Source organism: Eulemur rufifrons, chromosome 24 (genome assembly GCF_041146395.1).
Source record: "Eulemur rufifrons isolate Redbay chromosome 24, OSU_ERuf_1, whole genome shotgun sequence".
In the NCBI taxonomy this organism is placed as follows: domain Eukaryota; kingdom Metazoa; phylum Chordata; class Mammalia; order Primates; family Lemuridae; genus Eulemur; species Eulemur rufifrons.
In genome coordinates, this window is record NC_091006.1 from 5,466,556 (window position 1) to 5,521,168 (window position 54,613).

A 54,613-nucleotide genomic window follows, 5' to 3' on the forward strand; every position below is an offset into this window, starting at 1 on the left:
CAACTTTTTGCAGGGAAAACACTTCCACAACCAGCAGGATGCAGAAAATGCTTTCCAAGAGTTCGTTGAATCCTAAAGCACAGATTTTTACACTATAGGAATAAAAAAACTTATTTCTCATTGGCAAAAATGTGTTTTTGTAATCGTTCCTATTTTGATTAATAAAGATGTGTTTGAGCCTAGTTATGATTTAAAATTCACAGTCTGAAACCACAATTACTTTTGCACCAACCTAATAACAGATGCCAGAAGAAAAAGTAAAGTATGGTTCTTGGTGTTTTGTTTATTTGTTTTGTTGGGTTTTTTTTTGCATTGATGTTTTTTGGACTATAATTTGTAGCACATTATCAAAATAATTTAGTGCAACACTCATTTCTTGGTTTGTTTTTTTCCCATCATTCCCAATTCCTGTTCTTCCCATAGGCATGCACACAGATATGTTTGGTATGCATTCTTAAATGTATTTGTATCTCTTATCAGATAGGTCATATATTGAGTGTTGGAAATTTACATGAATGATACAATGCTATAAATTCATTTTTTCTATATCATATTTTTAGATTTATCATGTTCCTCTGTGCACAGTTATATTGCTGTTCACCACTTCTGACATTTTCATAGTAACTCATAGTATATATTTATTACATTTTACTTAACCATTCCTGTAATGATGGATATAACTACTGCCACAAAGAATATCCTACTATATATCCCCTTGTAGACTTGAACTAGATAGGTTAGAATATTTACCCAGGAATTGGCTAGTGGGATAAAAAGTTTTTTGAACAGTTAATTTTACTAGGAACAGCCAGATTACTTTATAAAAAAGGCTGAAACTGTTTACATTCTCATCAGCAGGACCTCTTTCTATATCCTTGAAAACACTTACTATTATCATTCTTGGATGTTTTTGTTTGGATTACTATCGACGACAGGTAAGTTGGAGCATATCTCCATATACTTCTCAGTGATTTGTACTCTCTTTCTATGAAGTGTTTTTTCTTACCCTGTTTATCCCTTATCAAATAGTCATCAAATCTATTCATAAAAGTTTAGTTAAAATTGACTTGTAAATCCATGTGGATTTGAGGCTTTGTTTTTCCTATTGAGGGGATATCTCTATATACCATTTCATTGTATTCAAATGTATTTGTTTTGCTAGGTTACCAAATTTGTTTGCAAATAGTCATTCATAATATTCTTTCATTATTATTCTAACCTCAAAGTTTCTTGCTCATTTCTTCTTTTCATCTTTGCTCATTTTTTATATCAGCCTTGACAGTGGTTTATATAACTTATTGATCATTGATCTTTTGAAAACCTTATCTCTTGGGTTTATCTTTTTTTTCCCTAATTCTCTGATTTCTGCCTTTTATATTTATACTTTTAATTCTCTTTTGTTTCTTTTAGTGTGCTCTGTCCCTCTTATTCTACATTTTTGAATTGAGAATTTGGTTTTTATTTTTCCTGATGACGGTACTTAAAGCTATAAATTTCCCTCTAAGTACTACATAACTTATATCTTAGAATTTTGGCATTTAGTGTTTTCATTGTTATTCCTGTCCACATATTTTATATTAATAATTTAGGTGTTCTTTGTTAATTCAAAAGTTTTGGCTTTTTGTTATTTCTTTCTAATGCTATTGGATTATAATCAGATGTTTATATCGATTCTTTGGAACCAAATGAGGCTTCTTTTTTAGCCTCATATGTGATCAATTTTCATAACTGTTACATATATATATTTAAAAAGTATATGTATTCTGAGCTTTTGGGGTATAACTTTCTCATTTATTAGGTCAAGCCATCAAACTATTGAATCTTCATCAATTTGATAGGTGGAAAATTATTTCCCAGTATAGTTTTTTTTTTTTTTTTTTTTTGAGACAGAGTCTCGCTCTGTCGCCCAGGCTAGAGTGCCATGGCATCAGCCTAGCTCACATCAACCTCAAACTCCTGGGCTCAAGCAGTCCTTCTGCCTCAGCCTCCCAAGTAGCTGGGACTACAGGCATGTGCCACCATTCCTGGCTAATTTTTTCTATATATTTTTAGTTGTCTGGCTAATTTCTTTCTATATATTCAGTAGAGATAGGGTCTCACTCTTGCTCAGGCTGGTCTCAAACTTCTGACCTTGAGTGATCCTCCTGCCTCGGCCTCCCAGAGTGCTAGGATTACAGGCGTGAGCCACTGTGTCCGGCCTTCCCAGTACAGTTTTTTAATTTTTTTTTCATATTACGAATAAGTTGGAGCTTCTTTTCTGTGAACTGTCTTTATATCTCTTGTTCAATTTTCAATTGGAATATGGACTTTTTCTTATGGAGTGGGGAAATTGTCACTTGATGGGATTTGAAAATATTCCAGTTTGATATTTGTCTTTTTTTATTATTTCAAAATATTAAGGAGGTGCAAATGTTTTTGTTACATGAACAGCTTTTATAATGCTTAAGTAAAGGCGAGTAGTGTGCCCATCATCCGAACAGTGTTCATTGTACTTGTTAGGTATGTTTTTACCTCTTCCCTTCTCTTCCCACTTCTTGATTTCCAATGGCTTTTACTTCTCTCTGTGCACATGTGTGCTCATCGATTAGTTCTAAATTATTACAGAGTACATGTGGTATTTGTTTTTCCATTCCTGGGATACTTTACTTTGGATAATGGTCCCCAGTTTCATCCAAAGTGCTGCAAAAGACATGAATTGATTCCTTTTATAGCTCATTAGTATTCCATCGTATATATATATGCCACATTTTGTTAATCCACTCATGAATTGATGGGCACTTAGGTTGATTCCACATCTTTGTAATTGTGAATTGCACTGCAATAAACATTCGAGTGTAGGCGCCTTTTTGATAAAATGATTTCTTTTCGTTTGGTTAGATATCCATTAGTGGGATTGCTGAGTCGAATGGTAAGTTTGTTCTTATGTCTTTGAGGAATCTCCTTACTGCTTTTCATGGAGGTTATTCCAATTTGCAGTCCCATCAACAGTGTATAAGTGTTCTTTCTCTCTGCATCCATGCCACCATCTATTGTTTTTTGGCTTTTTGATAGCCATTCTGACAGGGGTATGGTGATATCTCATTGAGGTTTTAGTTTGCATTTCCCTGATGGTTAGTAATGTTGAGCATTTCTTCATATGTTCATCGGCCATTTGCCTATCTTCTTTTGAAAATCTTCTGTTTATGTCTTTTGCCCACTTCTTAATGGAGTTGTTTGGGTTTTTTCCTTGCTAATTTGTTTGAGCTCTTTGTAGATTCTGGATATTAGCCTTTTATCAGATGTATAGTTTGCAAGTGTTTTCTCCCATTCTGTAGGTTCTCTATTTACTCTGTTATTTCCTTAGCTGTGCAGAAGGTTTTTAATTTAATCAAGTCCCATTTATTTATTTTTGTTGTTGCTATAATTGCCTTTATGATCTTAGTCATAAATTCTTTGCCTAGGCCAATGTCTAGAAGAGTTTTTCCTACATGTTCTTCTAGAATTTTTATGGTTTCATACCTTACATTGAAGTATTTTATCCATCGTGAATTGATTTTTGTATATGGCGAGAGATTGCATCTTGTTTCATTCTTCCGCATATGGCTATCCACTTTTCCCAGCACCATTTATTGAACGGGGCTTCCTTTCCTCAGTGTATGTTGTTGTCTGCTTTGTCAAAGATCAGTTGGTTGTAGGTAGATGGTTCTATGTTTCGGTTCTCTGTTCTGTTTCATTGGTCTATGTCTCCGTTTTTGTACCAAAACCATGCTGTTTTGGTTACTATGGCCTTGTAATATAATTTGTAGTCTGGTAATGTGATGCCTCCAGATTTGTTCTTTTTGCCGAAGATTGCTTTGACTATTCAGGCTCTTTTTTGGTTCCAAACAAAATGTAGAATTATTTTTTCTAGATCTGTGAGATATGATGTTGCTATTTTGATGGAGATTGCAATGAATTTGTAAATCACTCTGGGCAGTATGGACATTTTAACAATGTCTATTCTACTGATCTATGAGCATGATATGTTTTTCCATTTGTATCATCCATGATTTCTTTTCTCAGTGTTTTGTAGTTCTCCTTGTAGAGATCTTTCACCTCCTTGATTAAATATATTCCTATGTATTTTATTTTCTTTGTAGCTATTGTAAATAGTATTGAGTCTTTGATTTGACTCTCGGCTTGACTGTTATTAGTATATAGAAAAGCTACTGATTTGTGTACATTGATTTTGTAACCTGAGACTTCGGTGAATTTATCAACTCTCAGAGTCTTTTGGTGGAGCCTTTGGGATTTTCTAGGTACAACATTATATTATCAGTGAAAAGGGATAGTTTGATCTGCTTGTCTTTTGAATTTGTTTATAGTCCTCTTTTGCCATGAAAAATTTGATTTTTATGTTATCTAATTTACCAATATTTTATTTTAAGGCTTCTGAGTTTTGATTCATGTTTAAAAGGCCCTGTTCACATTGAGTTAGTCTGTCTTGTGTTGCTGTACCAGAATACCTGAGACTAGCTAATTTAAAAGGAATAGAAATTTATTTTCTCACAGTTCTGGAGGCTGGGAAGTGCAAGATCAAGATGCTGGCATCTGGTGAGAGCCACCTTGGTGCATCCTCATATGGCAGAAGGCAGAAGGGACACGAAAGCAGAAGAGAGTTCCCTTCAACCTCAAGCTCTCTTATAAGTGTCCTAATCCCATCCTTCATAACTTAATTAATTCTGAAAGCCCCCCCCCATACTGTCACATTTGGGATTAGGTTTTAACCTATGAATTTTGGAGGATCTTTCAAGCCATAGCATTCTGCCCCCGGTGCCCCCAAATTCATGTTTTTCTTACATGCAAAATACATTCATTCTATCCCAATAGTCCCAAAAGTCTTAATTCATCCCAGCATCAACTCAAAAATCTAAATGCCAGAGTTTCATCCAAATCAGATATGGGTGAATTTCAAAGCACAATTCATCCTGAGGCTAACTTCCCATCAACTGTGAGCCTGTGAAATGAAACAATTATGTACTTCCAAAATACACTGGTAAGACAGGCATAGGATACACATTTCCATTCTGAAAGCGAGAAATATTTAATAAGAAAGAAGAAAGGGGTAACTGGTCTCAACTAAATCCAAAACCCAACTGGGAAAACAACATGAAATCTACACTTGAGAATAATTTTCTTTCACTCCATGTCCTGCCTTTCAGACACAAACACCAGGGTGGAGGTTGGGCCCCCTACCCTGGGCAGAACCCTCACCATGGATTTGCTGGGTGCCAGCCAGTCTTGAGCTCTCCCACATGGAAGTCACATGCCTACTGCTTTTTCAGGCTGGTGATGCAGTCTGGTATCTCTGGGGCCTCAAAAGTGGCCCAAATCTCACGGCTCGACTTAGTGTTGCCCCAGTGGAGACTCTCTTTAGTGGCCCTGAAACTGTCCAAGACATCCTTTGAAATCTAGGCAGAGAGGAAGCTACAGTTCCATAGCTCTTGCACTCTGCACATCTACAGAATTAGCACCAGAAGGCCACCACCAAGGATCAGCACTTGCACCCTCTGGAGCAGCAGCCTGAGCCACACCTGGGCCTGTTTGAGCCACAGCAGGGGCAGTCCAGGAGTGCTGTGCCAGAACGCAGGGAGCAGAGATGCAAGGCAGCCCGAGAGAATGGGTCCCTTCAGGCTTCTGTCCTCAACTGTGATGTAGTCTTCTTAGGTTGACAAAAGCAGCCCCTCCCGGTGGGGAGGTTACTCCTATGCCTGCAGGTCCCAGTCAGCCTCCCCAACTCACCCAGGCTTTCAGGCAGGAACCACCAGAAGAGATTTCCCTAGGCCACACAGCCCAAGTGGAAACAGGGAAACAGGCTCAGCAGTGGGAAAGCCAACTTGAAATGAGCCCCTCTCCCCCACTGCCACGTAGCGCCCAAGACATATTCCTCCCCCCACACGCCACCCACAAACAACAGACGAACACCCACACACCCCTCCAAAACACCCCCACAGAATCACTCACACACAAACACACGGGCACACACGTGCACACAGGCGGCTCCCGAGGCTGCGGTGTTCTGCCACCTGCCAAGAAGGCCCCTTGGGAACAGACCAGCCCAGGGGCACACAGGCCGTCCAGCCCTCCAGGGCAGGGGGAGCCAACGTTGAGGGGACTCACCTACACACCACCAAGGAGAGGCGGGCGGGAGGCAGCGATGGATCCTGCATTGATTCCCGGCCCCTCCCGACGATGTTTCTCTGGCCCGCTCGACCCTCCACCGCTCCTGGGCTCCCGGGCCCATGGCCCTGAACCGCTCAAAAGGGCCGGCCAGAGCGAGCACCGAGGCGTGGCCACAGAAGTCTCCAGCTCCCCAACGTCTCAGGGACAGGGTCGCTAGGCAACCGCAGCGGTCACTGTGACGGCAGGTGCCGGGCCGAGACACACGCATGCGCAGTTGCAAGGCCTGCGGGTAATACCTGGAAGTGAGGCTTTGGCTGCCATACCGCCTCGCGCCGCCCGAGAGCGGTGAGGACTATGCGGTGAGGGTGTGTGTGTGCTGCGGATGGAGCATGAGATGCGGGTAGAGGGTATCTGGGAGGCGCAAGATGGCTGCAGCCGGGACCGACGGCCAGACCCTAACCGTCCTGCTCTCAGGACACCTTGGAGCCGAGCTCTGGGTTGGTTCCCGGTGGAGGCCCAGCTTCAGGCTGAGGTGAGCACAGTGGCAGTCCCTTTTGCGTCGGATTTCGGATTGGATGGTGTGGGCAGGTATGGGCTCACATGGTGGTTGGGGTGAAATGTAGCGAGGGGGCCTGGGGTCGTTGGGGCACCTGCGGTTACCAGAGTCCCCAAGGGCAGGGGATAGCTGACAATTCGCTGATCCTTGTGTCCCCTGCCTCTTTGGGACCTGGGCCTACCAGGTACCACCCTGTTCTCCAAGGCCAGGGGCCCTTTCTTGTCCCCACCGCTGCTCAACAAAGGTGGAAACACTGACCTAGGCAAGTCCAAGGGGCCGTAAAGGTGACCGCAGCTAGGCCACTGGGGGAAACGGGATCCGGAAGGTCAGGTGAAGAGAAGCATGTGTTTCAGACGCAGGTCTGGGCTATTCCCAGACTGACAGTGACCACAGATCTGCTTCCAAGGGGCACCGAAGGCCTCAAGAGTGTCAAGGAGAAGCCAAGCATACCTGGGACTACACAGGCCCTGGGCTGGAGTCCCTGGCAAGATCGGGGAATCTTTCCTGAAAGGCAAAAGAGCTCTCCGAGAAGTGGAAACAGCCCTACCTTCAACCACTGGGACCACTACAGCTCCCCCACCTGCACCCACCCAATCCCTAGTCCCTTCTTCCCCGGGGAAGCGGAAGCGGCAGCGAGCGGCCAAAGGGTTCTGCGCTGCTACCGGGGCCGCACAACCTTGCCCCCAGGAACACAGTAAGTAAGTAGAGCACATACCCCCCTCAACCCCTATTAAGGAAGAGCAAAGTGCAGATGAAAGGAAACACCACATTTATTCCAAGGCCCAGGCTCGCCCCACCTTGGGCTACATCTCATCCAGTGAGAATCATGCAGCCATCTGAAGGCGCATTGGGACCGAGGGTTCCCTCGCAGGCACAAGGCATGGACAGCCAGATCTGCCTGAGAATCCGGCGTGCCTACCCAGGAAGCAAAAAGTGTAGAGAAGGGAACCCTTCTGAAAGGCCTAACTCCACATTTGTTCTTAGACACCAGTGCCACCTGGTTGCTGGGGCAGATCTGTTCTCCCCTTCAGAGCGCAGCATTGTGCCTGCTTCTCTGCTGACGGAAGAGCAGACACCCTCAGCTCACTAGTGGGGAACGCTCACATGAAGGAGAGCACATGTTCTGGTCTTCTTTGTCGCAAGCGGCACCCCAGGGTCCTGCACTCTCATCTCCCCTAGGGGCAGCCTGTCCTGAGTGTTAGAACTTTGGGAATCCTGAAGTTCTTGTGGGACCTGCTGGCCCCCTCTGGCAGCTGCAGTCTTCGTGGGTGCTGGGGAATGTTTGCTGGGGATCCAGTGATATGGAAACACAAGGGCTCAGATTCCCTGGCAGGGTGACGGGGAGGTTGGCACAGGTGCACTGGGGAAGGGTCATTCCATAGCATTAGGGTGGCCATACTCCCACTGATGGCATTCCTACCGTGCCCAGGCTAGCACAAATGGTGGGGCCCATGCCTGTTACTTCAAGGAGTGGCAGTGTTTCCACAGCTACCCTTCCCAGGGAATCTCAGCCCTTGTGTCTTTGAAGAATCAAAGAAAAACTTTTGATTCTTCTTTCTCAGAAGAACTAGCAACCAGTGTCTCTCTAGTCACCCATCTTGAGAAAAACCAGCTTAATTATTTTAAAAGGCTCTATGTTCAATATTTATACAGTGATGACAACATATTGCATATTGTTTACAATGTCACTTTTGACTTTGTTCAGCTATTCTTTTAAAGAAAAGTTAAGTTATTCCCAGTGATGATACTGAGAATCCAAACCATCTATCCTTGGACACTGAGAACTAAGACCATCTACACCTGGACAAAACTTACTGCCTATATTAACATTATATTATTATTCTATTATCTTTAGCATCACATCATTATTCCAGGCGACTTTTGCATAGGAAGATAAAACCTAAAAATAGTTTTATTGTGCATTACAATAAATTTTGAAAAGACCCATCAACTTTTCAATAGAATTATCATCTACAGTTTACATCCCAAATCTCATATATCAAAAGTCCTTGCTTGACGTTTTCACTCATCCTAAACTGTAAAACTAAGATCTTCAAATAATCCTAACCAAATTCACAGATTGAAAGACCTTCTTTAGATAGACTTCAAAATCTAGATAAATCCAGCCTTGTCCTTTACAGTGGCTTTCTTACAATTATATGGGGAATTACAATTTTTTTTTAAAGTTATGGCCTTTTAGATAAGAATTTATCAGAATCTCTTTGTTCCTAAATTCAGATTGTGACAAATATTTATTTTATTTTCTTTCAATGGATTACTAGTTTTAATTTGCTAAATTATAACAGCATATTTTCATAACTGATTCTGGACATATCTTTTTGGGTTCTCCTAGCAGGTTTTAACATCAGGATTATGACAAATTCATAAAAATAGATAATTTGCTATCTCAGCCTATGTCCTGAAAGAATTCATAAATTTCACCTACTTTGGTATCTTTTCTAGTGTAGCAATTTGACACAAAATATTTTTTGAAAAATTTTTTGCTGTAATTTTTTCAAGTTCCTTTTGGAGAAAAGTCTATTAAGATTATACACCTCCAGTTAATTCTGATGTCAATTCAATTTCTTTATAATCAGGCTTATCGAGACTTTCAGATATATTATTAAAATGTGTATAATACCAACTTTTAAGTTTTTAAATTGAGATAAAACTCACATACCATAATAGTCACCCCTTTAAAGTATTACACGGTTCAGTGGTTTTCAGTATAGTCACGAAGTTGTGAAATCTACAGCACTAATTCCACAATATTTTCATCACTCAGAAAAGATAGTTCTTTTAAGTTTAAATATATAGTCATTTCAATTTCTCATTTACAATGCTGTTCATTTGTCATTCCTATTTCACCTCAAGAATCACTTGTTTCCTTTTTTTCCTTCCATCATATAATCAAATTTTCTATTTTAGATCCAGTTTTTTTTCTTTCATTTTTTCTCCCTTTTTAATAATACCATACTCTTACCACAATTCATTTTGTCTTGTTTTAGCTCCTTGGGTTCAATATTGATTTTATTTATATTCTTTCTAGTATTTCAACATATGCATGCATATTGGAATATTGGGTTATAAACTTTCAATACAACTTTTACTGCCACTCACAGGTTTTTCAGTTGTGTTCTCATTTTCATTCACATTTAAATAATGTGTATATTAGAGATTTATTTCCTTAACCTGTGTTAATTAAGAGGGGACACTGAATTAATATTCAGATATTTGATTGCTATCCTATTGTTACTATTTCTTCTAGTCAAAGAATGTGACTTGTATGCTTTCTGCTTTTGGGGGCAACAAATTATTAGGAAAAATATTAACTCCTCCTTTTTTGACAGCTGTACTTTCAACCACAAATCATTATATCCACAGAGTTTTATTTTTTTTTATTTTTATTTTTTTTTTTTGAGACAGAGTCTCACTCTGTTGCCCAGGCTAGAGTGAGTGCCGTGGCGTCAGCCTAGCTCACAGCAACCTCAAACTCCTGGCCTCAAGCGATCTTCCTGTCTCAGCCTCCCGAGTAGCTGGGACTACAGGCATGCACCACCATGCCCAGCTAATTTTTTCTATATATATATATTTTTTTAGCTGTCCATATAATTTCTTTCTATTTTTAGTAGAGATGGGGTCTCGCTCTTGCTCAGGCTGGTCTCGAACTCCTGAGCTCAAACGATCCGCCCACCTCGGCCTCCCAGAGTGCTAGGATTACAGGCATGAGCCACCACGCCCGGCCTCCACAGAGTTTTAGACTGAAGTTCTTTGTGCACATACAAGATGAAGTCTGAACAAAGACTACCCAAACATTTTTTTTCCTTTTTAAATTCTATGCTGAATAATAATCAATGATGAGGAAAGGCTTTCCTATACTCATTACAAGTATTTCTATTTATCCATTATGAATCATGTATTTGACAAAGAAAAATAACATGGTTAAAATCCTTTCCACAAATGCTAATGAAGGTACCTATGATAATGAGTATATTAATGACAGTAGTGGAAAACTTTCACTAAACACATTATGTAAGAATATTTCTAAGTACTTTAGATTTATTAACTCATTAACTTCTCACAGCAAACCAATACATACAGCATAATTATACATAGGTATACATAAGAAGTGAAACACCAATAACCAATAAAATATTTTTTAAAATATCTGGATGGATAAGTAACACTTTCATAACAGTGATTACCCTTCAAGCATTGGGATTAGGATTAATGAAAAGGAACAAAACAGTTTACAAGGAGAAAATGTAGATAATTTCAGCAATTAAAAATAAATATTTTATGGCCGGGTGCAGTGGCTCACGCCTGTAATCCTAGCACTCTGGGAGGCCGAGGCGGGTGGATTGCTCAAGGTGAGGAGTTCAAGACCAGCCTGAGCAAGAGTGAGACCCCGTCTCTACTAAAAATAGAAAGAAATTATATGGCCAACTAAAATATATATAGAAAAAAATTAGCCGGGCATGGTGGCGCATGCCTGTAGTCCCAGCTACTCGGGAGGCTGAGGCAGTAGGATCACTTAAGCCCAGGAGTTTGAGGTTGCTGTGAGCTAGGCTGACGCAACGGCACTCACTCTAGCCTGGGCAACAAAGCAAGAGTCTGTCTCAAAAAAAAAAAAAAAAAAACCCAAATATTTTAGAACAAAAAACATGCATCCAAAGGTAAATTTGGGGTCATATTAACGAGGACAGCTTTTATCACTGCAAAAATTAGGAAGCAACTATAACATGAATAGTAATTTTAAAAAGTCATTAAATATGTCATTAAAAATAATAAAAATCTATGTTTACTGAAATGGCAATCATGATTTTTTTTGGCATGATAAAAGCACTTATTTATGGATTTGCTGTACCAAACTGAAAGGAGTCATCTATAAGTGTGATTACAATGAATTTTGACTTTTAAAAGTCACACAAGTCAGTGTGACACTGGCATAAGCCCAAATACATAGATGAGAAAAGATAGCTCTGAAAACACAAGCAATTATACATAAGAATATAAGGTATCACCAAGAAAGTAGAATCAAACAATGGAGAAGGACAGAATTACCTAACAACTGGCATTGGCACAAGATTGAGGGGAGAGGGAATATCAGTTTAGATTCTGAATTTATAATTCAAAGTAAAGTACATTTGGATTCAAAACTTAAATATAAAATAAAAAGTAGTGACTTTTTTCACTATTAAACATGAAATTTTATTTAAAAGATTAGGAAGGTGACAAGAGCTTTAATTTTTATTATTCATTATTATGAATTCCCTGATGACGAATAAGATCTGAGCCACTACTAAATGCCTTCCCACATTCCTTACAGTTATAGGGCTTCTCCCCAGTATGAATTCTCAGATGTCGAGTGAGGTTTGAACATTTATTAAAGGCCTTTCCACATTCACTACATTCATACGGTTTTTCATCTGTATGAATTCTCTGATGTTGAAAAAGTTGTGAGTTCTGAGTAAAGGCCTTCCCACATTCAAGACATTCAAAGGGTTTCTCACCAGCATGAATTCTCTGATGTTGACGAAGTTGTGAGCTCTGAGTAAAAGCTTTCCCACATTCCTTACAATCATAGGGCTTTTCACCAGTGTGAATTCTCTGATGATTAGTAAGTGCTGAGCCACTACTAAAGGCTTTGCCACATTCTTTGCACTCATAAGGTTTCTCACCAGTATGAATTCTCTGATGCTGAACAAGCTTTGAACTTTGAGTAAAGGCTTTGCCACATTCCTTACATTCATATGGTTTTTCACCTGTGTGAATTCGCACGTGTTGAAAAAGTTGAGAACTCTTTGTAAAGGCCTTCCCACATACTTTACATTCATAGGGTTTTTCACCAGTGTGAATTCGTTGATGGTCAATAAGATTTGAGCAATAACTAAAGGCCTTCCCACATTCTTTACATTCATAGGGTTTCTTACCAGTATGGATTCTTTGATGTTGAGAAAGATATGAGCTACAACTGAAGGCTTTTCCACATTCTTTACATTCAAAGGGTTTTTCACCAGTATGAATTTTCAGATGTCGAGTAACATGTGAACCACAACTAAAGAATTTCCCACATTCCTTACATTCATAAGATTTTTCACCAATATGAATTCTCTGATGTTGAATAAAGTGTGAATTCTGACTAAAGGCCTTTCCACATTTCTTACATTCATAGGGTTTCTGTTCATTATTAATTATTTGATGCAGAGTAAGGAATGTATGTTGAATGAATGTGGGCATGTATTCATGAGTGAATATTTCTTGACCGAAATGCTCATTTTGATATCCCAGTTGTCTTGCAAAGTGGCTTCTATAATCGAAAACATCTCTGAAACTGGAGTACTCCAAGCCATGCTTTGTAAGTCCCATTATCTCCCTCTGGCATGATTCTATTTCATAAACTTCCTTCTTTAGAGATAATAACTTGGTTTCACACATTGATTCCAGATCTGAAAGAAAATGGTAAATGTTTTTTCTCTATTTGTGAAAAGTTAAACTTTTATAATAGAAATAGAAAATTGAAGTGAAAATTATATCTTCTAGGTAAATGACATCCAGTTCACAAGGATATTTGTTTGATCTCAAAAAAAAAATGGATAAGAAATGCACAGAAACTAATGAAATATTGTCCAACTAAGAACTTCTAAAGAGAAAAAATTAAAAAAAAAGGAAGAGAAACTAATGAAATATAATGCAGGAAGCAGACAAAGAAGACTACAGAAATAAGTTACTACAATTATTCTCAAATATTGATGTGGATCAGAATCATCTGGAAAAGTTGGTAAGTATATAATGCTTGGGCTATTTTCCATATTAAAACATGAATAATCATACACACACACACACACACACACAGATGTGCGTCTGTATAAGAGAAAGTGTGTCACACTCTATGTAGAACAAAAAGTGGATAATTTTCTGGCCTCCATGAAAGTCTCCTGAGACAAATAAATGCATACGGGTAAGATTCTTCAGCTTGGTGGAATAATAAAGAATAGATTTAGTTTTTGTCCCTGGTTCCTGGCACAGGCTTCAAAAACCCTTGGAATGTTCTGAGTGATAGCACTATCTTTGTTATGCTAGTAAGATAACTCATGGTGGGCTCTTAAAAAACTTCAGGATAGGGGCTGGTCCCCAGAAAGACCAAGTATGTGATTACAGGGATGGGACTTTCAGCTGCCTGACCTCTGGGAAGGGAGAGAGGCTGGAGACTGAGTGGCCAATGACTTAATCAATCATGTCTATCTAATGGAACCTCAATAAAAATTCTGGAAACTAAGGCTAAGTGGAACTTTCTGGCTGGTGAACACATTGATGTGCTGGGAAGGTGACACACTCTGACTCCACAGGGACAGGGCATGCAACCTCTGCCTAGAAATCTTCCAGATCTTGCCCTAATATGTATCCTTTATAATAAAACTGCAATCTTAAATATAGAGCTTTCCTGAGTTCTATGAGTTGTTTTAGCAAATTATTGAAACTAAGGGGGCCTTGGAAACCCCTAAATTTATAGCCAGTTCATTGACTTGTAGGTGGCCTGGGGACTTCCAAGACTTGCAGCTGGCATCTAAAGTGAGAGCAGTAAGTACTGTGGGGAACTGTGGGGTTTGCACTAATTCTGAATAGTGTCAGAATTAAACTGCAGTACATCCAACAGAGTAAGCTCCACAATAAAGGATATGGTGGATGAAATTTGAAAGCATTAACTGAGGGTCATCCACATGAGGGGCAAGCCAGAGGTTAAGTCTAAGGTATTAAACTAATGTGATGTTAAGTGGCAGACAGGGAAACTCAGAATATTTTACATACTGGGGATTCAGTGAAAATACTATTTGCCTTGGAATTTTGAGATGCTGATCTTGGGAGAAGAGAGACTTGTTCATGTACCACCCCAGTAATTGAAAGGAGAGGCAGCTATAGTTTGAGGAAGACAGAAAGAAATTAAGACATAGTACAACATACTGCCATGAAAAGATGACAGGAACCAGAAGCAGATTGATGAGAGCTGAGTTCCAATTCTGATAGTTAATTGCTGTATGCTCCCAAGCAATTACGTAACCTCTCTAAGCTACCATTTTTTCATTTGCAAAAGGGGAATAAAGCTAACTCATGATTACTGGGAGGATAAGGGGAAACGAATGTAAATGTCTTGGAGTGAAAGTATTCTGTATTTGATAGCTATTACTATGGAAGAATTTCTTACTAAAAATGGGGATAGTAGGTGAATTAAATGGTTTGAAGACATCAAAATAGAGCATATTGGAACATTTTAAACCAGAAACAGGGAATTCATTCCAACACAACCTTTTCTCTCCTACCCTATATGATCTTTCAGTAACTTTCATCTGGTTAAGCTCCTAAGTAACCTTTTTAAAACTGTCCTCTTCTATCTCCACTGCCAATGCCATCTTCCAAACCAGATCATCTCTTAGCCAGAACATTGAAGTAGCCTTTTCAGTCTCCTCACCAAGCTCTCATACCCTTTATTCTATTCAGGGACCAAAATGACATTTGGCCTAGCTTTCTTCCACTGCTCAAAATCCAAATTCCTCATAATCTCCAGCAAAGGCTGAATGCTGTGGTTCCTGCCTGTCTGTCCAAACCTTGACTCACGCTCCACTCCCACTTGCTCATGGGGCCTAGCAAGACTGGCTTTCTTTCAGTTCTTCAAACACACCAAGCTTTTCCCTCGTATCGGGGCCTTCACAGGGGTTCTTCCCTCTACCTGGAGTTTTCTTCTTTATTAAAACACTAAATAACAAAACCTAGCAGTCAGCCTAGTACTATAGAAATTCTGAAGTAGTGATGAGCACAAATTTTTCAATAAGTCTACAATAACAGTAAAATGATATTAAAATATCTGTGATTGCCATTCATGAAAAAGTCACAGAAACTACTAATACTACTATGGTTTGTTGCATACACCACAATAGGAAGAAATGCTAAATCTCAATTACAGGTTACTAACAATGTATTTTTTTTCTTCTCATTCAAGTTCATGGATTCCTTAAATCCTATCCAAAGGAATCCAAAATTAGGAACCTCTAAGCAAGAGTGATCCTTTAAAAATGTGATCATGTCACTCTGCTAAGTCATGCAGTGAATTTACATCTCATTCAGAACAGAACTCAAGGTCCACAGGACCCAAAATCATCTGCAGGCACACTCCTCACCTCCCATCCCTACGTGCCCCAGCATGCAAACACACACACACACACACACACTGTTACTTTCCTGATCTCCTCTTAGAGAATTCCCTCTTTGTTCATTCTACTCCAGCCACAATGGTGGGAGTCAAAAAGCTCCAAACTCAGGTACTTTGTTTTTCCTATTCCCTTTGCCTAAATCTCTTCTGGGAGATATTTACATTACTTGTTTACTTACCAGGACTTTACTAAAATACCATCTCATTAGAGATGATTTCTCTAACCTCCCTTCATAGCATTTATCACCACCATTTATCACGGTTTATATACATATGATGATACATAAATATAATGTGTTAATATATGTTATATATATTAATATATAATTATATAAATATAAATATGTAATTATATAAAATTTACTTATATGTTATATATTGATATTATATATTTTGATATGTTTATTTTCTGTTATGGCTTTAATGTGTCCCCTCCAATATTCAGGTGTTACCAATGTGACAGTATTAAGAGATGGGACCTTTAAAGAGGTGATTAGGCCATAAGTTCCTCCCTTATGATTGGGATTAGGTACCCTTATAAAGGGGCTTCACAGAAGGAGTTGGCTCTCCCTTGCCCTTTTGCCTTTTGCCATGTGAGGGTGCAACAAGAAGACCTTCACCTTGATCTTGGACTTCTCAGTTTCCGAACTGTGAGAAAATAAATTTCTGTTCTTTATAAATTACCCAGTGTGAGGTATTCTGTTATAGTAGCATAGAATGGACTAAGATATTTTCTTACCCTCTGGAATGTAGGTTCCAGAAGTGCAGAGCTTTGGAATACTTTGATCAGTAGTACTATAATCCCAGAACTTGGACCAATGCTTGGTATATAGTAGTGCTCAATAAACTCTTCTGGTTCTCCTACTTTATCCCAAATCTCTCCTTCTCTGCTACCTCTTCCTTTTCAATATAGGCACAGATCCCCTATTTCCCTCCAATAATGTCTCTATACATGGCGATTGCTATCACTTCCAAAGCTCGTTACTATATCAGTATTAATTAATTACACTTCTACATATTTAGCCTTTGAATTTCGGCTAAGCTCCCTATCTGACTTCTCTTTTACTGTATTCTACTTTGTGGAAATTATTTATGGATATATTTTAGCATCACTTTTAGACTTCAAGTTCTTAAAGCTGACAAAATTAGTAAACGTAGCACCTGGCAGACTCTCTTACACAAATTAGGAAATCAAAATGTTGGAAAAAATCCAAGACAGATTGTTGAAACAAATCACTGACAAGCAGCAATAGTGAAGACCAGTAGTTGGGCAGAGGATGGAGGGAAGTGTGGACAGACACAATTATATTATTCTTGGGAGTGGTAATAGAAGACACCCATACAAGTTCAAATGTAAAAGGAAGAAAAGCTAACAAGGAGCTGGATCTACAATATGGGTAAAAGAGTTTTCTTTGGAGAAGTGAAAGGTACCTTCTGCTTGAAATTAAGAAAAGTGTTGGAGAACAGTAGTAGAAAGAGTGGTAAGTGAGGGAAAGGATGAAACAGATTATTTGTAAATGTGTGCCTAAAGGAGTTAGTTTTCTCCACAGGCCTAGGTTCTTAATGGGAGCTTCCACGACAATATCTCAAGGGTCTGTTTACTCACTGACTAGTTGAGTTATGAGTTATTGCCTATAATGCCCTACTTCTTTTTTTTTTTTTTTTTTTTTGAGACAGAGTCTCGCTCTGTTGCCTAGGGTAGAGTGCCATAGCGTCAGCCTAGCTCACAGCAACCTCAAACTCCTGAACTTAAGCAATCCTGCCTTAGCCTCCCAAGTAGCTGGAACTAGAGGCATGTGCCACCATGCCCGGCTAATTTTTTTTGTATATATTTTTAGTTGTCCAGATAATTTCTATTTTCAGTAGAGACGGGGTCTCGCTCTTGTTCAGGCTGGTCTCGAACTCCTGACCTCGAGCGATCCTTCTGCCTTGGCCTCCCAGAGTGCTAGGATTATAGGGGTGAGCCACCACACCCGGCCTGTGATGCCCTACTTCTGTCCAGTCATTTTTCACTTACCTGAACACAGGCCTCTTGTAAGCTCTCTGCCAACCATCCAGGGCTCTTTCCCTTGTTCCAATAAAGAGATCACTTGAGGCTTCGGAATATAAAGTCCTGCTCATGAGAAAAGATATGGAACGTGGTTATGCTATGAGTAAATCAGATCCAGTCCCTTGATGATCAAGGAAGAGATGCCACTACAGGAACAGCCAAAGAAAGATGAAGATTCAATAGCCCACTGGAGTTGCCAATTTCCCACTCTTCCTTTTCATTTTAGCTCAAACTATTTATTTGGTAATATGGAGCAGAAATTCAGTTAGTAACATGGAAAGCAGCTGAGAAATCACTGTGGAAGAACTGCTGTAGATACCCTTACCCACTGAAACCAGATTGCTGTAGTTCTCCAACATCACTTCTCTGTACAAGTCCCTCTGAACAGGGTCCAGGCATTCCCACTCCTCCTGAGAGAAGTCTACAGACACATCACTGAACATCACTGAGCCCTGAAACAATAAACATGTGTATTACTTATGTAATAGAAGAAATATTTCAGAGACTACTGTGCTTATATTGTGGGGTAATGCAAATGAGGAATTATATTGGTGTCCCTAAGAAGCAATGTCTTTGGATCTCAGAAGTAGATTGAAGAGTAATGAGTTTGTTTTATATTAAACAAACAATTCCTGACTCTGTCCATTGAAAAGGCCTAGAAAGAATGAGTTGCCTAGTAGCAAAGAACACCCCAGTGCCTAGATTGTAGTTTCTAGGTACCATTTTCAAATAAACGGAACCAAGGTCCTTTGGAGAAAGAGCTGATTTCAGGATTAAGTCAGAAATGCACACGATCAGTCTGAACATCTTGTTATACAAAAAAGCAAGAAAGCTACCAAAAACATTAGGAACATGTTGAAAAGACTCAGGAACCAACTTGAAGAAGCTCCCACTGGCCAAAAATGGTATAACTTGTATATCAAATAATAAGGATAATAAGTGCAATAGACTGATCATGTTAAAAATGTTTAATCCAGGAGCTCATAACAATACTGAGTAAAGACTTATTGGTTACCTTTGGAGGATTCTAAGAAGCCAACTCATCTTTAAGTGAGTTGATTACATGGAAAGAATCATTCTTTCCTATATGAACTGCCCTTAAGGGTAACTAAACAGTTGATGAGGAAATGTTTTACTTTATAGATAGAAATATTCTACCTAATCTATGAGAAACACTTAAATGATACCACAGAGACATAATCAGCGAAATATAGACAGCAGACAAATGAACTAGTTTATTTTTTCCTTTCCAAAAAATCTGCACAGATAGCTGGGTGTGGGTGTGCACACCACAGGTCCCAGCTACTTGGGAGGCTGAGGCAGGAGGATTGCTTGAGCCCAGGAGTTCCAGGCTGCAGTGAGCTATGATTGCACCACTGCACTCCAGCCTGGGAGACACAGTGAGAGCCTGTCTCTTAAAAAAAAAAGAAGAAGAAAAGAAAAAAGAAGAAGAAGAAAGAAAAACAAAAGAAAACAAATAAACCAAAACAAAAACAAACAACTGCACAGATAGAAGGGGTGCCTGTAAAGTCAGACTTGAGAGACATATCGACCAATTGCAATATATAGTCCATATCTAAATTCTAATTCAAATGCATGCTTTAAAAAAATGAAAGTTATCAAAATTTGAACACAATCAGATATTGATGATATTAAATTATTTTTAACGTTTTTAGACACAGTAATGGCATAGTAGTTACATTTTTTAAAATAATCCTTATCCTTATAGATGCATACCAATTTCTACTTACTTCAAAATAATCCAGTGTGTGGGAGTGAAGGCAGTGGAGTGTGCATGAAGCAGCACAGATGAAATAAGATTAACTCTGAGTTGATAATTATTAAAGCTGGTGGTGAGTATGTGTAGTTCATAAGACTAATCTACTTTTTTATGTCTGAAATTTTCCCTAATAAAGATTTTTTTTTTAAAAGAAGGAGGTGGCAGAGATTACATGCAATAGATAATCTCCAAGCTCCTATTCACTTGTATAGCCTTGATTTAGACAAAATTGTAACAATTCTGTGGTGAGAAAAGAAGTAGAGAGTGCAATATAGCAAATCTAAATCCATACAAACCTTGCAAGGAAATAGCTAGAAAATGCCTAAACTTTATCAAGACATAGAATTATAGTCCCTGGGAGAGAGCTATGAAAAGAGATGCTTATGAAAATATTAATGCTAGTTGAAAAAATAAGGAGCACTTAGGGATGGTATAGGATTATCTAGCTAGAATAAAAGGAAATGGGGACTGGGAAGAGGGACTCTGTTAGCCAGAAATGTCAGGATAAGGAAAGCACATGCTCACTATTTGTAGTTTTTGTTTGTTTATCTGTTTTTTTAAAAGCTTGAATGTCAGGAAGACAAGAAAAAGCATCAACTCACCTTGGCCATGGCTTTCAATATTGCAGGAGATGATCAGTCCTCCTCAAGGTTGTTCTCCTGAAAAAGGATAGTGTTCTGAGAATACAGGGCTGGGGAAGTAAAGAAATCCTCCAGGAGCCACGCTAGTCTTACAGCTCTCATAATGGCCATATAAAACTACCTCCACTTCCCTTGGTCTTAGGATATAGCTCTGGTTAGTGGAAGTGTGGAACAAATTCTACTACTTCCTCAACCCTAGCAACCCCAGGCTTTAGCTGCAGCAAGATGAATCCTGGGTAGCTTGATCCAAGGGGAGACAAGAACCCAGATTCACTCTCTCACACCCAAACAACCTAGGTCCTGCCTCTGTGGTGGGATTCAGGCCAGAACTTGCCCCACCTCAGTGATGTTGCTCTGAACTGAAGACTCTGCTACTAAGGCATGCCCTGAGCAGATCCCTCCTCGGCAGCCCTCAGGTGCCCAAGCCAGACTCACTCAAATGGTGCCCCTTTGGCCAGGAATACAGTACACTCAGATCAGAAGGGCCAGAGACTTCCCTAATCAAGTCTTCTCACTTCCCAACCCCAAGAAATTCAGTCAACTTCCACCACCATGTGAGAGTGCGCGCACACACACGCACAGATGCACTCATTCTTAACTTTTAGCTCTGTGTTTTACTTTGCCTGTGTGTTTTTGCCACTCAGAGGGCCGGGTGTGGTGGCTCATGCCTGTAATCTCAGAACTTTGGGAGGCCAATGGGGGAGGACTGCTTGAGGCCAGGAGTCTGAGACCATCCTGAGCAAGAGCGAGACCCTGTCTCTATAAAAAATAGAAAAATTAGCCAGCTGTGGTGCCGTGTGCTTGTAGTCCCAGCTATTCTGGAGGCTGAGGTGGGAAGATTGCTTGAGCCCAGGAGGTTGAGGTTGCAGTGAGCTATGTTAGTATCACTGCACTCCAGCATAGGCTACAGAGCTAGACCCTGCCTAAGAAACAAATAAAAAGTCAAACTGCTAGCTTTTCTTTTATAGCTTTTAGGTAAGATCTTTCTCACTCTACCCATATTTATATAAATTTCTCTTTCTTCTACAATTTGAATGCTTTCATTTGTCACACTTAAATCTTTTAATCAATTATTTTGGCATAAAATTATTTGGTAAAAAAACTATATTATCAATTATAATTTTATTTTAGTACAATATATGAATTAGGAGTCCTACTTAATTTTTCCCCTAGTAGGGGCTACCTCAGGTATACCAAAGGCATATATGAATATTAATTGTTTCATGGGACTTAGTATTTTATATACTACTAAGAAAGAAAAAAACTATGTAAGAAATAACCTGACTTCAGATATGTTAAAATGAGGAAAAAAGTTAGCTTTACAATAGATGACTATGGAATATATTTTCCCTACTGATGTAAATGCTACCATTATCCTAGATGACACGTTTGGATCAATTTATGGTTCTATTTTGGCTCAGTCATCTGTTTATCCTTTTATCAGTTTCATACTCTGAATTTATTATACTTTTAAAATGTTTAAGTATTTTAATAAAAAAACCTCTCATTACTCATCTCTTTCGAAAGTTTCCTGGTACTCTTTTCCACATGAACTTAGATCAGTTAAAAAAAATCATACTGGTATTTTTCTTGGGACTGCATAAAAAGAACAGATGATTAACTTAAGGAATTCTGACATCTTTATGATGTTGAGTCTTGCTCTCCTAGAACACAAAATACCTTTCTATTTATTAAAGTCGCTTGTGTCCTTATGGAACATTTTAAAGTTTTCTTCGTGTGGATCATGCACATTTCTTATTCAGCTTACTCCTAGATATTGCATACTATTTTTTGTGGCCATTATTAAATGGGGGTCTTTTCACAGTGTATCTTCTATTTTTTTAAATATGCCTGTCATTCTCAGTTTAGAAGTCCCAGAGAAGGAAAGCAAGACATTAATAATAGGGACCACGACACTCTGAATTCCACAGTGAGAACCTTGGCCATCTTCCATAGGACTTGCAAAGGAGCAAGCTGGAAAGTGATTTTGTGCCTTTGATTCAATTCAAAAACTATTCCAAAGGTATTTCAGAGACTGGTGTCTATGAGGGAAGGTCGTCTTTGAGAGATGGTATATTTCCGAACAGCACTGATGTGTTCTGTATTCCCACCTCATAAGTAAAAGAGGGGACTGCAGTGCCACCACAGTTCCAACTGGAATATGGTGAGAGTTCTTAGGAAAGCTTTCCTTGTGTCCCCAGAATTTAGAAGGCACAAAGACTGGGGCCTAATTCCCTCTTGGGACTAGTTATGGACCCCACAGTAGGCACTGACCGGGGCCCAAGTTTGTTCCAAGCCTACCAAGAGAATTTCCAGTAGGGTACCTATGACCTCTAGAGAAAGGGTGGAGGATTGATGCTCCAAGGCTGAATGAAGGAACTGTAGGCAGCCAGCCGGAATAGAGCCATTAGCTCCTCCTCACAAAGAGTTGGTGGGAAGCTCCTAGTTCAAGGAGACAGAAGTTAAACTTTAAAGTTTATGGTATTGACTAGTACAGTGATATGGACACTATAATGACTAAAATAAAACTGATTTTGTAACTGAAAGAAACCAGAAGACTTTTTATTATCCAACAATGACTGAAAAATGCATCCAGGGGCAGGAAATCAACTGGCCCTCAAAGAAGCTTGACAGAAGTTATGGGAAAGAATAAAGCTAGTTTCCCATGGAGTACTATCTTTCTAATAGATTTAGGAAAAAAAAATGTTAATAGTGCTGATAGTGCCTTCTTCCCAATTTTACTGGGAATGGTTCTAGTATTTCATAATTAGACATGAGGTTGTTTTTGTTTTTTTTAAAACTTTTTATTATAGAAATTTCCAAACATACACAAAAGTAGACTTAAAATAGTATAAAGAACCCCTATGTACCCATTAACCAGCTTCAACAATTATCAGGTCATAGCCAATATTATTTTATCTAGACTTCCACCAATTGTAGGTTACCTTTACTTTTTAAAAACAGGTTTATTGAGACAAACTTAACATACCATACAAGTCCCCCACTTAAAGTATACAGTTCAATGTTTGTTAGTATATGCACCAGAATCTAATTTTAGAACATTTCACGTCCCATAAAGAATTCATGAGCAGTCAATCCCCATTTTCTCTCCCTCCTCTACCCTTAAGCAACCACTAATCTACTTTCTACCTCTAAGGACTTGCCTATTCTAGACATTTCATACAGATAGAATCATAGAATATGTGGACTTTTAGGACTAGATTTTTTTATTCCATAACATGTTTATTGTGCAAAGTCTGATTTAATTTTCTCCTCAGTAATTACTAATCCCATGCCCCCAATATCTATCAAAAGTATGAAAAATTTTTAAAGGCTGAGAGAATCACTTACCATAAGAAAACTATAGAAAAGTCAATGTGAACACAAACCTTAAAAAGAAAGCTTTCGTGGGTGGGGTGGGGTTGGTAAAAATTAATTAATTAATTAAAAAAAAAAAAGCTTTCAGGTAGCCAGAAAGGTGACTGCCCCTTGTCCATCAAGCAATGCATGTTTGTGGGGAACCTGGTGCTAAATCATTCATAGACAACCTGCTTCTGTGTCGGGTTTCATACATAGCAGAGCAGCTCCCTAACTGCAATCTACTGAAAGTCAGCCCTTGACACATGAGTTTAAAAAAAAAAAAAAAAAAAAGCTTTCATGCTGGGCGTGGTGGCTTATACCTATAATCTCAGCACTTTAGGAGGCCAAGGCAGGGAAGATCACTTGAGCCCAAGAGTTTAAGACTAGCCTGGGTAACACAGCGAGACCCTATCTCTACAAAAAATTTAAAAATTAGCTGGTTGTGGTGACACATGCCTGTAGTCCCACCAGCTACTTGGGAGGCTGAGGCAGGAGGACTAGTTGAGCCCAGGAACTGGAGGCTGCAGTGAGCTGTGATCATGCTACTGCACTCCAGCCTGGGTGACACAGTAAGACCCTGTCTCTTAAAAGAAAACGAAAAAGAAAAAAAAAAAGGAAAAAAGAAAGCTTTCAACTCTGGACTACCTAACGTAGTCCAACAATAGCACCACTTTTGCCCAACATAAACTCTCAAGTTTGTACAAGTCACCCATTTTTATATTTTTTATTCAATTCCACAAAGGAAAGAAGTAAAGATAAGAGAAGAGAAAAGATAAAGAAAAGAAGGATCCTGGATAATAGCCAACTCCATGTCTTAGTACAAAAAAATAATAATTTGGTTAGAAATGGAACCTCCTGCTATTGCCAAAAGGTGAGGCTGTTTTGAAAAATATCACATGATGTGCTGAAAGGACTACTGTCCAGAATATCCTACAAGGAGCTCTCATTAGGCAAGTAATTGAAAATTTATGCAACAATATACTATGAATACTTCTGTTGTTTCTCCTTGTACTATAACGGAATCTATGACAACTATCACTCAATGGAAACACAGTCTGTGAAATGTTGTTAGTCTATAATAACATGTAAGAGAAAAATTGTTTATAAAGTACACAAAAGAGACCAGTGAATAAAATAGGAGTGTTTTCACTCGCAATAATTAGGGAGTGATTATATATGTGTTCTTTTCTCATCCTATTATTAATATTTCTAGTTCTGGAATTAGCTACTCATTTCCATCTGCACAAGATAAAAGAATAAACTCTAAGAACTTTGAAAATGCCAGTTAGGCCCAGAAAAAGAAAAAACTGTACCAAAACCATGAAGGACTCATTACACCTGTGGCCTCACACAATAACCCAAGATAGAAAGGGGACTCATTGCAGTTAGTCAGCATCAGTGGACACACAAAATACCAAGTAGAAATGGAATACAATAAAATAATAAATTAGATGAATGTCTTAAATTAGACCTTATTGCATACTCAATCCATTATCACCTAGGAAGTGAACATTCTATTAACAATATTAAACCCATAATAATTACAGTGATATTAAAAAGGGAGATTTAAGTTTGTCAATAATGTTCAAATACTGTATAGCTTTACTGGGTTTATATTGCTGCTTCTATCAGCTATTAAGAAAATTGCTGGCCGGGCACAGCGGGTCACGCCTGTAATCCTAGCACTTTGGGAGGCCGAGGCGGGAGGATCGCTCGAGGTCAGGAGTTCGAGACCAGCCTGAGCAAGAGCGAGACCCTGTCTCTACTAAAAAAAGTAGAAAGAAATGATCTGGACAACTAAAAATATATATAGAAAAAAATTAGCCGGGCATGGTGGCGCATGCCTGTAGTCCCAGCTACTCGGGAGGCTGAGGCAGTAGGATCCCTTAAGCCCAGGAGTTTGAGGTTGCTGTGAGCTAGGCTGATGCCACGGCACTCACTCTAGCCTGGGCAACAGAGCAAGACTCTGTCTCAAAAAAAAAGAAGAAAAAAAGAAAATTGCTAAAAATCTCGGCACTAAGATTGTGACTTATCTACTGCTTCTTTTACTTCTGTCAAATATATTTTCGAACTGGAAAACTGTCAGTATCTATTAAAGTTAAATATATACAACCTATGATTCAGCAATTTCACTCCTAGGAATATACTCAAGAGAAATGCATTCATATATGCACCAAAAGACACATACAAGAATGTTCATGGCAGCATTGTTCATAATAGCCCCAATCTGAAAATAATTGAAATGCTAATCAATAATGGAGCAGATAAATAAAATGTGCTATAGTCATACAATGGAATTTTTTTTTTTTTTTTTTTTGAGACAGAGTCTCGCTTTGTTGCCCAGGCTAGAGTGAGTGCCGTGGCATCAGCCTAGCTCACAGCAACCTCAAACTCCTGGGCTTAAGGGATCCTACTGCCTCAGCCTCCCAGGTAGCTGGGACTACAGGCATGCGCCACCATGCCTGGCTAATTTTTTCTATATATATTTTAGTTGGCCAGATAATTTCTTTCTATTTTTAGTAGAGACGGGGGTCTCGCTCTTGCTCAGGCTGGTCTCGAACTCCTGACCTTGAGCAATCCACCCGCCTCAGCCTCCCAGAGTGCTAGGATTACAGGTGTGAGCCACTGCGCCCGGCCCATACAATGGAATTTTAAACAGCAATAATAATGAACAACGTATAATCCACGTGTAGCAACCTGGGGATGAACTTCATATATTTATACTATATAATATTATTACATAATACACTCATATTATATATGAAATGTAATGTTGAACAAAAGAAGCCAACCATAAAAGAGTAGATATTGTGTGATTCTATTTATATAAAATTCAAGTATAGGTAAATTAATCTATGGCTAGATAAGACACAATAATTGTTATCTTTGGGAAGAAGTAGATATTGTGTAGACAAGAATTGGGCTTCTGGAATGCTGGTAATGTTCTATTTCCTTATCAGATTTGAGCTCTAGTTAAATGAATATGCTCATTTTTAAAAATTCATCAGGTCATACACTTTGATTTCTGTACTTTTCAGAATGTGTGTTATACTTTTAATACCACACGACCTACCATTGTATCAGTTGATTTATCAGAGATTAGAATACTAAATGACCAAGTGTTAGAATATGAAATGACTACCATGTTTATAAACTGCTGATAGGAATTTAGCTTGTAAAACCATAAATCAGTAAATCAGTTCAACATTATCTAGAAAATTTGAAGATACACAGATATCCTATGACCCAACAATTCCTTCATATACTTATATCCTAGGAAAGCATGCATATACCAGGGTCCTTGTGAAAACATTTTCAGAACAGCTCTTTCATACTGGAAACAACCAGTGTCTGGACTACAGCTATCTAAAACAACAAGGGTAAGCCTAACAAATATAACATTGTGTAAGAAATACAAGACTCAAAACAACATTATACTATACAATTTCATTTATATAAATTTAAAAAGGCAAAACTATATTGTTTAGGGATAAGTACGTATGTGGTAAAAAAAAAATACTTTAAAAAAAAAAGTCAACAAGAAAATAATGATCACCAAAGTTAGGATTAGGGTTACTTAAGGACGTGAGGACAGCAAGTTTATTCTGGGGAAAGGATTAGTGGGGGCTTCTGGAGTGCTGAAGCAAGTTTTTGATATGTAGAGAGATTCCCTTTATAATTACTTCTTAAACTATACATCTGTATTTTAAATATTTTTCTCTATGTATGTAATATTCAGGAATTCAAGAAAACTGAACAATATAGGAGCCATACATAATTTTTAGAGAAAATATAAGATACAAAATGCTAAATGCTATAAGATTCCAATCTTGAAAATAATACAGACTATATGTACAGAGGAAATTTACTAAAAGGAATTAGATCAAAATATTGACCATAGTTATTTTTGGTGGTAGGATTTATTCTTGCTCTTTGTAACTTCCTATTTTCCAAATTCTTTAAAATAATAGTGTTTTTTGTATGTGTGTTTAAAAAGCAATTACTTAGTACACTGGGGAAATTCATCTGTTTTCTAAATTAATATGTCAACATTATGTAGAAGGAAGTCAGGGAGCCTTCTGGAACCTGTGTGTCCATCCCAGGGCTTTCTGTCATTTTCTTGAATAGAAATTTGTAAGGACCAGATTACTTGTTGACTCTATGTTAAGCAAGATCATCTGGAGAAGAAAAGCAAAAAGGAAACCCCAGTGCACCTTGTATTTGGCTTGGTCAACAGCCATTCCTCCTGCTTCTTCTGGGGACTTCTCGAAGAAGAGCAGAGCTGAAGAAGAAGAAAGGAATCCTAAGACTCCAGGCCATACTTGTTCCAGACAGACCAGATCAGAGTTCACTCCGAATCTACATCTTCCAGCCATGGAGAGAAGGAAGGACAGAGGGAGGTCAAAGGAGTCCAGGATACCCTGAGCATTCCTGGTGTTAGAGAGGTGAAGTCTCTGCTGTCCATACCAGAATCTGTCCTGACTTTACAGGAGTCTCTTGGGACAGAGAGCTGGAGTCACAAGGACAGTCACAGGCACCCCACACCCACACACCCACTGCAGTCACTCACCCGTCATGGGGACCCACATACCCCTCACCCAAACAATAGCACTACATATCACACAGTCACAGCCCCACAGCCACCCTGGGAATACAGAGTCACACCCACACGTTTACAGATCCCTCAAACACAGCAGCAAACAAAATCATACAGTGCTACGGATAGTCACAATACCACACTCACTACAGAGACACAAACTTACAGTCCCCCCTGGCCCTCCTATTGAACACTACAACCAATCATACACTCAACACAACCACCACTAGGACACACATACGTCACTCTGGCACAATTACACGCACTTTCCAACTGCACACAGTGCCGGTACCACAAAGTTAGTCACTCACTACATCTTTAAATAGTCACAGGCATCCAGTACACTTAGTACTACTCACATTCATACAAACACAATTACACACGCAAAACTCAGACTAACACACAGTCAAAGCCGCATAATCAGATTCTGGATACTCGCCCCCCCCCCCCCCACTCCCACGCACACAAAATGTCACACAAAGTTATACAGTCATACACAATCACAGTTTCACCACGGGGACATAGTCACTTCTACACACACTGCCTCACGTTACTACAATCACACAACTACAAGGAGAATATACAACCATACCTGCACACACAGCGCCGCAGTCACATAAGGTCACAATCACACGCGAAAGCCCACACTTCGGCCTCCCCCCCAGCCCAGCCAAGTCACACTTGCCCGACACTCCGGACCTGCCTGGAAGGTCCCTTCTGATCCCCCCAGGGACGCACCTTAAGAGCCTAATCGAGCCCCCAAGACCTAGGCCGCTCAACGCGCACTTCCCCTTCCCTGGAGGCCAAGGGTCCCGCAGGCAAATGAAGGGGGCTGCCCTATTCTCGCGGGGGGCTCTGGGAAATGTAGTCCGGAGTAGGCCCGCGCAGAGAAGATGGCGCCCAGGTCCAGGCACTGCTTGGGCCAGGCCGACGACCCCGAGCCCCACTCCGAACCGCTGCCCTGAGTCTCCCAGAGCCATGCGCAGGCTCGGAGTGAAACTCCCACGCGACGCCGGCTCCACACCCTGTAGACAAACTACCTCCATGGTACCGGCCAACCGCGGGCTGCTGTATGTTCCCTTAGAAAGAGGAAGACGTCACCAGCTTCTCGCCATTAGTTGTCTAGAGTCTCAAGAATTTCTGGGAAATGTAGTCTAGAGCCAGAAAGTGTGAGGCACCTGAACGAGTGGAAGAAAGTTAAGTTAAATTACCGCGCTGAGTTTACCCACAGTGAAGAGCGCACTCAGGCCCTGAATTCTTCTGGGGGTTGTAACCCGCGCTGAGAATCCTCAGGGCAGACTGACTAAATCGCCATTTGTGCCTTGTCTGTAGATGAGTCACATACTGTATGGTTCCTTTTTGTTGTTGTTGTTGGAGACAGAGTCTTGCTTTGTTGCCTGGTACAGTGCAGTGGCTACAGCCTATCTCACAGCAACCTCAAACTCCTAGGCTCAAGCGATCCTCCTGCCTCAGCCTCCCGAGTAGCTGGGACTACAGGCATGTGCCACTATACCCAGCTAATTTTTTTTATATTTTTAGTTGCCGGGCCAAGTTCCTTTCTATTTTTCAGTAGAAACTGGGTCTTGCTCCTTCTCAGGCTGGTCTCCAACTCCTGAGCTCAAGCAACCCTCCCACCTCGGCCTCCTCTGACTACGCGTGAACCACCACGCCCGACCTTGCTTCCTTTCTTATGAAATATTTAGAATAGGCAAATCTACAGACACGGAGTAAATTAGAGTTGCTTAGGACTGGCAGGATTGGGAGAATCGTGAGTGGTTGCAAATAGGTATAGGGTTCCTTTTTGGGGTGATGAAAATGCTCTTGAATTAGGTGATGGTGATGTTTGCATACTTGTGAATATACTAAAAAACGACTGAATTATACACCTTGGAAGAGCTAATTTTATGGTTTGTGAATATTTGCGTGTTTAAAAAAAATCTTATTAAGGTATAATTTTGATAAAATGCACTCTTTGTTTTTTTTTTTTCTTTCAGAATATTACAGGGGGTACAAATGTTTTTGGTTACATGGATGGCTTTTGTAATGCCTGAGTCAGGGTTTTAAGTGTGCCCATTGCTCAGATAGTGTTCACTGTACCCATTATTTAGGTTTTCACACATCCCCTGTTACTCCTTCTCTCCTGCTTGATTTCCACTGAATTTTACTTCCCTCTGTGCATATGTGCGCTCATCAGTTAGTTCCAATTTAATAGTGAGTATATGTGTTGTTTGTTTTTTCATTCTTTAGATATTTCACTTAGGATAATGGTCTCTAGTTCTATCCAGATTGTTGCAAAGGCCTTAATTCATCCTTATTCATGGCTGAGTAGTATTCCTCCATAGTATACCTATACCAAATTTTGTTGATCCACTCATGAATTGATGGGCACGTGGGTTGATTCCACATCTTTGCAATTGTCAATTGTGCTGCAATAAACATTCGAGTGTAGGTACCTTTTTGATAAAATGACTTTTTTTTCTTTGGGTAGATACCCAGTAGTGTATTGCTGGATGGAATAGTAAGTCTACATTTATTTCTTTGAGTAATCTCCATAGTGTTTTCTGCAGAAGTTGTACTAATTTGCAATCCCACCAACAGTGTATAAGCATTCCTTTCTCTCTGCATCCATGCTAGCATCAGTTGTTTTTTTTGACTTTTTAATGATGGCCATTCTGACTGGGGTAAGATGGTATCTTGTTTTTTTAATTTGCATTTCTCTGATGATTAGTGATGTTGAGCATTTTTTCATATGTCTGTTGGCCATTTGTCTATATTCTTTTGAAAAACTTCTGTTTATGTCTTTTGCCCACATCTTAATGGGTTTGCTAGGTTTTTTTTCTTGCTGATTTTTTGAGTTCTTTGTAGATTATAGATATTAGTCCTTTATCGTATGTATAGTTTGTAAATATTTTCTCCCATTCTGTAGGTTGTCTATAGCTGTGCAAAAGCTTTTTTATTTAATTAAGTTGCATTTATTTATTTTTGTTGTTGCTGTATTTGCCTTTGGGGTCTTAGTCATAAATTCTTTGCCGAGGCTGATGTCTATAAGAGTTTTTCCTATGTTTTATTATAGAATTTTTGAGGTTAAATAATGAATCATTTATGTATAAATTCTTTTAGTGCCTGGAAAAAAATAGAACGCTAACCATCTTATATAATAGGTCAAAAAATCCTAACACTTAAATTAGACAAAGTTACAAAAATTAAATGCCAAAATAAAGAGAGACATAAAAATACTAAATAGTATATTAAGAAATCAAAGCTAGAACAGTATTTGAATATTTCTACTATGTAAGATAATTTACCCAGAGTTTTGAGGACCTAACCTGCTTCCAATTAATGATACTTCAAAGATCTCTATGTCCCAAATTCAAGGAAACAAAATAATTTCCAAATGTTATGATCCAGCCCAAACTTCTGTATACATCTAATGAATATTTAACTCTACATGATCTAAAGAGTTGCAATGTATACTGTTTATTTATACTAATTAAATGCAAAATTGGAAGTATTCTTTTTAGGCAGAACATACAGTATTTTTACATCTGGTAAAGCAAGTCCTCTACCACATTTTTTTTCTTTTTTTTTTTTTTTTTTTGCCTAATCTCATTCTTTTTCTAAATGAATGTTTTATTTTGAATTATGCCTAATGTTTATATGAATTGACATTTCATTCTTTTAAATCCTCCCATCCAGGAACATGATCTTTTACTCTGATTTTCAGATCCTATTGTATTCCTTTTAGTAAAGTTTTTTGGTTTTTTCTTGTGAATCTTGTTGTCTTCTTGTTCAGATTTATTTCTGTCTTTTATAACTTTGGGACTGAGATATATTTAAAAATTCACTTCTAACGGATTATAGCTAGCACAGAAAATGGTGTTGATTTTGAATCTGTATCTTATATTTAGTCACTATAGTAAGTAACATTTTGCTAGAGTATCTTGGTTTAATTTGCCTGAAGGTACGTAGTATGTCCATATCAGAGTGCAGAGTCAATTCCCTCAAAACAAATTCCCCACCTGCTGAGACTAAACGCTTTCAGCAGAACACAGAACCTCCGACTACTGGCCGGTAGAACTTCCTAGCAGAAGCTGGGCTGTGAATGTTTAGAAGATGGAAGGAATTGTATCTTTACATTTCCTCACCCACACTCCTTAAAAAGAGAGGTAAAGGAGTGTTAACTCTGTCAGAATTTTCATATAGGAGAAGCTAGGGGAAGAGTCAGAGATTGGACTTAAGCCTTCATTGACATGATAAGTGTAAGGCTGGTGGCAGGTATCCCTTCCTTCCCTAATGAAAAAAGAGGAAGTCCCTCATATCCCTCAATACTCGCCCCAAAGCTGAAACAAAGAAATTCCTCACTCCTCACGCTGACATCTCCTGGCAGAAGAAGCTCCCATCCCCCAGTCCTAAGAACCTATATAAACCCACTCAGACTTCTGGGTGGGGCAGCTTCTCTAGTCCCACTCATGGGACTGTGAGGCTCGCCCGGGTCCTGGGTCCCTCTCTCGGGGACTCGTTACCCCCACCTGGGAGCGCTCCAATAAAGCCTCTTTACTTACCCCTTTCAAGTCTGCTTGTCTGTCTTTGTCTGGCGCTGGCTACTTCAAAGAAACCTTACATTTGGTGCCGAAACCCGGGAGTGTGCTTTAACTTTCAGCTGCGCTGCCCCTCCCCTGGACTCCGATCTTAAAACCTTACAATAAGGACATTGTTGTTGTAAGGTTTTTTGGAGTGGCCAGCGCCAGAGAAAGAAAGACGAGCAGAGTTGAAAGGGATAAGTAAAGAGGCTTTATTAGGGCACCCCCAGGTGGGGGTAACGAGTCCCCGAGAGAGGGACCCCGGGGAGCCTCACAGTCTCAGGAGTGGAACCAGAGAAGCCGCGCCGCCCGGAAGTCTGGGGGTGCTTATATACTTTTTTAGGGCTGGGGGATGGGAGTTTCTCTGGAGGGAAGGTTTCCGCAAGAAGAGTGAGGAATTTCTTTGTTTCAGCTTTAGGGTGGGTATGGAGGAGTAGGAGGGGCTGCTTCTTTTTCCATTAAGGAGGGGAGGGCTGCCCGCCACCAGCCTTACAGTTGTTAATTACAGTTTAAACGTAAATGAGAACAGCAAAGTTTTTTTTTAAGGTGTTTTAAATCGCACATGGGCTGTATTAAAAACAATTATTGTTTTTGTTGTTGCTGCCTACTATATTTGTACTTGAGGTAGTTAGGGTGGAGGCTAATGGAGATTAAAGGGGATTCAAGTCTCCATTTCCCTCACCCCCAACTCTTCAGAAGGGGAGTCGATAATGGGATGATTGTCCTAGTCTTCTCCCCTCTCCTCCATTGGTACCTCCCAGGAGAGGACTGTATTACCCCAACTTGCACCCTATTTCCCAAAGTGGTTTCTACCATTAAATGTTGTACCACCGTTACTGCAGGATACTAACCAGTAAGAAGTCTATGTCTTGCCGAGTGGTTTCACCCAGGAGCGAAATCTGATAGTTACCTCTTCAGCCACTCCCTGAGTGGTTACTCTAAGAAGTAGATTGTACCATCCTGGTCACCCCTCATCTCCCGGTGGTTTCTCCCAGGATTTTTCCTCCCTGGCTTCCCTATTCCCTTGTGGTTTCTCCTAGCAGATAATTGTTCTGTGCAGGGTGCCGTATTCAGGTGAGTAACTTTGCTATTCCAAATACAGAGCTCCAGACCCTATCTCCAGTACCCTTTTGTAAGCGAGTAGAAGCGAACTCAGACAAGGGTCACAATTCTGCATTCTATGTGAGAATCCCTGTCTTGCTGTAAGAAATCTGGCGAGAGGAAGATTCCTTCTCTGTACGGAATGGATACGCTTAGAAGATGGCTGCCCACACTAAGAAGCACCATGTGGGCGCGGCCATGTTCTCTGTATGCCAGCGCGACTTACGGAAACTCGTCTCTCACGATGTATCTACGACCTTATGACGACTGGCCGAACGTGGCTTCCAATCAATTCAGAGCATGCGCAATACAAACAGTCCTTCAAGGGAGGTTCTAGCAGTCGGACCGGAAGTGGAAGTGATCTTTACAGCTTTTTTCGCTGCTGATGTCAGTATTTTCATGTTTTTAATGCCAAGAGTTCTCTGTATTGATTTTGGCTGGTTGTGATTAGAGATTAAGTGGAGTCGATAATGGGAGGATTGTCCGTGGATTTAGCGATGGTGATTTCAAGGTTCAGTAATGGGGGGCGGGGTTTGTTGCGTTGGTTGATAGTCGTCTGTGGTAGCGGTGTCTTGTGTTAATAATGGGTCTATTTGAGATGAGTGAGTGGGCTTTGGGGCACAGTGATGGCCCTTTGTAGTCAGTGACTGAGGGCTGGTAGGATCAGCTATGGTGATAGGTGGGGTCAATGATCACGTTGCTTTTATAACCTGAGTTGAAAGTTCAGCTCTTTAAATTTCCGCCTTCTTTAATATAAATATTCACAAGCTTTGCTGTGTAACATTTTCTTTATTGTTCAAACCTGTTTTAAAATAAATTTATCTTTTTTTCTTTGACCCATGAGTTATTTAGAAGTGCGCATTATGTTTCAAATCATGTCTGGGTAATGCTCAAGTTGAAAAATTGCTTTATGGTCTAGTTCACAGTTTTCATAAATGTCACATCTGTTATATAAAAACAATATGTGTATGTTCTCTAATTTCTACTGTTATAGATACTAATTAAGCATATTTTAAAAATATATATATTCCTTCAGATTATTTTGTTGAGGAAGATAAAGTACTGACACTGGAAAGGTTATTCCACTTGCCGTTCATTCTGTCAGTTTCTGTTTGTATAGTTGAAACTTTTTATTAGGAATAGTTATTTGTATTTTTTTTTTTTTTTTTTTTTTGAGACAAAGTCTCACTCTGTTGCCCAGACTAGAGTGAGTGCCGTGGCGTCAGCCTAGCTCACAGCAACCTCAAACTCCTGGGCTCAAGCGATCCTCCTGTCTCAGCCTCCCGAGTAGCTGGGACTACAGGCATGCGCCACCATGCCCGGCTAATTTTTTTTTTCTATATATATTTTTAGCTGTCCATATAATTTCTTTCTATTTTTAGTAGAGATGGGGTCTCGCTCTTGCTCAGGCTGGTCTCGAACTCCTGAGCTCAAACGATCCGCCCACCTCGGCCTCCCAGAGTGCTAGGATTACAGGCGTGAGCCACCGCGCCCGGCCAGTTATTTGTATTTTTTAATGATAGATATGACTAAATAGCTCAAAAGTTGTTATAGCAATTCAAGCTGCCCCTAACAATTTATGAAAGAACTCATTTTCCTAAATGCTTTGCCAGCACTGGACTTTGTTCCTTTTTTACAGTTTTCATAATTCTGAGGGAAAATTATATCTAATTGCTGTGGTGCATTTTAAAGTTGGCACCTTTTTCGTTAATGGCTATTTGTTTCCTTTTATGTGAATTTTCATATCCCTTTTAAAGTTTTTTTTTTTTTGCTTAGTGATTATTAGACTTGTTAGAAGTACCCTATCATCACATATCAGAAAACTTTTATATATATTTTCATGCTATTTTATGCTGTATTTTAATGTATAACTAGGAAATATGTAATCAGAAATATGTGTTTTTTTCTGTTAGAGCTTCTGGGTTTCCTGTCATGTGTAATAAGATCCTTTGTACCTTACTACACTGTTAACGTAAACTCCTAAAAATTATTTTCATAGTTTTTGGGGTTTAAAAATACATACATTTAAATATTCAGTCCTGCTTGAATTTGTCTCCTCTGAATAGTCTGTGATGGAGATCTAGTTTGCTTTGTTTCAGGTGGATGGCCATTTATATCAGCACCATTTATGCAATGAATGTCTTGTGGACACTCAATTGAATACCACTTTTGTCACATGTATAGATCAGTATTTTCTGGTATGTTTATTGTTTTACTTGTTTTGATTACATTATTTTCTATATTATGGCTTAATATCTGATAGAGCATGGTAATTGCTGATATGTATCGCATGATTCTCATGTGCCAGGGAGGTGTTGAGCATTTTACAAGAATCATCTCATTTAATTTTCTTTTTTTTTTTTTTGAGACAGAGTCTCACTCTGTTGCCCGGGCTAGAGTGAGTGCCGTGGCTTCAGCCTAGCTCACAGCAACCTCAAACTCCTGGGCTCAAGCGATCCTCCTGCCTCAGCCTCCCGAGTAGCTGGGACTACAGGCATGCACCACCATGCCCGGCTAATTTTTTGTATATATATTTTTTAGTTGTCCATATAATTTCTTTCTATTTTTAGTAGAGACGGGGTCTCACTCTTGCTCAGGCTGGTCTCGAACTCCTGACCTCGAGCGATCCACCCGCCTCGGCCTCCCAGAGTGCTAGGATTACAGGCGTGAGCCACCGCGCCCGGCCTCATTTAATTTTCATAACTGTGACCTAGGCATGATGATCCTCATTTCTGTAACTAAAACTGAAGTAACTTCGTATTCTCGTAGCTGAAAGGTGGCAGAGCTGCAATTCAAACCAGCAGTATTATCACTCCAAATCTCATGGTCTTTCCCATATTTCACCATGACTAATACCTATTACATAGTCTATTAAGCTTTGTATGGTCTTCAGCACTGGTTCTCAAAGCATGGTCCCTGCACCAAGAACGTCAGCATTACCTGGGTACAGGTTAGAAGTGAAAAGTCTTGGACCCTACCTTAGACCTACTGAATCAGAAACTGTGGTGATGAGGCTGAGAAGTTTTAACTGTGCTTTATCAAGCCCTCCAGGTGATTTGAATACATACCCAACTATGGGTATCTATTGAGAACGAATGCTGTGGTTTGTAGCTCAGGGACCAGCACCTTGGTGTATCCAGGAAGTGTTCATGTGGTAAATGTTTTATGACTGATTATGTAGACATTATCTTCCCAGGTTTCTTAGTGTCTCTGGGGAGCGCCTGGCCCAGATCTTCCTCCAGAATCCAGCCCACTTCTTCCCAGCAGCTTTGCTTGAGTTCACAGATGACCACTAAGCTTCAGGCTTCCTAGAGAACTAGGATTGTGACCCAGTTGGCCATGCCAGCTAATTGGACCCCACCCCAAATACCCCCAGCTCTGGCTCCAGAGGATTATGGCAGCTCATACGAGGTAAGGATAAAGAGTCCCAGGGGGGAAGAATTCATGCCAGTAGTAGATATCTCTGATCCGTTATCAGAAGCTCTGGGCAGAGGCAGATGGGCCACAGGAAGCAGCCAGACTATATATAGACCTACTGCTCCTGAAACAAATCTTGATCTTCCTGTGAAGAATGAGAAACAGTTGGATAATGTCTCCATCTCTAGAGGCCAGTTGTATAACAGTGGAGAGAGGTGGACTGTCAAGGAAAACTGTTGTTTATATTGTTATCACACTACATTGGTAAGGTAGTGCAGATAGAATTCCTGGTTAGAAGTCACTTTTGGTAAGATTTTGAAAATATTTCTCCTTGTCTTCCTAAAGTGTTTCCCCAAACACAGATATTTTCTTTATTTTGTTTTTGAAGTTTCTGTTTTTTAGATACTGGTTTTCCATTTTTATCCTCCCCTATTTGTATTTCTTTCCTGCTTTCCTTTCTGGGATATTTTGTTACCTTGTTCTACAGCTCCTCTACTGAGATTGTCATTACCACTGTCGATATTTTAATTCTATTTTTAAAAACTCTCGTTTGTTTTCTAAATATTTTTTATTAGCATACTGTTCTTATTTCGTGGGTGTAATATTTCTTATCCCTCTAAAGATATTAAACTATTAGCAATAGTTTAATTTTTTGAATGGGCAGTATATATACTTAGTTCAAAAATTAGAAATATATAAAAACAACACATTGAAAAGTATTATGGTGAAATAAATTCAGGGAAAAGATGGGACTGTGGTTCTCTCACTTCTGCCTCCTACTTGCCCATGTCTCCCTATATAGATGACCAGTTTTATTAGTCTTGTTAGTTCTCTATGCAAGTGAAAACAACTATTAATACAAATTTTTTCTTTTGATTTCACAAAGAATAGCATAGTAAACAAACTTTTAACCACATTGCCTTTTTTTCTTTGAGACAGGTTCTTGCTCTGTTGCCTGGGCTAGAGTGCAGTGGTGTAATCATAGCTCACTGCAATCTCAAACTCCTGGGCTAAAGCGATCCTCCCTCCTTGGCCTCCCAAAATGCTAGGATTACAGGTGTGAGCCACTGTGCCCAGCTTTCACATTGCTTTTTAAATGTTTGGCAAAATACAAAAGATGTTATGAACAATATACAGTGGACATTCTTGTATTCTATTAGACACACAAGAAGTAGTGGAATTTCATTTTACAGTTTAGTCACATGCAGTGAGGGTGCCAGATGAATCCCAGTGAACCTCTATTTCTTTTGCTGCTGGGCAGTTTTATGATTGGGCATATTAATAATTTTAATCTAGAAGATAGGAAAAATGGATTTAGGCATAAGATATCATTGGCAAAGAAGCAGCAGTCACTTGTATTAGGCAGACTAAAGAGAGTTGGTGTTGTGTGGGATTGTTTTGTGTAGTACCATGGGGAATACCATGTCTTAGCTGATCCTGCCAGGCTATCTTCTAGGAACACTGAGGTTTAACTGATAGTACCAGGCCACCTCTCACCTGTGAGGGCCTAATTTTGTCCTCATTTAAACATAAAAGAATGGAAAAAGATTGACTTAGAAACAAGAACCAAACGAAAGCTATGGCAGCAATTTTAGGAACAGATCAAAAGGAATTTAAGATGAAAAATACCTAAAGGGATGAAGATTGGTGGTTCATATTTATAAAAGGAATAACATCCAAAGAATTATAAAATTGTTGACATTTATTAGCTAATAATGTATCTTTGAGCTGTATTAGCTAAAAATGAACAGAATCATTAAATATTCCATTGGCCATTTTATCACAGTACTCTCAAAAACATTGATCAAAGCAGGAAAAAAAGGTATAAACCTTTGCTATAACATTGAATCTGTTTTCTTACCAAGAGCATTATATTACAAATAAAAAAATAACAGGTTCTTGGAAAACAATGTGAATAAACTTAATGCCACTGAACTGGACATTTTGGCATTTTAATTTTATATTTTTTTCACAATTTAAAAAAATTCAGTGAAGTCCTACATTTAAAATTTGTGTCATAGAGCTACACTGTAGATGGAAAAAATACAGATTTAAATGCCTTTTTAAGGAATCCTGGAAGTTTGGGGAAAAAAAAATAAAGACAAAATGTGAGTTATGGTTTTAACTGAAGAAGTTAGGAAAAGAACAAGTCAATAAAGATAAAAGAACAGTAAGGACTGAAAAAACATAAGGAAAGAAATCAATCACAGAGAAGAAAAATAGTTGATAGAGATGTTTAACAGAAACACAAGTTGCTTCTACATGGTAATGATCAAGGAAAGGGAGTACAGATAAATATTTAATATAACCAAAGTATGTAACAAAACAGGAGAAATAGTTATTTAATACTTCTATACCTAAGATTTTTCCCTTTTGTTTAGCATAACCAGTAAGCTCTAAAACAAAATAACTATAGTCCCTTCATATTATGTAATATCCATTGTTTGAATTTCTCTAAATGTGTCATAAATGTTTTTTTAATGTTGGTTCTTTTTTTTATTATATTATTTCAACATATTGCAGGGTTTACGTTGTATATATTGCCCTTGCCCTACCTGAGTCAGAGCTTCAAGCGTGTCCATCCCCCAAATGATGTGCATCGCACCCATTACATGTGTTTATACCCATCCCCTCCTTCCCCCTCCCATCTGCCTGACACCTGATGAATGTTATTACTATATATGCACTTAAGTGTTGAAAAGTTAATACCAATTTGATGGTGAGTACATGTGGTGCTTGTTTTTCCATTCTTGGGCTACTCCACTTAGTAGAATGGGTTCCAGCTGTTAATTTTAATTAAGAGCCAAAAAAGGCCCACAAGTTGTATTTGTTTAGTATGACAATTAAGTCTATTGTAATAAAAGATTCCCCTCCATGTTGTTTCTCTTCTAATTTATGTTTTCAGGAAATGAGTCATTTGCTGTCTTCTGGATTTAGCTGATGTTTTGGTCTTGATATTGTTCAATATATTCCTATTTCCTTTGAATTAGATCTAGAGGCTTGATGAACCCAGGTTGGCTTTTTTTTGCAAGAATACTTTATAGGTGGTGTAGTGAAATTAATTACTATTAATATATCATGTCAGGAGGCACATAATATCTGGTAATTTCTCTTTTTATGATGTTAAAATTGATGGGTGGATGCAGATGTTTTTAGCTGATCCATCCATTATACGCTTCTCTTCAGCCTTTCAAATGAAGAAGTTCAGCAACCATTAATGATTATTGTCTAAATCCATTATTTCATTAGTAGTTGTAAATAATGATATTTTTATTTTATCCTAACTTCTTAGCTAGAATCATTCTATAAAGAACTTTTCCTTATAAGTTGTTTGGTTATTTTATAATATGGAGCCTATAGAAAAAATAAAATAATAAATCTAATTACCTTAATTACCTTTACTTAAAGTAAAAAATCCATTCTTATCTGTTGTCAAACTATTTTTCTTATAATCACCTTTGTAACACATCATGCAGACGTCTGTCCATTTATACTGAGCTATTTGCAGTTCCCCCAACTCATTGTGTATTTTCTCTCTCCACCATTGTTCATGTCTTTTCTGGGGAATGGCCCCCTCACCCCATATTCTATATTACTCTTATGTTCCAGCTTAAATTCTTCAACTCTGTGGAGTGTAAACTTACTTCCTCACGCAGAATGCACTTTTTCTTCTTTTGGGGCTTCAGTGTGTCCTACATAGAGATCTTTTCAAGACCTTAATGAACTTATGTCTTCCTTTTTTCAAAGTTCAGTCCTGTTTATTTTCCAAGTTTTTTAAGTTGATAGAAGATTAGAAGCATAAATCATTCATTTCTAAGTTCCCAGGACTAGCATAATGGCTAATCCTAAATTAGCCATTTAGGATTCTCAGAAAGTGTATCACAGTTCATTCGTTCCTCCAGTCACTATAATACTAAAAGATAGCCTATTTCAGTTGCCAGTTTGGAAAAACAAGTAATTGACTGACTATAGTACAGAACAAATAGCAGGAATTCTTTATTGGATATCTGTCTTCCACAAAATACATAAAAGTAGATATTTAATATGTACCCTATATATAATGTCATTTCTTAAAAGTTCATGTATTACACAGGTGTGTATATATTTGTCAAAGATGTAAATGATACACTAAAGATTGTTGCATTTAACTCTATGTAAATTTTCCCAAAAAATATTATACTGTAGTTACTAATTTGCATTCTGAAGTTATTTAGGAGGAAGTGTAGTGCTATCTGCAATTTACTTTGAAATGCAAAAAAAAGTAAGATGGATCAATGGACAAATGAAAAGATGGGTAGATGTGTGATAAAGTAAGTAAAGTAAAATGATAATAATGGTACCAAGGGGTACCATCTAATATCTAATAAAATATTAGAGAAATGGGACGTAACTTTTTAGAAAGAAGAGGTAAATTAAAAACAACCACAAAACCCATGTTCCATATTTCTAAATATAGTCTCTCCATCCCCTAAAGCTAACTATTCACATTGAACAAGAACATGCCCTTGCAGGGATCAGTGTCCTTCAGGGATGTGGCTATAGATTTCAGCAGAGAGGAATGGCAGCACCTCGACCCCTCTCAGAGAAACCTCTACCAGGATGTGATGCTGGAGACCTACAGCCACCTGCTCTCAGTGGGTAAGCATAGTCACCTTGGTATCTGAAAGGAGGCCTCACTGAGAGTGTTCCCATTCTCTGTTAAATGAATGCTGTGAAGCATCTTAAATAGGTATTGGTTTGTCCTTGGTTTTTGTCCAGGATTGTTTATCCCTTTAGAGCACTCAGAATATTACTTTATGCTTAGAGATATATGGTTACTTTTCTGAATAAATCCTCATTGAACAATAAGACTTTATAGATTGTACTTTGAAACATGATTAGCTTGACCCAGTCCTTTATCATTTCCCACGTACAGGGTACCAAGTTCCCAGAGCAGAGGTTGTCATGTTGGAGCAAGGAAAGGAGCCGTGGGCATTGCAGGGTGAGAGTCCACATCAGAGTTGTCCAGGTGAGTCAGTGTGACCCAGGTAGGTGGGAGATGGGAATAAATCTCAGCTGTCTTGACAAAGACTGGTACCTTTGAAATGCTATTAAGGTGGCTCTTCTGGAAGGTTCTGAATTTTTTGTATTGCTTGAGAATCCTTGACATTGGCCTCTTAGATAACTAAATGCCTTCTACCTAGATGACCTTTGTCATTTCTGTCTTCTTTGGCTTTTTGGATTCTCAATCATGTGCAAGTGTGCCTCATTAAAGATCTTTCTTTCTTGATTATACACTTTTTCTCTAACATTCTTTTTTTTTTTTACCTTCCCCATAGTCTTAGAGTCCTTCTTTATACATTTAGGCATTCATGGATCTGCTTCCTTTCACAATTAATATTATGTGTTACACACTCCTACTCCTATAAGTCCCTTTTTATTTCTTTCTCACTGTAAGATGCCTTATAACTTCATATCCAATCAGGCTCTCTTCCTCTTTTTTCCATAGGCACTGCGTTGAGATTTCTCACTTCTTCCCAATTGTCCATGCTGTCCATCTAACGGATGAATTGGGGGTCACTGTCATTTAATCTTGGGGAGTATCTTTCTGATGTGTTTGATGTTATTAATCACCCTTCCAGCATTTCTTCTAATGCTGACTGAGGGATTCCACATGGACTGGGTCTCTCTAGTTGGTTGGGTTTTTTTTGTTATTGCTTTGTTTTTGTACTTTGTCCAATGAGATTTGAATTTAATCATAGTCCTGTGTTTAGGGCACACTATCACCATGATTCTGGGTGAGGATTCTCTCTTAATTTTATTTGGATTTAATCTCTTTTTTATCCTTTCTCCACACCAATCTCAATTCCCACCATAAGCCCCTGTTTTAGATGATGGAAACATCTGTGAATTCATGCATATTGTAAAATTTAAAGTGAATTAGAGTTCTGTATCATCGCTTTATATAAATGTTGCAGTGCTCTATATCTTTTTCTTTGCCTTACTTTTTCCACTTCAATCCATGCTGCAGTGTGTTCATCTAGTTTATTTCTTCTTGCCTATCAAAACACTATCCCCTCCCTCTTCATAAGATTACCCACCCTCACCCTTTTCTCTGTGTTGAATCTGGATGAGCCATTTGTACCGCCCACTCCCTGCTGCTAGCTGTTCTTTGAGTTAAAATCACCTGTTTCTCCTTTGAGAAGGGAAGTTTTCGTTTCATATATATAGCACAGAATCTCTGAAAAAAACCTTCTTTTGTATTAAAAGGGAAGGTGATGATAGCAATGATATTAGGTTGTATTTGAATGTAGAAGAATTGTGCCAGATTGGTGACCAGATAGAGACCTATCAGCAAATAGAAAATAAATATTTAAGTGGCGTTGCTGTCATCAAGTCATACTACAAAGAAGTATTATGAATATAAGTGCATTAGAAAAATAATTCCTGTGAGCCCATATATCTCATTCCTCTAAAGAACCAACCCATTAATGTGACCCATTTGGAAATGTTTGAAGCATAATTTAGATTTATAGCATCATAATCAAAATAATGTTAAAATTTAAAGATTATCAAAATGGTTAAATTTCTTCCTGTACTGACCATAAGTGTATTCCAACAGGAGAAAAATTACTGGACCATAATCAATGTGGAAAAATCCCAAGTTATAAACAAACATCCCCTCAACATCAGAAAATACATTCTGGAGACAACTTCAACAAATGTGCCAAATTTCAAACGATCTTCACCCAAAAGTTACAGTTCAAGGTACATCTGAAAGGTCATACAGGAGAAAAACTGTATGTATGTATTGAATGTGGCAAGGCTTTTGTGCAGAAGTCAGAATTCATTACACATCAAAAAACCCATACTAAAGACAAGCCGTACAAAGGCAATGAATGTGGAAAATCCCTTTTCCAAGCATCTTCTGTCTTTAGGCATCAGAGAATTCATACCAGAGAAAGTCTCTGTGAATGCAGTGAATGTGGGAGAGGCTTCCCTTATGACTCAGATCTCAGTGTACATGAGAAAATTCATACTGGACAGAGAGACCCTGAATGTAGAGATTGTGGCAAAGCCTTCACACAAAAGTCTACCCTCCAGATACATGAGGAAATTCATACAAGTGAGGGATCTTACATATGTATTGAATGTGGACAGGCCTTCATCCAGAAGACACAATTGATTGCACATCAAAGAATTCATATTGGAGAAAAACCATATGAATGCAGTCGCTGTGGGCAATCCTTCGTTTCCAAGTCCCAACTTCAGGTACATCAACAAATTCACACAAAAGTGAAGCCCTATGTAAGTGCCAAATATGAGAAGGTCTTCAATAATAGTTCCAACCTCATTACACATGAGAAAGTTAAAATTAGAGAGAAATCCTTCATATGCACTGAATGTGGGAAGGCATTTACCTACAGGTCAGAGTTGATTATACATCAGAGAATTCACACTGGAGAGAAGCCTTATGAATGCAGTGACTGTGGAAAAGCCTTCACTCAGAAGTCAACACTCACAGTGCATCAGAGAATTCATACGGGAGAAAAATCATATGTATGCATGAAATGTGGTCTAGCCTTTATCCGGAAGGCACACTTGGTTGCACATCAAATAATTCATACTGGAGAGAAACCTTATGAATGTTGTCAGTGTGGGAAATTCTTTACTTCCAAGTCACAACTCCATGTGCATAAACGGATTCACACAGGAGAAAAACCCTATATGTGCAATAAATGTGGAAAGGCTTTCACCAGCAGGTCAAATCTAATTACACATCAGAAAACTCACACAGGAGAGAAAGCCTATATTTGTTCTAAATGTGGAAAGGCCTTCACTCAGAGGTCAGACTTGATTACACATCAGAGAATCCATACTGGAGAGAAACCGTATGCATGTAGTACCTGTGGAAAAGCCTTCACACAGAAGTCAAACCTCACTATACACCAGAAAATTCATACTGGAGAGAGACAATATGAATGCCATGAATGTGGGAAAGCTTTCAACCAGAAATCAATACTCATTGTGCATCAGAAGATTCACACAGGAGAAAAACCTTACGTTTGCACTGAGTGTGGAAGAGCGTTCATCCGGAAGTCAAACTTTATTACTCACCAGAGAATTCACACTGGAGAGAAACCTTATGAATGCAGTGATTGTGGAAAATCCTTCACCTCCAAGTCTCAGCTCCTGGTGCATCAGCCAATTCACACAGGAGAGAAACCCTATGTGTGTGCTGAGTGTGGGAAAGCCTTTAGTGGCAGGTCTAATCTCAGTAAACACCAGAAAACTCACACAGGAGAAAAGCCCTACATGTGCTCTGAATGTGGGAAGACCTTCAGACAGAAGTCAGAGTTGATTACACATCATAGAATTCATACTGGGGAGAAACCTTATGAATGCAGTGACTGTGGGAAATCTTTCACTAAGAAATCACAGCTCCAGGTGCATCAGCGAATTCACACAGGAGAGAAGCCTTATGTGTGTGCTGAGTGTGGGAAGGCCTTTAGCAATAGGTCAAATTTGAATAAACACCGGACAACACACACTGGAGACAAACCCTACAAGTGTGCAGTCTGTGGGAAAGGCTTCTTTCAGAAATCAGTGCTCAACATGCATCAGAGTATTCACACCTGAGATAAAGAGAGTGAGAAAACCTCACTGAGGACAGGTTTGATTGTATATTATTGATCCATGCAGCAAGAAAATATGTATATTATTTGAACTAGAAATGCCCACATCAGAATGTCACACATTATTGTTCAGAAAAGGATGTCTGAGAAAGCACTGAATGAGGTGAGGGAAGCTTCCCACATTGTCACTAGCCTGATTAAACCTTGGAACATTCATCCTGAGAAGGAACCAAGTCAATTGGGTTGATTAGAAAAAGCCTTCTCAAAAAAAAAAAAAATAATAATAATATATATATATAGAGAGAGAGAGAGAGAGAAAGAAATAAAAAGCCTTCTCAAGAAAACTACAATACAACACTGTTACCAAATTCTTCATAAGAAAGATGATATTAAGTTATGTTAAAGATAATTCTGTTTCCTGTGGAATATGTACAGTGCCAATAAACTGAATGCTAAAACAACATAATATATGTGGTGGTAATAAGTCCTATGTTCTGTGAGTTGTTTATTGCAGACACATCATCTGACAGAATTGTGGGTGATTTTTCATTCTTTTTTTTTGAATCTAACACAGTTGTGTGTATCTAATCTGCCACTGCATATTTTTATCCAAAAAGAGATACTGCAATAAAAATATTCCTTGTGTATACAGACACAAGCCTCAGACTCTATATTGTTATCTACCACCATGACTTGCAGCCACTCTCATCAGCCACTAGTAATGTCTCTGAGCCTCTCAAGTCATCTGTACATTGTCTCTTCATCTGCAGCATGTTGTCTTGTGAACTTCCACTACACTCAGGAAAACTCCTAAGGTAAGAATTTTCAGGTCACCTGGTTAACTGAAGTCTCCCTTCTGCTGTCATAGTTTTTCCAACTCATTTGCCTTCCTTAAGGATGTGGCTTTCATAACAAATGAATAGCTCATATTAAAACCAACACCAGCATATGTTCACTGTCTGCTCTGTGTCCATCTTTGTGTCATATACTCCACAAGAACATTCTCCCCCATGTATGTCAAACACATCCATTCAGTTCCTGGCTCAGTTCCTTTGCATTTGCAGTTACCTCTCCAAAGAGCAGTTCTTTATTATATCTGTGTGGCTTGCTCCCTCATGTCTTTCCTCCCATGACACCTCACAGGCTTTCCCTGCCCTTCTCTGCCTGTCTGGTTTAAAATTCCAGCCCCTTACCCTTCCTCCTTTATTCTTCTCCACAGCACTTACAACCACGGTGCATTGTATATTTTGCTTATTTGTCTATGGCTTCCACACTAGAACATTTTTCCGTGTTCACCATTAGGAACCTAGAGTCATGTCTGCCATACAGCAGGCATTCCATAAATGCACATTACAGCATGTTGACCCCTGCTCATCACATCACTTCCCTCTGTTTCTATGTGGCAGTATGAGATGCTCTAGTAGGGAGAACCAATTTGCTTGAAACACACCAGGGTTCCTCACCTCTAGTCTACCTGGGCTGTGTCCCTTCCTGACCCCAAAGGTCAAGAGTCAGTGTAAACGTTTTGGCCTGATGCCATCCCATTTAAAGAATGATAACTGAGGTATGAGAAATCCCATGTGGGTGCTTGCTTCCAGGATTCCCTGCCATGATTCCAAAATCCCAAAGCTCCAAAGTGATTGCAAAATCCCTGCTCATTCTTCCTCTGCATGCGCAGCTCTGCCCTGTCCCAGTTGTATTTTGACAGGTCCCCACTCCCCCCAGAACCCAGTGTACACGCCTGCTCATCTTGCCCAAAGAAAGTTGCCCGAAGCCAATAATAAGGAGGGGCCGAGAGTGACAGGTGGATCTTCCTTGGATATTAGGTGTCCAACCCTACCTAAATAGGCAGCAGTGTCCTCACAGATGCTGGCATATGGTCTGGTCTGACTGAATGTTAAGCTACTCTGTGGCCCCTCTGATACCAGCAGAAAGGTTTGTCTGGGTCCAGTCCATTGGCAGTGCAGGGAGTGGGAAATAGTTGGACTGTGCAGAGATGGTCTTGCCTTTGTGAAGGGCAGGATGGAGAGGTAAGGACCGAGGCCAAGGTACAGAACCTCATGAAGGGAACAGGGCCAGGGCTTCCTCTTTAACCCCCAACCCCTAATCAAGCAATGCTTGGTGACACATCCTATTACCCCACCTTAGATCAATGTCTGCTGATCCATCATTAGCTCTCCTTCATCTCACTCCTTCACGGTACTTGATGATCCAGTATATGCCCTTCCTCATCTTACAATATCTGCTGATCCACTCTTAACCTCCCTTTACCTCATCCAGTAGTGTATCGGTGGCTTCATGATTATTCCCCCAATTTAGGAGGTCTTGTGACCCACTATTATCCCCAACTTAGGACAATGTCTGCTGATCCTCTGGAAAGTGTCTGGAGATCACCACTTTCTCCCCTTCTTATCCTACCCCAGAACAATGTCTGGACACTCTCCATTAACCCCCCTTTACCTTATTCCTGTGTGTTACATCCCCTTTCATGAATTCTAAAAAATAGTGACTGGAGATCTCATTACCTCTTCCCCAATAACCTTACTCCAGTATAATGTCTGTTGCTTCATATTACTTGTGACAACGTCTGGTAACCTCTACTCTCCACAGTGTCTGATGAACACTTATTACAACCCTCAAAATGGGGGGAGGGGTAGGTAGTGGCATACCCTACCTCATCCAACTATTATTTTCTCCTGATTCTGTTGTTATACCTTCAGCAGGACATCTTGTATTCCCCTCCATTTATTTGACCATCACAATGATGACCACTTAGCTCCCATTACTCATCTAGCAGTGTCTGTAACGTCCTAATACAGCATGTGGTGATGTCCCCAATAGCACATACTGTTAAACCTGCCTCCCTCTTGTCACGTAAGGATAATGACTGATAATGAACCATAGTCTTCACATTTCCCATCTGTATTTTGGAGTCTCCACTACCCCTTCTTATAGGACCCCCATTAACGACCAGCCCAATGTCTATTGATGCCCATTAACTGTTAACACAATGTCTCACCCCTCCATTAAATCCAGGTAGTATTTGCTCGTTCCCTGTTGGCCCCCACTAATACTGGCTGTTGATTCCCCATTACCCACATTGCTTCATGAGGCCCTCAGTCACCTGTGGCTACTGCAAATTCCTCAGCACTCCTCCACATTTTCATGGACAGGAACCCTGGGACATTGGGATGAGGGATGAGGTTCCAGCCTCAGACCCCTCCCTCTGATTGAGGGGGTTACAGACCCAGGGTGGGCCAGGGAGGATCTGCAGGCCTGAGGAGACCACAAGTTGAGCTAACCATTTACTACACAAGGATTGATGTAAGCAGAACAGTAAAAGCTGTGAATGTGCATTCAAATTTTGGTGCCAACACTGATCCACTTAGGGACACAGGGCCTGCCCAGCAACCTCCTCTGGGCTTCAATTGCCTCACCTATAAAATGGGATACAGGAGGATGAAGTGTTATTGGAGCGGAGCCAGCAGGGTCCAAAGGGCTCCTGTTGTTAATAATATTAGTCATAATATGACAGAAGTATGTGACCATCCTCTGCATTGCCTAGCCTCACGGAGGGAAACACATTTTATTATAAATGACTTTGAGTTATTTCTCTTATATTTATTGTAATCTAATATTACAGTACTGACATGTGCATATATACACACATATATATAAAAGACTATTTTTTAAGAGCAGTTTTAGCTTCACAGTAAAATTGGGTAGAAAGTACAGAGTTTTCCCATATATCCCCTACACCCACATATGCAAAGCCTCCCCTATAATGAACATCTCCCTCCAGAGCAGTACATTTGTTGCAATTGGTGAATCTACACTGTCACTCATTATCACCCAACAAAGGCCATAGTTTACATTAGGGTTCACTCTTGATGTTGTACATTTTATGGGTTGGGACAAGTGAATAATGATATGTAGCCACCACTATAGTAGCACAAAGAGTAGTTTCACTGACCTCAAATTCCTGTGTCTGCCTATTCATCCCTTCCTCCCTGCTAATTGTGGAAACTTTTTATTATGTCTATAGTTTTGCCTTTTCCAGACGTCATATAGTTGGAACCAGGCAAGATCTTCCACCAGCAAAAAGATTGTGACTCGCTGAATGCTCACAATTGTTAGTATTTTTTAGCAAAAAAGTATTCTTTACTTAAGGTGTGTAAATTGCTTTTTTAGACATAATGCTATCGTAGTATACTATTGCATGGTATAGTATAAATATAACTTTTATGTGCACTGGAAAAATAAAAAAAATTTGTGTGACTTGTTTTATTGTGGTGGTCTGGAACTGAACCTGAAATATTTCTGAGGCATGCCTGTGTTTGTATAATGCTATCACCATACCTGCTGTCTTTTTGATATTTCCCTGTAAATAGTTTTTAATTCCTTTCTTTTTAAGTTTTTACTATAAAAGTTTCACAGAAATACTAAGGAACAGAGTATGTACTCATCACCCTGCTTCAAGACTTATCAATCTTTATTATCTTATTATCAAACGTTATTCTTGTTTTATCCATATACCTCTTCTCGGTGGAGTTTTTAAACCTAATATTATTCCACCCATAAATATTACCCTATAAATCTCTAAAGATAAGTTGCCACTTTTCTAACATAACCACATTACTGACAAAATTAACAGCAATTCCTAGGCCTCTGGTAGAGGCCTGTGTTTACTAATGGACTTACGTAGATTTTTTCCTTAGACCATCCTTTGAGAGAAGAAAGAGAACCTGGGATAAACAGAATCTAATTGTGTAACTGGGCCTATTTTTAAACTGAGTCCCAGAGAGGGACATATTGGCCTGAAGGTATCCAGCATGTCCACATCAGAATGTAGGTCCAATTTCTGCAAAACAAGTTCCCCACCTGCTGGGAGTGAAGACTTTCAGGAGAACATAGAACCTCCCATTACTGTCTGGTAGAACTTCCTGGTAGAAGCTGGCTTGTGAAGAATGTTTAAGTGTTCACTAGGTGAAAGAAATGGTATCTTCACAACTTCCCACCTGCACCCCCCCCAAAAGACAGGTAAGGGAGTATTAGCTGCATAGAATTTCCATATAGGAGAAGCTAAGGGATGAATCAGAGACTGTACTTAAGGTTTAATTGACACAGGAAAAATATCATTATTAATTATATTTTAATGTCTAAGTAAAATTAGCAAAGTTCTCTTTAGGTGCTTTTAGTTATACGTTGGCCATATTAAAGACCATTACTATTTTCATTATTGCTATCTACTATACTTGTAATTGAGAGAGTTAGTGCGAAGGCTAATGGAAATTAATGGAGATTCAAATCTGAAATTCTCTTCCCTCCCTCAAGTCCTTCAGAACAGCACATCTGGACTTCACTCTCCTCTAGTGGCATCTTCCAGGAGAGGTGATTTTTTATTCTAGCTCCCTCGTTCCCTCATGATTTCTCCCAATATATAATTGTTCTCAACAGTGTGCCTTATCCAGTGGGTTAATTTACCTAAATATAACATAGAGCTCCAGACCCCATCTTCACTAACTTTCTCCCTAGTAGAGGCCCAGCCAGACGAGAGTCACACACCTGTATTCTGCGTGAGAATCTCTGCCTCATTCTAGGAACCTGGCCAAGAAGTCAATTCCTCTACTGTACGGAATGGGTACGCTTAGCAGATGGCGGCCCGCTCGAAGAAGCACCGACAAGGCGCGGCCATGTTCTTGTTCCGCAGCTCCGCTTACGGAACCTGCGCAACGTCTCTAACCACATATCTGCACCCTGTTGATCCCCGACAGAACGTGGCTTTCAAGTTAGATCAGAGCATGCGCAGTACCAAGAATCCATTAGGGGTGGACCAAAAGTCCGTAAAGGGTGGTGCTAGAAGTCGGACCGGAAGTTGGAGGGGTCCTGGAAGGCGATTTCAGGACTGGGGTAAGAAATAGTTGCCTATTTTAGTACCGAGCGGTCTCTGAGATGAGTTTGGTTGGTCGCTATTAGGGAGTCTGTGGAGTTAGTAATAGGAGGTGGGGGATGTCGTCTGTGAAGTTCGTGGTTTCTGAGTTCAGTTGTTACGCGCGAGGAGTGGAGGGAGTCTGTGGTGTCCCTTCGTGGTTGTCTGTGGTAGGGTTTCTTGGGTCAGTAATGGGGCTCTTTGAAGCCCGCTTCGATGGCTGGCGCCCATAGTTCGAACTACTCCGGAGGCTGAGGTGGGAGTGTCTTTCGATCCCAGGAGTTCCAGTCTGCAGTAAGCTATGATTGTGCAACTGCACTGCGGCCTAGGAGACAGAGTGAGGTTCCATCTCTAAAAAACAAAAAACAAAAACAAGATAGTAATAATGGGACTTTTTGACAGGAGTGATGGCAGTCTGTGGTCAGTGACTGTGGGCATGTCAGCCATGGTGATAGATTAGGTCAGCTTGATTTCTAACCCGAGTTGAAAGTTCAGCCTTCTTTGATTCACAAGCTTCCTTACACAGAAGCTTTGGTGTGTAACTTTTTTTTTTTTATTATTGCTCATATCTAAGCGTTTGTTAAAAATTTTTCAGTTATTTTTTTCTTTGACCCATGATTTATTTAGAAGTGCATTTCCTGTTTCAGATAATGTCTGTGGGTAAGGCTCAAGTTAAAAAATTGCTGACCTTGTAAAAAAAATTTTTTTTTTTGAGACAGAGTCTCGCTTTGTTTTCCCTGGGCGTCAGTGAGTGCCCTGGCGTCAGCCTAGCTCACAGCAACCTCAAACTCCTGGGCTTAAGCAATCCTTCTGCCTCAGCCTCCCGAGTAGCTGGGACTACAAGCATGTGCCACCATGCCCAGATAATTTTTTCTATATATTTTTAGTTGGCCAGATAATTTCTTTCTATTTTTAGTAGAGACGGGGGTCTCGATCTTGCTCAGGCTGGTCTCGAACTCCTGACCTTGAGCGATCCACCCGCCTCGGCCTCCCAGAGTGCTAGGATTACAGGCGTGAGCCACCGCGCCCGGCCTAAAAATTTTTTAAAAAAGGAAAAGAAAAATTACTTTGTGATCTAGTTCATGGTCAGTTTCATAAATATCACACCAATTACATAAAAATAATGTGCTATGTTCTCTAATTGTATTGTTAAAGATATTCATTAAGCATATCTCCTCACAGGTTATTTTGTATGCTTGATTAATTACAGAACGGTAAACTACTCACACCACAAAGGTTATTTGTCCACTTCTCCTTTCTTCTGTCAATTTCTGCTTCATACATAGTTGAAATTATATTTGCATCAGAACAATTAGATATAATTTTCCCTTAGAATTGTAATAACTATAAAAAAGCAACAGTATCCCGTGCTGCAAAGCACCTGGGAAAATGAGTTCTTTTATAAATTGTTGTGGGAGGCTGGAGTTGTTATATCTTTTGAGATATTTAGTCATGTCTATGTGAATTTTACTATCCTTTTTCCAATTTTTCTTTGGCCTTTTTTTTTTTTTTTTGACAATCTGTATTCCATCTTACACCTGTGCCATTAGAATGTCTGTCTTGAATTTTTTTAAAAGAGTATCTAAATAAAAAATATTTATAAAAGTCCAGCTTTCTCTTCTTAGTGAAGCCATAGTCAATCTATTGAATCCATCAATCTCCCCCTGGGACAGATTCTGTCAGTGTTTCACCAGTATTGGTGAAGGGCCTTCAGTTAACCATTTCTGTTTTATGATGGCAGTCTCCGTGTCTGTCCTTCCTGCTGGGCTGTGTGCTCCATGTAGGCTGAGGCCTGTCTTGCTCCACCCTGGCTCTATCCCTAGCACCAAGGGGATGCCTGGCACATCCCTGGGGCCTGCTATGACACCCTGCTTCGTTTCTCTGTGGTTGCCTCACCCCATGAGGAATCTCCCTTGCTCTGCTGCACCTAGTGGCTTTAGGACTGAATTGTTCAGGAAAGGAAAGGAGCAGAGCAGTGTTTTTGAAAAAAAATATTTTAACTGTGGAAATTCTTGTGCAAGCAAAATTTTGGACAGATTATATAAAATAGAGCTGCCCTGGTTGGAGAGAGATAAAAGAGCAAAGAGATAGAGAGATGGAGGAAGAGAGGGAAATAGAGAAAGTCTTTGGCCTTTTATTTTCCTTAGTGATTGTTAGAGTTGTTTTAACATTAGAAGCAAGCTATTGTCACATATTGAAAAAAACTTACATATATCTTAATTTAACTTTTTACTGTGTATTTTAACATAAAATTAGGAAAGATCATCTAATCAGAATTATCTGTTTTTTCTCTTATAGCTTCTGATTTTCCTTTCAAGTGTAATAAGATGACTGGTACCCCACCATAATATTATACAAATATATACTCCTAAAATACATTTTAATATTCTTTGGTATTTTAAGGATACACATATTTAAATGTTCAGTCCTGCTGGAATTTGTCAGGATAGCATGTGACGGAAATCTAGTTTATTTTGTTCCAGGTAGACCAGTTAAATGAGGGTCAGTTACATGAGGGCCATTTATGCAGTGAATGCCTTGTGCATACCCAATTAAATACCATTTTTGTCACATGTATAAATCAGTATTTTCTGGTATATTTATTTGTTTTGATTACACTGTTTTTCATATTGTTTTAATA

At 39.3% G+C, this 54,613-nt stretch overlaps 2 protein-coding genes across 4 annotated transcripts; one reads left to right on the top strand and one right to left on the bottom strand.

Moving 5' to 3' along the window:
• Positions 1-11,950: 11,950 nt before the first annotated feature.
• ZNF383 (zinc finger protein 383) lies at positions 11,951-18,407 on the bottom strand. The gene is made up of 3 exons (XM_069457917.1): positions 18,278-18,407; positions 17,920-18,015; positions 11,951-13,146 (listed from the first exon to the last, which is right to left on the bottom strand). The coding sequence occupies exons 1-3, from the start codon at positions 18,393-18,395 to the stop codon at positions 11,951-11,953; spliced, it is 1,410 nt and encodes a 469-aa protein (XP_069314018.1). The 5' UTR covers positions 18,396-18,407.
• A 17,652-nt stretch (positions 18,408-36,059) lies between these two features.
• LOC138374778 (zinc finger protein 585A-like) lies at positions 36,060-46,303 on the top strand. Of its 3 annotated transcripts, XM_069457909.1 has the most exons (5): positions 36,060-36,209; positions 37,208-37,422; positions 41,940-42,066; positions 42,344-42,436; positions 44,030-46,303. In XM_069457909.1, exons 2-5 carry the CDS (start codon positions 37,351-37,353, stop codon positions 46,045-46,047), a joined length of 2,310 nt encoding a protein of 769 aa, XP_069314010.1. In that variant the 5' UTR covers positions 36,060-36,209; positions 37,208-37,350; the 3' UTR covers positions 46,048-46,303. The 3 variants fall into 3 exon arrangements, with proteins under 3 accessions (XP_069314010.1, XP_069314008.1, XP_069314011.1); XM_069457907.1 differs by lacking the exon at positions 36,060-36,209 and having other exon boundaries at positions 36,727-37,422; XM_069457910.1 differs by lacking the exon at positions 36,060-36,209 and having other exon boundaries at positions 36,727-37,422; positions 41,981-42,066.
• Positions 46,304-54,613: the final 8,310 nt, after the last annotated feature.

Coding starts and splice junctions, on each gene's coding strand:
- LOC138374778 (XM_069457909.1), top strand. CDS start 37,351: ATGCCAGCTAATTGGACCCCACCCCAAATACCCCCAGCTCTGGCTCCA. Junction 37,423..41,939: donor ATTATGGCAGCTCATACGAG/GTAAGGATAAAG, acceptor ATGCCCTTGCAG/GGATCAGTGTCCTTCAGGGA. Junction 42,067..42,343: donor CAGCCACCTGCTCTCAGTGG/GTAAGCATAGTC, acceptor TCCCACGTACAG/GGTACCAAGTTCCCAGAGCA.
- ZNF383 (XM_069457917.1), bottom strand. CDS start 18,395: ATGTTCAGTGATGTGTCTGTAGACTTCTCTCAGGAGGAGTGGGAATGC. Junction 18,016..18,277: donor CAGCAATCTGGTTTCAGTGG/GTAAGGGTATCT, acceptor TCTCATGAGCAG/GACTTTATATTCCGAAGCCT. Junction 13,147..17,919: donor TACAAGAGGCCTGTGTTCAG/GTAAGTGAAAAA, acceptor ATTTTCTTTCAG/ATCTGGAATCAATGTGTGAA.